General features: G+C 38.7%; 1 protein-coding gene across 2 annotated transcripts; it reads left to right on the top strand.

Moving 5' to 3' along the window:
- Window positions 1–567: 567 nt before the first annotated feature.
- On the top strand, window positions 568–52,114 carry LOC149200895 (protein TOPLESS-RELATED PROTEIN 2-like). 2 transcript variants are annotated; one of them, XM_089402813.1, is made up of 44 exons: window positions 568–617; window positions 720–1,090; window positions 1,207–1,281; window positions 5,595–5,672; window positions 5,763–5,839; window positions 5,942–6,180; window positions 6,268–6,751; window positions 6,891–6,972; window positions 9,636–9,713; window positions 9,804–9,880; window positions 9,982–10,073; window positions 10,294–10,365; window positions 10,465–10,782; window positions 10,924–11,005; window positions 11,343–11,422; window positions 13,186–13,263; window positions 13,354–13,430; window positions 13,532–13,931; window positions 14,032–14,356; window positions 14,503–14,579; window positions 14,918–14,997; window positions 17,168–17,244; window positions 17,347–18,161; window positions 18,243–18,324; window positions 18,662–18,743; window positions 28,022–28,098; window positions 28,204–28,588; window positions 28,691–29,020; window positions 29,167–29,248; window positions 45,787–45,885; window positions 45,993–46,096; window positions 46,393–46,496; window positions 46,683–46,791; window positions 46,933–47,163; window positions 47,274–47,549; window positions 47,643–47,750; window positions 48,024–48,174; window positions 48,289–48,400; window positions 48,688–48,815; window positions 48,907–49,124; window positions 49,501–49,632; window positions 49,750–49,860; window positions 51,358–51,513; window positions 51,619–52,114. In XM_089402813.1, the coding sequence occupies exons 40-44, from the start codon at window positions 49,110–49,112 to the stop codon at window positions 51,622–51,624; spliced, it is 420 nt and encodes a 139-aa protein (XP_089258939.1). In that variant the 5' UTR covers window positions 568–617; window positions 720–1,090; window positions 1,207–1,281; window positions 5,595–5,672; window positions 5,763–5,839; window positions 5,942–6,180; window positions 6,268–6,751; window positions 6,891–6,972; window positions 9,636–9,713; window positions 9,804–9,880; window positions 9,982–10,073; window positions 10,294–10,365; window positions 10,465–10,782; window positions 10,924–11,005; window positions 11,343–11,422; window positions 13,186–13,263; window positions 13,354–13,430; window positions 13,532–13,931; window positions 14,032–14,356; window positions 14,503–14,579; window positions 14,918–14,997; window positions 17,168–17,244; window positions 17,347–18,161; window positions 18,243–18,324; window positions 18,662–18,743; window positions 28,022–28,098; window positions 28,204–28,588; window positions 28,691–29,020; window positions 29,167–29,248; window positions 45,787–45,885; window positions 45,993–46,096; window positions 46,393–46,496; window positions 46,683–46,791; window positions 46,933–47,163; window positions 47,274–47,549; window positions 47,643–47,750; window positions 48,024–48,174; window positions 48,289–48,400; window positions 48,688–48,815; window positions 48,907–49,109; the 3' UTR covers window positions 51,625–52,114. The 2 variants fall into 2 exon arrangements, with proteins under 2 accessions (XP_089258939.1, XP_089258940.1); XM_089402814.1 differs by lacking the exons at window positions 568–617; window positions 720–1,090; window positions 1,207–1,281; ... (34 more) ...; window positions 48,289–48,400; window positions 48,688–48,815 and adding an exon at window positions 48,818–48,870.
- The last annotated feature ends 19,975 nt before the right edge of the window (window positions 52,115–72,089 follow it).

Genomic DNA, 72,089 nt, shown 5'->3' on the forward strand with positions numbered 1-72,089 from the left:
AAGTCTCCAGTTTAACTTGTATAATGATTCTAATATCTTATTATGTATATGTTGTAGATGGCTTGTTCTAGTGAGCATGAGTAAGTGGAATACAAAATGGAATGTCTATCTTTATATAAAAAGCTCTAGACGAGGTATGTTTGCATTTGTGAATAATTATTTGTTTTGAATTATGCTTGCCATTACTATTTGTGTCTTTATTTTAACCTTATTCACACCTCTTCTCTCCCTTTCAGCAAAGGAGAGGACACTACAATAGAGATAATGTGAAAACGGGAATTTTGCAATATTTTGTTTGTTGTTGTCTACATGATTTGTTTTTGTTGAAGTTCATGCCTTCAAACACTCTAGTTTGACGTTTATTAGAAATCTAATATTTTATTGTGTATCTATTGCAGATGGCATGTTCCAATGAGCATGAATACGTGAAATATAAAATGGACTCTCCCTTTTTATATAACAATCTCAAATAAAGGCGTGTTTCTAACTATGATTAATTATTGCGTACTTTTTAGTTTAACTTATATAGCGATTCTAATATCTTGTTGTGTATCTTTTGTAGATGGTTGGCTCTAATAAGCGCGAGCAAGAGGAATACAAAACAAACTCTAGGGGAGGTGTGTTTCGTATCATGAATAATTATTGGTTTTGAAATATGTTTAACATTACTAATTGCGTGTGTATTTTAACCTTATGCAACCCACTTTTTTCCCTTTCAGCGGAGGACAACACATTGTAGGAGAGATGATGTGCGGAGGGGATGTTTTTAATTTTTTCTTTGTTCTTGTCTGCATGTTTTGTTTTGTCAATTTTGAGCATGGCCATGCTGTGTTGTACTCCTTTTCCTTTGTTTTGCAATTTTTTTTCTTGTTTTTTGTAGTTTGGTCTTGGTTTCGTTTGTTGGGCTGTGGTAAGCTTGCTTTGTTTTGTTTTTTTGTTTCTTTAATGTTTCTTGTAGGTTTGTCTTGGTTTCGTTTGTTGGGTGCAGAAATGGAAATGAAGGAAGCAGACAGAGAAAATCCAGGTTATTGTTCATTTGCAGACAGAGAAAATGCAATGCAATGCAGGAAGCAGACAGAGAAAATGCAATGTACTTCACTTAAAAGAATATTTCACTAATTTGTTGCTCCATTTGTTTTATATTCAAATTGTTATATGTTTTATCTATGCTCTCATAGTCATCTATATTGATCCTTTTTTATGTAGTGAACGACTACAATTGAATGGTCTACAAGTGGTGAAGATGCACTAGACATTCTACAAACATGGCACAAAGGATGTGTGAGGCATACTTTTCTCCTACACAATACTATTGTCCTTTAATACATTGAAATATTTGTTAGTTGCACAATGATTTATCGTTTTGTCATGGTTTTGAGGTAGTATGATCTTTTTCATGGGTGTGAGATTTAATATTTTTCCTAGAACTTCGATATGAAAGAAATGGAAATGTTACATTGGGGTTCACATGTTCGTGGATTATTTTTCATGAGTGTTGTTGTTATAATATTAGCCAAGGGAGGGTAGGTATGTGTATGGTTAATTCATCACTTTGTATTTTTATCCTTTAAGCTCCCATGGTTTATTTGTGATCTCATATATAATATTACTTTGTGCAGCGAGTGACTGCAATTGTAGTGTCTGGGACGGTCGAGTAGAGAAGATATTTTAGGAAATGTAGATTCAACGTAAGGGATGGGTGAGTCATGTTGTTTTCCACCAAAATATTGTTATTATTATATGTTATTTCAAAATTATCTCCTTCTAGCATGGTTCTTGGGTAGTACCACTTAAATAGTGGTTTTCCATATACATAAAATGGTATGTTTAAATTTATATGCTAATTTGGTCCACATCACATGCACACCCCCACACAACGTGCCCTAGAAAGGAGGATGGTTAGGTCGAGCAAGCAAGCATATTGAGCCTTGACCATTCAACCATTGTGCTAGTAGACAACAATAGGATTTTGAGTGTTTTGTTGTTTTCCATAGTGTTGGAATCTAGGTTAGGGTCATAGAATTACTGACACTACCAATTCAAATACCACAAAAAACTACTTTGCATACCGAAATATAAACAATAGCAAATCAATTAATGCACAAATATAAACAACTTTTTACAATTTTTTCAATAACCCAACTTCATTGTATTAACAAACTATAATACAACTGTCTAGGGCTCCCGTACTAGGGATCATCACTCTCATACAATCACTGATACAAGGAATACAAACTAGGGTTTGTTGTCAACAACTTTGACCACTAAACTACCCTGAAAAAGATACACTGACTTACTAGCTAATTTAGTGCACTTCACAACTCCATTGGTCATATCTTGAACACATATGCCCAGTCCATTGCCTCCCGATTTGTAGCGACACTAATCTGCCTCTATCAATGATCGTCCTCCTTTTTGTCATTGAACACGCTTCCAATCTGCCCTCTAGCTGATCGTTGGTCCATCAACAACCAAGACATAGGGTCTGTTGTTGAGTTGTACAAAACTTCATTTTTGAACAACTCTAGATTGCCCACTGTTGCTCCTCAGCTCCTTTGGGAATTCTTGCCCACTAGCTGCTCCTTAGTCCTTTAAGAACACAACTCTTAGGGAACTTTTCCCTCTATAGCGTACCCGTGCTAGTTCAATGAGGCAAACTTAGGGAATGGATGGCTGACACTTATCACTGTCAAAAGTCCTTCAACAACAAACCCTGGCTAGGCAAACTGCTCCTTGACCTCCTTCTTTTGTCCTTCAAAGATCAGTCCTAAGCATCCCTTCTTATGCACTTCTAAAAATCCTCAAATTCCTTCTTAAGTGATTGTACTTAGGGCTTGGAGCAAGCCACTACACCCCTCCCAAAACTGTTCTTTTGGTTGCTCCAAATATTGTCCTAAACTAGGACACCAATCATGCACTATTCCTCGTTAAAGACATCCACTTCTGCTCTCCAAAATCTTTGGATTTGAGCGAGACATTTTCTGAAGAACTCATCCCTTACTAGAGCAACCTGAAGTAGATCCAACCCACTTTCAAATCACTCCAACAACCTCTGATTTCTTCTCTCCTACTGTAGATGAATGCAGTCTGTCCATGGCTACTAAGTAGGCTACTTGGCTCTCCAAGAATCATAATTTTGTCCTCCTGCAATACTTCAGAAATATCGGCCTATTAGAGAGAGATTGCTTCTGTTTTCATGCTCACATTTTGTCCTAAAAAGTTGCGGCCTAGTTTCCTTCTACTCGCTACCATTACTTTCATAACCACAGCGCAAAACAATCCCAAAACCAACCCTAACCAGACTTGATCCTTTCTCCTCCTTGGTTGCAAACTCAACCTCCTATTTCATTATTCATATGAGAAATAAGTGACTTGATTGGGTGAGGAATGAGGCTCCTCCTCAGTCCTATTTATATCATTCCTTAGGGTGACGACTGACATTCTCAAATGGTCTCCTCAAGTCAAGGCTGACTTGAAACTTAAGACAAATTATTCACATAATCAAATAAAAATGATTTTCTCCCAACCCACAAGGTCTCTCTTGGTGCTACAAGCGGCCCCTTGTTAAGTTAAAGGTGCCCTACAATCTCCAAGTGTCCAAATCCATACACGATTTCACACCCAAAGCCCACACCCTTGGGTTCTTAGCCCACAAGTGATTTTGTGGGGCCAATTCCTCCACAACCCTATAGACTAGGCTTTGGAGTACCACCCAAGGCCAATCTCAACACTCCCTCTTATTGAGGGAGGTGCATCCAACACTTGGAAGTCTCCATCATCATCACTGGCTAAAGTAGCCCATCTGGTGTACGCCTCTACAACATACTCTGTAGAATGAACCATGCTATCTCAGTAGTTCCTCTGCCTCATCTCATCTGAATCTAAAGGCCTCGACACTTCCATAGGGTTGCTCTCTTTGAAGCTAGCCTCCTTCTGAGTCTGCAGGATCTCCATTGGATCAACTTGTTACTGATCTTGTGTCGTACAAGGTCAGTCTGAGCTGCGATTGAACACGGGCCATCATCACTATAACTTAGTCCTGCAAGCACTCATCTTCCTGGGTCAAACACAAAACGTGCACATCCCTCCAATTTTGGATATGTCACATCACTGCCCAAAGAAGAAACTAGCCTGCCAACATGTTGTTCATAACATGAAGGAATCTCGATCATACTAATCTCGCCCATGCTAAAGCAATCCTAAATTTGTCCCAATGATCTATGGAAAGGCATAGGAATTCCAGGATCAATAATCTACCCTACAACAAATTGTTGTTCGCTAGGTTCACCAACAATCCGCGAGAACTCCCAGCTTCACCAACAACACCAATCTTCAAAAACAAACTTGGGCTAGTCAATTGCTCCCCTGACCTCCTTTTCCTAAGCATCCCTTCTTTTTTCTTTCTAATAATCCTCAAATTCCTTTTGAAGTGACTTTATTTAGGGCGTGGAGCAAGCCACTAAAGCCCTCCCAAAACTGTTCTTTTGGCTGCTCCAAATACTGTCCTAAACTAGGACACCAATCGTGCACTTTTCCTCCTTGTAGACGTCCACTTTTGCAATCCAAAATCCTTGGATCTGTGCAAGACTTTTCTTGAAGAACTCAACACTAACTAGGGAAACTTGAAGAAGATCCAACCTACCTACAAACCACTCCAACAACCTTTGATTTCTTCTCACCTACTGTAGATGAATGCAATCCTTGGTTGTCAAGTAGGCTACTCGACCCTCCAATAATCAGAATTTCGTCCACCTATAATATTTTAGAAATATCAGCGGTTAGAGAGAGCTTGCTTTTGTTTTCATGCTCAAAATTGTGCCCCAAAAGTCTCGGTCTAGTCTCTTCTACTTATTGCCTTTACTTGCATAAACACAAACCCAAAAAGTCCCAAAACCAACCCTAACGAGACTTGATCCTTTCTCCTTCTTGGTTGCAGACTAGTCCTCCTATTTCAGTTTTCACATGAGGAATAAGTGTCTTGATTGGGTGAGGAATGAGGCTTCTCCTCACTCCTATTTATATCATTCCTAGGGTGATGTCTAACCTTTTGAAATTGTCTCCTCAATTCAAGGCCGACTTGAAACTTAAGACAAGTTCACCCACATAATCAAATAAAAATTATTTTCTCTCAATCCACAAGGCCTCTCTTGGTGCTACAAGCGTCCCCTTGTTCCTTTAAGAATGCCCTACAATCTCCAAGTGCCAAGTGTCCAAATCCATACACAGTTTCACACCCACAAGCTTGGGTGCAAAGCCCACACGCTTGGGCTCTTAGCCCACAAGTGACTTTGTGGTGCCATCCTTCACAACCTCATAGCCTAGGGTTTGGAGTAGCTCCCAAGTTACCAATCTCAACATATTCAATATGTTTAAATATCCTTGGATCCCTCTTACAAAAAGGATTATTTATCTTGCGATAACATTGATATCATTATTCCTACTAGAATTACGTCTAGTTTAGAAAAACTATATACTTTGAGATATAACATGGAATATAAATGTACTGGAATTCAGTTGGTTCACAAGTTCAAGCCTTCAACTCTCAATTTTAACTTTTATTAGAATTCTAATATTTTATTTTCTATATACTGCAGATGGTTGATTCTAGTGAGCAGAAATACGTAAAATACAAAATGGATTATCTCCCTTTATATAGAAAAGCTCAAAATCTGGTATGTTTTGCATTATAATTGATTGTTGCATTCAACTCTCCAGTTTAAGTTGTATAATGATTCTAATATCTTATTATGTATTTGTTGTAGATGGATTGTTCTAGTGAGCATGAGTAAGTGGAATACAAAATGAAATGTCTATCTTTATATAGTAAACTCTAGACGAGGTATGTTTGCAATTATGAATAATTATTTGTTTTGAATTATGCTTGCCATTACTATCTCTGTCTTTATTTTAACCTTATTCACACCACTTTTTTCCCTTTCAGTGGAGGAGAGGACACTACAATAGAGATAATATGCAAAGGGGAAGTTTGCAATTTTTTGTTGTTGTTGTTGTCTGCATCATTTGTTTTTGTTGAAGTTTATGCCTTCAAACTCTCTAGTTATACTTTTATCAGAAATCTAATATTTTATTGTGTATCTTGTAGATGGCATGTTCTAATGAGCATGAATATGTGAAATGCAAGATGGATTCTCCCCTTTTATATTACAATCTCAAAGAAAGGTGTGTTTCTTATTACGAATAATTATTGCGTACTCTTTAGTTTAACTTATATAACGATTCTAATATCTTATTGTGTATCTTTTGTAGATGGTTGGTTCTCATGAGCACGAGCAAGTGGAATACAAAATTAGTGTCCATAGTTATAAAACAAAATCTAAGGAAGTTGTGTTGAATAATTATTGGTTTTGAAATATGTTTAAGATTACTAACTGCTTCCGTATTTTAACCTTATTCAACACAGTTATTTTCCCTTTCAGCGGAGGACACCACATTGCAGGAGAGATGATGTGGGGAGGGGATGTTTGCAATTTTTTCTTGGTTCATGTCTGCATGTTTTGTTTTGTTGAGTTTGAGTATGGCCATGTTGTGTTGTACTCCTTTTTCTTTGTTTGCTTTTTTTTTTCTTGTTTTTTGTAGTTTCGTCCTAGTTTCGTTTGTTCGGTGTGTTGTATTCTTGCTTTATTTTGTTTTTTCGTTTCTTGTATTTTGGTCTTGGTTTCATTTAATGGGTGTGAAAATGGAAATGAAGGAAGCAGACAAAGAAAATTGAGGTTATTGTTCATAAGTGAAGGTGAGTCAACATATTTGCATGAAATGCACTTCACTTAAAAGTATCTTTTGCTAATTTGTGGCTTCATTTGTTTGCTATTCAAATTATTATATGTTTATCTATGCTCTGATAGTGAACTATATTGATCTTTTTTATGTAGTGAACAACTACAATTGTATGGTCTACAAAGGTCATGTGGTGAAGATGCACTAGACATTCTCCAAGCATGGCGCAAAGGATGGGTGAGGCATACTTTTCTCCTACACAATACTATTGTCCTTTAATACACTAAAATATTTGTTAGTTGCACAATGATTTATCATTTTGTCATGGTTTCAAGTTAGTATGATCTTGTTCATGGATGAGAGATTCAACATTTTTCCTAGAACCTTGATATGAAAGAAATGGATATGTTTTGGGATTATTGTTTATGATTGTTGCTATTATAATGTTAGCCAAGGTAGGGTAGGTATGTGTATGGTTAATTCATCATTCTTTATATTTATCCTTTAAGTCCCATGGTTTATTGGTGATCTCATATATAATATTACTTTGTGCAATGAGTAACTACAATGCTGGTGTCAGGGGGGGTTGAGTGAAGAAGTTATCTTAGGAAATGTAGAGGCAACGCAGAGGATGGGTGAGTCATGTTGTTTTCCAACAAAATATTGTTATTATTATTTGTTTGCGCGACGTTTTCTCCTTCTAGCATGGTTCTTAGGTAGTACCACTTCAATAATGGTTTGACATAGACATAAAATGTTATGTTTAAATTCATATTCTAATTTCGTCCAGATCACACGTGTACCCCCACAAAACATGCCCTAGAAAGGAGGATGGTAAGGTCGAGAAAGCAAGGATACTAAGCCTTTGACCAATCAACCATTGTGCTAGTAGACAACACTAGGATTTTGGGTGTTCTGTTGGTTTTCCACAGTATTGAAATCTAGGTTAGGGTTATAGAATCACTGACACTACCAATCCAAAGAGCACAAAAAACTATTTTGCACGACGAAATATGTTGTAAATCAATTAGTGCACAAATATAGACAACATTTTACATTTTTTTCAATAACCCAACTTCGTTTTATTAACAAACTGTAATACAACTGTATAAGGCTCTCGTACTAGGTATCATCGCTCTCATACAATCACTAATACAAGGAATACAAACTAGTGTTTGATATCAACAACTTTGACCACCAAAGTGCCTTGAAAAGGATACACTAACCTACTAGTTGATCTAGTGCACTTCATAGCTCCATTGGCCTTTTCCTAAACACATCTTCCCGATCCATTGGCTCCCGATTTGTAGCAACACCATTCTGCCTCTATCAATGATCTTGCTCCTTTAGGTCACTGAACACAGCCCCAATCTGCCCTCTACTTGATCTTTAGTCTATTAATAACCAAGACAGAGGGCCTTCAGTTGAGTTGTACACAACTTTGTTTGTGAACAACTTTAGACTGCCCACTACTGTTCCTCGGCTGCTTTGGGATTTCTTGCCCACTAGCTGCTCCTTAGTCCTTAAAGAACACAACTCTTAGGGATTTCCTCCCTCTATTTCCTACTCGTGCTGCTACAATGAGGCAAACTTAGGGAATGGATTGTTGCCACCTATCACTGTCAAAAGTTCAACAATAAACCTGGGCTAGTTAAACTGTTCCCTTCACCTCCTTCTTTTCCTTAGTATCCCTTCTTTTTCCCTTCTAACGGCCATCAAATTCCTTCCTAAGTGAGTGTACTTAGGGCATGGAGTAACCCACTACATCCCTCCCAATACCGTTCTTTTGGCTGCTCCAAATATTGTGCTAAACTAGGACACCAATCCTTGGATTTGAGCAAGACTTTTTCTAAAGAACGCATCCCTAACTAGGGAGACCTGAAGTAGATCCAACCCACTTGCAAACCACTCCAATAATCTATGATTTCTTCTCTCGTACTGTAGATGAATGTGGCTTATCCTTGGCTGCTAAGTAGGCTATTTGGCGCTTCAAGAATCATACTTTTGTCCTATTATAGATGAATGTAGCCAAACCTTCGTTGCCAAGTAGGCTACTCGACTCTCCAATAGTCAAAATTTCGTCAACTTGTGATACTTCAGAAATCTTGGCATGTTAGAGAGAGCTTTCTTTTGTTTTCATGCTTAGATTTCGTCCTCAAAAGTCTCAGCCTAGTCTCCTTCTACTCGTTGTCTTTACCCGCATAACCACAACCCAAAACAGTCTCAAGACCAACCCTAACCATATTTGATCCTTTCTCCTTCTTGGTTGCGGACTCGTCCTCCTATTTCAGTCTTCACATGAGGAATAAGTGTCTTGATTGGGTGAGCAATGAGGCTCCTCCTCACTCTTATTTATATCATTCCTTAGGGTGGCGTTTAACTTTCTCAAATTGTCTCCTCAATTCAAGACCAACTAAAAACTTGAGACAAGTCCACCCACATAATCAAATAAAAATTCTTTTCTCTCAATATGCAAGTCCTCTCTTGGTGCTACAAGTGTCCCCTTGTTCCTTTAACAGTGCCCTACTATCTCCATGTGCCAAGTGCCTTGGGTGCAAAGTCGACACGCTTGGATTCTTTGCCCACAAGTGACTTTTTGGTGCCAATTCCTCCACAACCTTGTAGCCTAGGGTTTGGAGTACCTTCCAAACTACCAATTTCAACATGTTCAAAATGTTTAAATTTGATTGGATCCCTCTTACAAAAAGGATTATTTATCTTGGGATAACATTGATTGCATTATTCCTACTAGAACTACGTCTGGTTAGAAAAATTATATACTTTGAGATATAACATGGAATATAAATGGACTAGAATTAAGTTGGTTCACAAGTTTATGTCTTAAACTCTTATTATAACTTTTATTAAAATTCTAATATTTTATTTTCTATCTACTGCAGATGGTTGATTCCAGTGAGCCAAAATACGTAAAACACAAAATGGATTATCCCCCTTTATAGAAAAATGCTCAAAGTCAGGTATGTTTCACATTATGATTGATTGTTGCATTCAACCCTCCAATTTAACTTGTATAATGATACTAATGTATTATTATGTATTTGTCGTAGATGCCTTGTTCTGTTGAGCATGAGTAAGTGGAATACAAAATGGAATGTATATCTTTATATCGCAAACTCTAGACGAGGTATGTTTGCAATTATGAATAATTATTTGTCTTGAATTATGCTTGCCATTACTATTTGTGTCTTTATTTTAACCTTATTTACACCACTTTTTTCCTTTCAGCGGAGGAGAGGACACTACAATAGAGATAATGTGCAAAGGGGATGTTTGCAATTTTTTGTTTGTTGTTGTCTACATGATTTGTTTTTGTTGAGGTTCATGCCTTCAAACTATCTAGTTTTATTTTTATTAGAAATCTAATATTTTATTATGTATCTATTGCAGATGGCATGTTCCAGTGAAATACAAAATGGACTCTCCCTTTTTATATAAAAATCTCAAAGAAAGGCTTGTTTCTTATTATGATTAATTATTGTGTACTCTTTATTTTAACTTATATAATGATTCTAATAGCTTATTGTGTATCTTTTGTAGATGGTTGGTTCTGATGAGCATGAGAAAGTGGAATACAAGAGTGTCCATTGTTATAAAACAAACTCTAGGGAGGTGTGCTTCCTAATATGACTAATTATTGGTTTTGCGATATGTTTAACATTACCAAATGTGTTTATTTTAACCATATTCAACCACTTTTTCCCCTTTCAGCGGAGGAGAACACATTGCAGGAGAGATGATGTGCAAAGGGGATGTTTGCAATTTTTTCTTTGTTCTTGTCTGCATGTTTTGTTTTGTTTAGTTTGAGCATGGCCATGCTGTGTTGTATTCCTTTCCCTATGTTTTGATTTTTTTCTTGTTTTTTTGTAGTTTGGTCTTAGTTTCATTTGTTTGGTGTGTTGTACTCTTGCTTTGTTTTGTTTTTTTGTTTCTTTAATGTTTCTTGTAGTATTGTCCCTCTTTTGTTTGTTGGGTGCGGAAATGGAAGTGAACGAAGCAGAAAATTGAGGTTATTGCTCATAAATGAAGGTGAGGCAAAATATATACATGCAATGCACTTCATTTAAAAGTATCGTTCGCTAATTTGTGGCTCCATTTGTTTGCTATTCAAATTATTATATGTTTTATGTGTGCTTTGATAGTCAACTACATTGATTCTTTTTTATGTAGTGAACAACTACAATTGTATAGTCTACAAAGGTCAAGTGGTGAAGATGCACTAGACATTCTACAAACATGGGACAAAAGATGGGTGAGGCATACTTTTCTCCTACACAATACTATTTTCCTTTAATACACTGAAATATTTGTTAGTTGCACAATGATTTATCATTTTGTCATGTATTCGAGATAGTACGATCGTGTTCATGGGGGTGAGATTCAATATTTTTACTAGAACTTTGATATGAAAGAAATGGAAATATCACATTGAGGTTCAAATGTTCAGGGATTATTTTTCATGATTGTTTTTGTTATAATATTAGCCAAGGGAGGGTAGGTATGTGTATGGTTAATTCATTGCTTTGTATATTTATCCTTCAAGCTCACATGTTTATTCGTGATCTCATATATAATATTACTTTGTGCAGTGAGTGACTACAATTGTAGTGTTTGAGAGGGTCGAGTGGAGAAGATATCTTAGGAAATGTAGATGCAACGCAAATGATGGGTGAGTCATGTTGTTTTCCAACAAAATATTGCTATTATTACTTGTTATTTGAATTTCAACATTTTCTCCTTCTAGCATGGTTCTCCAAATAATGGTTTGGCATATACATAAAATGGTATGTTTAAAATTATACGCCAATTTGGTCCACATCACACGCACAACCCTACACAACGTGCCCTAGAGAGGAGGATGGTAAGGTCAAGCAAGAAAGCATACTGAGCCTTCGACCAATCAACCATTTTGCTAGTAGCATAGTTATCATAACCGTACGGAAACCGGTAAAAAAACCGAACCAAAAAATCTATCAACCTAAACCACATAAAATATTCAAATTTTATGGAAAAACATATATATTCATGTGCATCCATATGAATACAAACCATTTATACACAAATAAGGAAAAGTTCTCATTTATATAACATGTAAGGGTACACATAACCAAAATAGTACAGAGTGCAATCCGTCTCTAAATCAATATCAGCAAACAAACTCCACATGGCCTCTAGCATAAAGAAAAAAAATTATGCTACAAAAAATACCTGAATATCATCAAAATCATTTTATATATTGGGATCTTTGTCATCAATATCACCCTCTAATCATTAAAGTAAGATAGAAAAAGCATAGCATGTCAAGGCAAGATTTTGTTTGAGTGATAAGTATTCGTTTTATTAGGCTCATGATAGAGGATTTCAACAACCATTGCCACTAACATGAAGGTACATAGAGGGCTTGGTGCTCTTGATTAATTACTAGTTCCATAGCCTCGTACATGGGAAAATCCAATGTAGCATTGCAACCCCCCAATCTTGAAATCTTGGAAAACATTCTACTTTCTTCATATGAAATCCAATGAGGTCCAAACCACTCTTAAACATCCTGATTCATTTCATGCTAATAGTCAAAATTTTGTCAACCTGCAATACGTCAGAAATCTCGGCATGGTAGAGAGAGCTTGCTTTTGTTTTCATGCTCAGATTTCGTCCTCAGAAGTCTCGGCCTAGTCTCCTTCTACTCCTTGTCTTTACCCGCATAACCACAACCCAAAACAGTGTCAAAACCAACCCTAAACAGACTTGATCCTTTCTCCTTCTTGGTTGCGGACTCGTCCTCCTATTTCAGTCTTCACATGAGGAATAAGTGTCTTGATTGGGTGAGCAATGAGGCTCCTCCTCACCCCTATTTATATCATTCCTTAGGGTGGCATTTAACTTTCTCATATTGTCTCCTCAATTCAAGACCGACCAGAAACTTAAGACAAGTCTACCCACATAATCAAATAAAAATTCTTTTTCCTCAATACACAAGGCCTCTCTTGGTGCTACAAGCGTCCACTTGTTCCTTTAAGGGTGCCCTACTATCTCCATGTGCCAAATTTCCAAATCCATACACGGTTTCACACCTATAAGCTTGGGTGCAAAGCTGACACACTTGGATTCTTAGCCCACAAGTGAATTTGTGGTGCCAATTCCTCAACAACCTTGTAGCCTAGGGTTTGGAGTACCTCCCAAGTTACCAATCTCAACATGTTCAAAATGTTTAAATTTGATTGGATCCCTTTTACAAAAAGGATTATTTATCTTGGGATAACATTGATTGCATTATTCCTACTAGAATTTTGTCTAGTCATAAAATTTATATACTTTGAGATATAACATGGAATATAAATGGACTAGAATTAAGTTGGTTCACAAGTTTATGTCTTCAACTCTCTATTATAACTTTTATTAGAATTCTAATATTTTATTTTCTATCTACTGCAGATGGTTGATTCCAGTGAGCCCAAATATGTAAAATACAAAATGGATTGTCCCTCTTTATAGAAAAATGCTCAAAGTCAGGTATGCTTTACATTATGGTTGATTGTTGCATTCAACCCTCTAGTTTAATTTGCATAATGATTGTAATATCTTATTATGTATCTGTTGTAGATGCCTTGTTCTGGTGAGCATGAGTAAATGGAATACAAAATAGAATGTATATCTTTATATAGAAAACCTTAGACGAGGTATGTTTGCAATTATGAATAATTATCTGTTTTGAATTATGCATGCCATTACTATTTGTGTCTTTATTTTAACTTTATTCACACCACATTTTTCCTTTCAGTGGAGGAGAGGACACTACAATAGAGATAATGTGCAAAGGGGAAGTTTGCAATTTTTTGTTTGTATTTGGCTACATGATTTGTTTTTGTTGAAGTTCACGCCTTCAAACTATCTAGTTTTATTTTTATTAGAAATCTAATATTTTATTGTGTATCTATTGCAGATGGAATGTTCCAATGAGCATGAATATGTGAAATACAAAATGGACTCTCTCCTTTTATATAACAATCTCAAAGAAAGGCTTCTTTCTTATTATGATTAATTATTGTGTACTCTTTATTTTAACTTATATAATTATTCTAATAGCTTATTGTGTATCTTTTGTAGATGGCTGGTTCTGATGAGCACGAGAAAGTGGAATACAGAAGAGTGTCCATTGTTATAAAACAAACTCTATGGAGGTGTGCTTCCTAAAATGACTAATTACTGGTTTTGCGATATGTTTAACATTACTAAATGTGTCTATTTTAACCTTATTCAACCCACTTTTTTCCCTTTCAGCGGAGGCAAACACATTGCAGGATAGATGATGCGCAGAGGGGATGTTTGCAATTTTTTCTTTGTTCTCGTTTGCATGTTTTGTTTTTTTTGAGTTTGAGCATGGCCATGCTGCGTTGTACTCCTTTTCCTTTGTTTTGATTTTTTTCTTGTTTTTTGTAGTTTGGTCTTGGTTTCATTTGTTGGATGTTTTGTGCTCTTGCTTTGTTTTGTTTTTTTTGTTTCTTTAATGTTTCTTGTAGTTTTGTCTTGGTTTTGTTTGTTGGTTGCGGAAATGGAAATGAACGAAGCAGACAAAGAAAATTGAGGTTATTGCTCATAAATGAAGGTGAGTGAACATATATACATGCAATGCACTTCACTTAAAAGTATCATTCACTAATTGGTGGCTCCATTTGTTTGCTATTCAAATTATTATATGTTTTATGTATGCTTTGATATTCAACTATGTTGATTTATTTTTATGTCATGAAGAACTACAATTGTATGGTCTACAAAGGTCAAGTGGTGAAGATGCACTAGACATTCTACAAACATGGCACAGAAGATGGGTGAGGCATACTTTTCTCCTACACAATACTATTTTTCTTTAGTACATTGAAATATTTGTTAGTTGTACAATGATTTATCATTTTCTCATGTATTCGAGATAGTATGATCGTGTTCATGGGTGTGAGATTCAATAGTTTTACTAGAACTTTGATATGAAAGAAATGGAAAAGTCACATTGGGGTTCAAATGTCCAGGGATTACTTTTCATGATTGTTTTTGTTATAATATTAGTCAAGGGAGGGTAGGTATGTGTATGGTTAATTCATCGCTTTGTATATGTATCTTTCAAGCTCCCATGGTTTATTCGTGATCTCATATATAATATTACTTTGTGCAGTGAGTGACTACAATTGTAGTGTTTGAGAGGGTCGAGTCGAGAAGATATCTTAGGAAATGTAGATGCACCCGAAAGGATGGGTGAGTCATGTTGTTTTCCAACAAAATATTATTATTATTTGTTATTTCAACGTTTTTTCCTTCTAACATGGTTCTCGGATAGTACCTCTTAAATAATGGTTTGACATATACATAAAATGGTATGTTTAAAATTATATGCTAATTCGGTCCACATCACACGCACAACCCTACACAACATGCCCTAGAGAGGAGGATGGTAAGGTCGTGCAAGAAAGCATACTGAGCCTTCGACCAATCAACCATTTTGCTAGTAGCATAGTTATCAGAACCGTATGGAAACTAGTAAAAAAACTGCACCAAAAAATCGGTCAACCTAAACCACTTAAAATATTCAAATTAAATGGAAAAACATATATATTCATGTGCATCCATATGAATACAAATCATTTATACACAAATAAGCAAAAGTTCTCATTTATATAACATGTAAGGGTGCACATAACCAAAATAGCACCGAGTGCAATCCATCTCTAAACCAATATCAGCAAACAAACTCCACATGGCCTCTAGCATAAAAAAAATTATGCTACAAAAAATACCTACATATCATCAAAACCATTTCCTATATTGGGATCTTTGTCATCAATATCACCCTCTAAGCAGTAAAATAAGATAGGAAAAGCATAGCATGTCAAGTCAAGATTTTGTTTGAGTGATAAGTATTCGTTTTATTAGGCTCATGATAGAGGAGTTCAACAACCATTGCCACTAATGTCAAGGTACATAGAGGGCTTGGTGCTCTTGATTAAATACTAGTTCCATAGCCTCCTACATGGAAAAATCCAATGTAGTGTTGCAACCCCCCCAATCTTGAAATACGGGAAAACTGTCAAGTTTGTTGCATTTTGAGTGAGTAAAATTCTACTTTCTCCATATGAAATCCAATGAGCTCAAAACTATTCTCAAACATCCTGATTCATTTCATGCTAATGTTAATGTTAAATATTTAAGTAAAAGGATGAAAATGAAAGATAAAGGAGAATGTCACTTTTATTTTAAATTCGCCCCACTTGTTGCCCGATCTGCAACACTACCAATCTTCCTCTATCAATGATCCTTCTCCTTTTTGTCATTGAACAAGGCTCCAATCTGCCCTCTAGCTGATTATTAGTCCATCAGCAACCAAGACATAGGGTCTTTTGTTGAGTTGTACACAACTCCGTTTGTGAACAACTCTAGACTACCCACTATTGCTCCTAAGCTCCTTTGGGACTTCATGCCTACTAGTTGCTCCTTAGTTTTTCAAGAACACAACTATTAGGGACTTGTTCGCTCTATAGCCTACCCGTGCTACTTCTATGACGCAAAGTTAGGGAATGGATGGTTGCCACCTATCACTGTCAAAAGTCCTTCAACAACAAACTTGGGCTAGTCAAACTGCTCCCTTGACCTCCTTTTGTCTTTCAAAGACCAGTCCTAAGCATCCCTTCTCATGAACTTCTAATAGTCCTCAAATTCCTTCTCAAGTGATTGTACTTAGAGCTTGGAGCAAGCCACTACAACCCTCCCCAAACTGTTCTTTTGGCAGCTCCAAATACTACATATACTATCCTAAACTAGGACACCAATCCTACACTTTTCCTCATTGAATACTTCCACTTCCGCTCTCCAAAACCCTTGGATTTGAGCGAGATTTTTTCTGAAGAACTCATCCCTAGCTAGGGCAACTTGAAGTAGATCCAACCCACATGCAAACCTCTCCAACAACCTCTGATTTCTTCTCTCCTACTGTAGATGAATGTAACCTATCCTTGGTTGCCAAGTAGGCTACATGGTCCTCCTAGTCTCCTACTCGCTAATCAAAGAAGTCCCAAAACCAACCCTAACCAGACTGGATCGTTTCTCCTTCTTGGTTGTAGACTCGACACCCTATTGCAATCTTCACATGAGAAATAAATGACTTGATTGGGTGAGGAATGAGGCTCCTCCTCAGCCCAATTTATATCATTCCTTAGGGTGACACCTAACATTTCGAAATGGTTTCCTCAAGTAAAGGCCGACTTGAAACTTAAGAGAAATTCACCCACATAATCACATAAAATACAAAATGGATTATCCCCCTTTATATAATAATGCTCAAAGTCAGGTATGTTTCACATTATGATTAGCATTCAACTCTCCAGTTTATCTTGTATAATGATTCTAATATCTTATTATGTATCTGTTGTAGATATCTGGTTCTAGTGAGCATGAGTAAGTAGAATACAAAATGGAATGTCTATCTTTATATAGCAAACTCTAGACGAGGTATGTTTGCAATTATGAATAATTATTTGTTTTGAATTATGCTTGCCATTACTATTTGTGTCTTTATTTTAATCTTAGTCACACCACTTTTTACACTATCAGCGGAGGAGAGGACACTACAATAGAGATAATATGCAATGGGGAAGTTTGCAATTTTTATTTTGATGTTGTCTACATGATTTGTTTTTGTTGAAGTTCATGCCTTCAAATAATCTACTTTTATATATATTAGAAATCTAATACTTTATTGTGTATCTATTGCAGATGGCATGTTCCAATGAGCATGAATACGTGAAATACCAAATGAACTCTCCCCTTTTATATAACAATCTCAAAGAAAGACTTGTTTCTTATTATGATTAATTATTGTGTACTCTTAAATCTAGAATGATTCTAATAGCTTATTGTGTATCTTTTGTAGATAGTTGGTTCTGGTGAGCATGAGCAAGTGGAATACAAGAGTGTCCATTGTTATAAAACAAACTCTAGCGGATGTGTGTTTCCTAGTATGAATAATTATTGGTTTTGAAATATGTTTAACATTACTAAATGTGTGTATTTTAACCTTATTCAACACACTTTTTCCCCTTTCAGCAGAGGACAACACATTGCAGGAGAGATGATGTGCAGATGGGATGTTTGGAATTTTTTCTTTGTTCTTGTCTGCATGTTTTGTTTTTTTGAGTTTGAGCATGGCCATGCTGTGTTGTACTCCTTTCCCTTTATTTTGAATTATTTTCTTGTTTTTTGTAGTTTGGTCTTAGTTTCATTTGTTTGGTGTGTTGTACTCTTGCTTTGTTTTGTTTTTTTGTTTCTTTAATGTTTCTTGTAGTTTTTCTTGGTTTCGTTTGTTGGGTGCGGAAATGGAAATGAACGAAGCAGACAGAGAAAATTGAGGTTATTCCTCATAAATGAAGGTGAGTCAACATATATACATGCAATGCACTTCACTTAAAAGTATCTTTCGCTAATTTGTGGCTCCATTTGTTTTTATGTAGTAAACAACTACAATTGTATGGCCTACAAAGGTCAAGTGGTGAAAATGCACTAGGCATTCTACAAACATGGAACAGAGGATGGGTGAGGCATACTTTTCTCCTACACAATACTATTGTCGTTTAACACACTGAAATATTTGTTAGTTGCAAAATGGTTTATCATTTTGTCATGTATTCGAAGTAGTATGATCGTGTTCAAGGGTGTGAGATTCAATATTTTTACTAGAACTTTGATATGAAAGAAATGGAAATGTCACATTGGGATTTAAATGTTCAGGGATTATTTTTATGATTGTTGTTACTATAATAGTAGCCACGGGACGGTAGGTATGTGTATGGTTAATTCATCACTTTGTATATTTATCCTTTAAGCTCCCATGGTTTATTCATGATCTCGTATATAATATTACTTTGTGCAGTGAGTGACTACAGTCGTAGTGTTTGAGAGGGGGTCGAGTGGAGAAGATATCTTAGGAAATGTAGATGCAGCGCAGAGGATGGGTGAGTGATGTTGTTCTCCAACAAAATATTGTTATTATTATTTGTTATTTCGACGTTTTCTCCTTTTAGCATTATTCTCAGGTAGTACCACTTAAATAATGGTTTGCATATGCATAAAATGGTATGTTTAAATTTATATGCTAATTTGATCAACATCACACGCACAACCCCACACAACGTGCCCTAGAGAGGAGGATGGTAAGGTCAAGCAAGCAAGCATATTGAGCCTTCAACCAATCAATCATTTTGCTAGTAGCATAGTTATCAGAACCATACGACAACCGGTAAAAAAAACCAGACCAAAATAGCAGTCAACCCAAACCACATAAAATATTCAAATTTTATAGAAACATCTATATTCATGTGCATCCATATGGATCCAAACCATTCATACACAAATAAGCAAAAGTTCTCATTTATATAACATGTGAGGGTGCACATAACCAAAATAGCACCGAGTGCAATCCAGCTCTAAACCAATATCAACGAACAAACTCCACATGGCCTCTAGCATCAAAAAAAAATTATGCTACAACAAATACCTACATATCATCAGTTAAGTTTAGGTATGTTCTATGCTAGAGCAATTTATTTAAATTTTCAACGTTAGCAATCACATCAACATTAAAGTAAACTGCAGATAGAACATGAATATAAATCGCAGAAGACAAGCCAAGACAAGAGGACACAAGATGTGGTGCTAGCCAGGGACAAACCCCACAATGTGGGGAAACCCTTGATCAATTCTTCTTTTATGTTCTTCAAAGTTCAGCAGAGAAAGTGAGAGAGATAGTGCATTTACAACATAAGTCAACACTATGACTTATCTATCTAAGCATAAATCATCTCTATAACGATGAGATCAGTTGAAGACATTCTGCTTCAACTGATTCTCCAAGGTGACTCCTTCACCTATCATCGTGTTGCATCTGGTCCTCTTGCTGCACCACTGCATACTGCATCATGCTGCACTAATCATGATTATCATCATGCTGCACATGTCCATGATCTTATCCATCATGTTGCCCATTCATCATGTAGCTCCTTGCTAATGTGCATCATCATCATTATGTTGCCCTTGCTAATGTGCATGATTATCATGTTGCCCTTGTCATAATACACTGAGTTCTATATCTCAGGATGCTGTGTGTGATGTAGTCCCTTCATCCAAGAGTTTCATCTTCAGATCACTATTCTATTACACTTTCCAATATGCTTAGAAAGATTGCTTCTTTCATAGACAACCTTGGATTTACCACGTTGTCACCTACAAATTTGTTTACTACGACTTCACTTCCATGTTGTTTATGACCTGCGTATTAGGCTACAGGTTAGCGTATATATGTTTCATTTACCTGTGCATATATATATGTGTGTATCTTGTTGTGTAAGCTATCTCAATGACCAACGTATATATATTTCATTGTTGCGTTCATTGCCTGTGTATATATATAGCTATTGCCATTGCCTTCATGACTGCGTGATATTCATGACAGTGTATCTATGTTTTATTGAATACAAAGGGTATCATTGTTTCATTGACCAACGTATAGTATCTATGTCCCATTGACCTGTGTATGGGTGCTTCATGAAGATCGTAGCTAGGTCCTTAGATAACTGCAGCTGTGGTTATGACTGTGGCTAGGTCTTCAATGAGCAGCGTAGTTCCATATACTTTGATTGTGTTATAAGTACGCTGCCAGATCCGAGAATATTACAGCCTCATCTGCTGTGTGGATATGCCTACGTGGATCATCCTTTGCTGCTGTGCGGAATCCTCATATGCCTGCGTGGATATGCCCTCATCTGCTGCGTATATATATTGTTCATCTCAGCATATGGTTGCATGGATAAGGTCACCATTACAGCGTGTGGATTGCTTTCATTATAGTGTATGGATTGCGGCTCTTTCTACTACAACTACATCTGCAGCTAAGGCATCCAACATATTCTCTTTTGTGTCTTCTCCTTCTCCAAAAACCCAAGACGTGGAGAGGAGGAGTTCACATAGAGAATATGTGTTATGAATGACATCAAATCCTCTTTTATTTATACCAAAAACGTATAGGTTGAATGGACATGACGTTTGGGCTTCTTGAGCCTACATAAGTTGCTGGTTGGCTTTATGATAATTCCATAATCAAAATAAATTCATATCTCCATAAATACTTATCGGAATTGGATGATCTTTAGATCAATCCTACACCTCTTGATGAGAGGGATCCAATAAAAATATCAGCTGCCATAAATAAGCTGACCCACATGGAGTTTGGCGCTAGTTGCGAATTTAACACTCCCTGTCAACTAGGGAGAACTCCATCCGCTTATCCATATGCCCGGCTATACTATCTCTGCCATTAGTGCCCTGCACTACTCTGCTCGGCGCTGCTGACTCTGCTTTGCTCTGCTGGCTCTGCTCAACTTTGCTGGTTCTGCTCAGCTTTGCTCAACTTAGCTCTGTTGAACCATGAAGAAGTAGAATTGATTGAGAATGTTTCATTCCATTCTCCACTGATCCGAAGTCAATGTCAGAGAGCGTACGACTGATCCCAGACCAGTCTCAACCGACCCAAAGTCAGCGTCATAGTGGGTACCACTCCTACCACTGGTCCTAGACCAGTATCACAGTCTCACAGAGTGTACCACTGGTCCCAGACCAGTCTCAATCGACCCAAAGTCAACATCATAGTATGTACCACTCTCACTGGTCCTAGACCAATCCTGCACTGACTCGAGGTCAGTCTCAGAGTATGTACTACTAGTCCCAGACCAGTCTCAACCGACCCGAAGTCAGTGTCATAGTAAGTACAACTCCTACCACTGGTCCCAGACCAGTCCACTGACTAAAAGTCAGTGTTAGAGTGTGTATCACTGGTCCCGGACCAGTCCTCAACTGACCCGAAGTCAATGTCATAGGGGGTACAACTCCTACCACTGGTCCCAGATCAATGAAGGTCATCCTAGCATAGGGAGTACGGTAGATACAACGATGCATCCATCGGTACTACTATGGTCCCTATCCTCATTTCCCAGCTCATTGATCAGATGAGAGGTACTTCCCATGAGTCCCAGACTACATGGGTAGGATGCCTTGACAGGAGAACTTAATCAATCTCGTCCTCGCTGGAGAACTAATCATCCTGCTACAATTGTCATGGGGAACACATCATACATACCTCACAGGAGAACTAATCATCTTGCTACACAGGAGAGCGAATCATCCTGTCCCACAAGAGAGCGAATCTTCTTGTCCACAGGAGAGCAAATCATCTCGTCCACAGGAGAGTGAATCATCCTGTCCCAAAGAGAGTGAATCATCTTGTCCCAGTGCGCACCACCAGGGGAGGGTGAGTCACCCTATGGTCGTATGTTGCTCCAGTAAGAAACGCAAGCCCCCAGAGCTCCATGTATGTAACATGCAGGATCCTTTTACAAGGGTCTCTTGACGACTCCAAGTCATTCGGGAAAATCACAGATTTGATCTTTCCCTTGGGGCTTTTTACAAAGTGTAGCGACCTATACATCATCTCATAGCGATGGAGCTTCCTTGCTCATAGACTTACCATATCCTAGATAAGGTAGTATCTAATGTAGCAATCGTCGAATACGGGATTCCTCAATAATCGAATTCCACCCCTGGTTGTTACAGAGAATCGTGGTGGTATTCATCATGTATACAAACAACTCACTGAAGAGCTTCCCCAACCAGGCAGCTTCATACGAGATCATACTCGTAGATATGTATCTGGTCTCAGCGGTGCTTATAACAACCGACTTCTGCTTCCTGCTCATCCATGATATCGAAGCAGAATCCAAAGAGAAACAACACTAAGAAGTGCTCTAGTGAGCCTCCACACTGCCTGCCCAATCAGTATTCAAATAATCATGCAGTTTCATATTTCCGGCAGTGTATCTCAATCCATGAGAGATTGTGCCTTGAAGACATCTCAGAAGATTCTTGGCACCAATCCAATGAGGCTTAACGAAATATAAGCTCCCCGTGCTAACTGCAAAACATATGTCCGGACGGAATTTCACCAAGAACTTACCCAAGTCTGGTCCGACATCACTACCGTATAACTTCCTCAAGGTAGTCACAGGCTTGTAGTTTATCGTTTCACATCCGGAATCCAACTCCCTCTTACTTTTGCAAGTGAGAGGGTCTGCATAGGTTGTCCTCATAAGGTGTTGGTATGATAGGCCTATCATCCACAACCTTCGGATGGTTTGGATCCGTTTCACTCCTAGTGAATCTCAGCTTTATCAGACAGCTATCGATCCTCTCATACTATGCCCGGGGTGTTTAGCTTTAAGCCATAGAGGGCTTTCTTCCACCTGCATATGTGAAATTCCTGATTATCAATCTCAAACTCTTTGGGTTGTTCCACACTTGTGGACCTGCTACATGAGGGGAATGGTCCCCTTGTAAGAGTTTCCTTCGGTACATCTCAGACATGTACTTTCATGCTCCTTTTGAATTCAGGCTTCCCTATCACCATTTGACTCACAGACCTCTGGTGCTATGTGTCAATGGACATGGTCCCCAGTGGACTTCTTGTAACTTAATACAATCTTGAACTCAACAACATCTTTGAAAATTCTATTTTCAAATACGTACCTTTCCATCAACGAGTGCCACCCTGAAACCTTTGACTTCCATTTCCGAGATGGACACCAGGTTCTTCTTGCGATCAGGTACATAAAAGAGATTCTGGGGTTCCTTGCTTTCTTTGAAGAGTCGACCATTTTCTTGATGACCTGCATTACTTGTCATTCCTCTGATCATTGAAGATGTCCCTGGAATGATTATTATCTTCATCAAGAGATGTGTCCCTGTCCTTCAGACACTCCTTTGCATAATGGCCGAACTTATTTCAAGGCATTTGCCTTTCCTTCCACCCTTTGATCCGAACTTCCCAATGAAGTGATCTTTAGGTAGGACATCAGAAACTTTCCGCTGCGCCATTCTGATAATATTCTCTGCTTCGACTTCACCCTAGGTGAATTAGAAGAGGGATGAGGAACCCATTGATCCTTTTGTCTTGTCCCAGCTGTCTTCGGTGATTGCTCTTTCACTCTTGCTTGGGCATTGTCTTCACCTCAACTCCGATACCATGTTAAGTTTAGGTATGTTCTATGCCAGAGCAATTTATTTAAATTTTCAATGTTAGCAACCACATCAACATTAAAGTAAATTGCAGATAGAACATGAATATAAATTGTAGAAGACAAGCCAAGACAAGAGGACACAAGATGTGGCGCTAGCCAGGGACAAACCCCACGATGTGGGGAAACCCTTGATCAATTCTTCTTTTATGTTCTTCAAAGTTCAATAGAGAAAGTGAGAGAGATAGTACATTTACAATAGAAGTCAACACTTTGACTTATCTATCTGAGCATAGATCATCTCTATAACGATGAGATCAGTTGAAGACATTCTGCTTCAATTGATTCTCCAAGGTGACTCCTTCACCTATCATCGTGCTGCATCTGGTCCTCTTGCTGCACCACTACATATTGCACCATGTTGCACTTATCATGATTATCATCATGCTGCCCATGTCCATTATCTTGTCCATCATGCTGCCCATTCATCATGTAGCTCCTTGCTAATGTGCATCATCATCATTATGCTGCCCCTGCTAATGTGCATGATTATCATGCTGCCCTTGCCATCATCATGATTATCATGCTGCCCTTGTCATAATACACTGAGTTCTATATCTCAGGATGCTGTGTGTAACATAGTCCCTTCATCCAAGATTTTCATCTTTAGATCACTATTGTATTACACTGTCCAATATGCTTAGAAAGATTGCTTCTTTCATAGACAACCTTGGATTTACCACGCTGTCACCTACAGCTTTGTATTACTGTGGCTTCACTTCCATGCTGTTTATGACTTGCGTATTAAGCTACAGGTCAGCATATATATGTTTCATTTACCTGTGCATATATATGTGTGTGTATCTTGCTGCGTAAGCTATCTCAATGACCAACATATATATATTTCATTGCTGCGTTCATTGCCTGTGTGTCTATATATATATATATATATCTATTGCCATTGCCTTCATGACTGCGTGATATTCATGATAACGTATCTATATTTTATTGAATACACAGGGTATCATTGTTTCATTGACCAGCGTATAGTATCTATGACCCATTGACTTGCGTATGGGTGCTTCATGAAGATCGTAGCTAGGTCCTTAGATAACTGTGGTTGTGGTTATGATTGCGGTTAGGTCTTCAATGAGCAACGTAGTTCCATATACTTTGACTGCGTTATAAGTATGCTGCCAGATCTGAGAATATTACAGCCTCATCTGCTACGTGGATCATCCTTTGCTGTTGCACGGAATCCTCATATGCCTGCGTGGATATGCCCTCATCTGCTGCGCATATATATTGTTCATCTTAGCGTATGGTTGCATGGATAAGGTCACCATTACAGTGTGCGGATTGCCTTCATTATAGCGTATGGACTGTGGGTCTTTCTACTACAGCTACATCTACAGCTAGGGCATCCAATGTATTCTCTTTTGTGTCTTCTCCTTCTCCAAAAACCCAAGACGTGGAGAGGAGTTCACATGGAGAATGTGTGTTATGAATGACATCAAATCTTCTTTTATTTATACCAAAAACGTATAGGTTGAATGGACATGACGTTTGGGCTTTTTGAGCCTGCATAAGTTGCTGGTTGGTTTGATGATAATTCCATAATCAAAATAAATTCATATCTCCATAAATACTTATTGGAATCGGATGATCTTTAGATCAATCCTACACCTCTCGATGAGAGGGATCCAATAAAAATATCATCTGCCATAAATAAGCTGACCCACATGGAGTTTGGCCCTAGTTGCCAATTTAACATCATCAAAACCATTTCCTATATTGGGATCTTTGTCATCAATATCACCCTCTAAGCATTAAAATAAGATAGAAAAATCATAGCATGTCAAGTCAAGATTTTGTTTGAGTTAAAACCATTTTCTATATTGGGATCTTTCTCATCAATATCACCCTCTAAGCATTAAAATAAGATAGAAAAATCACAGCATGTCAAGTCAAGATTTTGTTTGAGTGATAAGTATTTGTTTTATTAGGCTCATGATAGAGGAGTCAACCATTGCCACTAACATCAAGGTACATAGAGGGCTTGGTGCTCTTGATTAAATACTAGTTCCATAGCCTCCTACATGGGAAAATCCAATGTAGCATTGGAACACCCCCCCCCCCCCCAATCATGAAATCCTAGAAAACTGTTAAGTCTATTGGATTTTGAGTGAGCTCTAAAATTCTACTTTCTCCATATGAAATCCAATGAGGTCAAAACCACTCTCAAAGATCCTGATTCATTTCATGTTAATGTTAAAAATTTAAGTAAAAGGATGAAAATGAAAGATAAAGGAGAATATCACTTTTACTTTAAATTTGCCCCACTTGTGTTGCATACTACGTTGCTTTACCGTACCAAACTAGAGAAAAACGGTTCAACTTACTGGTTCGAACCAGTTTTTACCTCAAAATGGTCGAACCGGTCTGGATTGGTTGGTTTGGTTCAGTGCTTATAACATTGGCTAGTAAACAACAATAGGATTTTGGGTGTTCTGTTGTTTTACCACGGTACTGGAATCTAGGTTAGGGTCATAGAATTACTGACACTACCAATCCAAATACCACAAAAAACTACTTTCCACAACAAAATATAAACAACAATAGATCAATTAGTGCACAAATTTAGACAACCTTTTACAATTTTTTCAATAACCCAACTTCGTTATATTAACAAACTGTAATACAACTGTCTAGGGCTCCCGTACTAGGGATCATCGCTCTCATACAATCATTTATATAAGGAATACAAACTAGGGTTTGATATATACAACTTTAACCAACAAGCTACCCTAAAAAAGATACATTGACCTACTAGCTAATGTTGTGCACTTCACAACTCCATTGGTCATATCCTGAACACATATACGCATCCCATTGGCTCCCAATCTGCAACACCACCAATCTGGCTCTATCAATGATCTTGCTTCTTTTAGTCACTAAACACGGCTCCAAACTGCCCTCTAGTTGATGATTAGTCCATCAACAACCAAGACATAGGGTCTTTTGTTGATTTGTACACAACTCCGTTTGTGAACAACTCTAGATTGCCCACTGTTGCTCCTCAGCTGCTTTGGGACTTCTTGCCAACTAGTTGCTCTTTAGTCCTTCAAGAACACAACTCTTAGGGACTTCTTCCCTCTATAACCTATTCGTGTTGCTTCAATGAGGCAAACTTAGGGAATGAATGGTATCACTGTCAAAAGTCCTTCAACAATAAACTTGGGCTAGTCAAACGGTTCCCTTTACCTCCTTTTGTCCTTCAAATATTAGTCCTAAGCATCTCTTCCTATGAACTTCTAACAATCCTCAAATTCATTCTCAAGTGACTGTACTTGGGGCTTGGAGCAAGCCACTACAAGCCTCCCAAAACTATTATTTTGGTTGATCCAAATATTGAATATACTATCCTAAACTAGGACACCAATCCAACACTTTTCCTCATTGAAGACATCCACTTCTTCTCTCCAAACCCCTTGGATTTGAGCGAGACTTTTTCTGAAGAACTCATCCCTAACTAGGGCAACTTGAAGTAGATCCAAGCCACCTGTAAACCACTCCAACAACCTCTAATTTCTTCTCTCCTACTATAGATGAATGCAACCTATCGTTGGTTGCTAATTAGGCTACATGGCCCTCCAAGAATCATAATTTCGTCCACCTAGAATACTTCAGAAATCTCGGCTTTTTAGAGAGATATTGCTTTTGTTTTCATGCTCATATGTTATCCTAAAAATTCACATCCTAGTCTCCCGTTCGCTGATCAAAACAACCCAAAAACTAAAAATAGTCCCAAAACCAACTTAACCAGACTTGATCCTTTCTCCTTCTTGGTTGCAGAGTCGACCTCCTATTTCGGTCTTCACATGAGAAATAAATGACTTGATTGGGTGAGGAATGAGGCTCCTCCTCAGTACTATTTATATCATTCCTTAGGGTGACGCCTAACATTCTCAAATGGTCTCTTCAAGTCAAGGCCGACTTGAAACTTAAGACAAATTCACCCACAAAATCACATAAAATACAAAATGGATTATCCCCCTTTATAGAAAAATGCTTAAAGTCAGGTATGTTTCACATTATGATTGATTGTTGCATTTAACTCTCCAGTTTAACTTGTATAATGATTCTAATATCTTATTATGTCTCTGTTGTAGATGCCTTGTTCTGGTGAGCATGATTAAGTGGAATACAAAATGGAAGGTCTATCTTTATATAGCAAAATCTAGACGAGGTATGTTTGCAATTATGAATAATTATTTGTTTTGAATTATGCTTGCCATTACTATTTGTGTCTTTATTTTAACCTTAGTCACACCACTTTTTTCCCTTTCAACAGAGGAGAGGACACTACAATAGAGATAATGTGCAAAGGGGAAGTTTGCAATTTTTTGTTTGTTGTTGTCTACATGATTTGTTTTTGTTGAAGTTCATGCCTTCAAACTCTTTAGTTTTATTTTTATTAGAATCTAATATTTTGTTGTGTATCTATTGCAGATGGCATGTTCCACTGAGCATGAATATATGAAATACAAAATGGACTCTCCCCTTTTATATAACAATCTCAAAGAAAGACTTGTTTCTTATTATGATTAATTATTGTGTACTCTTTAGTTTAACTTATATAACGATTCTAATAACGTATTGTGTATCTTTTGTAGATGGTTGGTTCTGATGAGCATGAGCAAGTGGATTACAAGAGAGTGTCCATCGTTATAAGGGAGGTGTGTTTCCATATATGAATAATTATTGGTTTTGAAATATGTTTAACATTACTAAATGTGTGTGTATTTTAACATTATTCAACCCACTTTTTCCCATTTCAGCGGAGGACAACACATTGCAGGAGAGATGATGTGCAAAGGGGATGTTTGTAAATTTTTCTTTGTTCTTGTCTGCATGTTTTGTTTTTTTGAGTTTGAGCATGGCCATGCTGTGTTGTACTCCTTTCCCTTTGTTTTGAATCTTTTTTCTTGTTTTTTGTAGTTTGGTCTTGGTTTCATTTGTTGGGTGTGTTGTACTCTTGCTTTGTTTTGTTTTTTTGTTTCTTTAATGTTTCTTGTAGTTTTGTCTCAGTTTCTTTTGTTGGGTGCGAAAATGGAAATGAACGAAACAGACAGAGAAAATAAAATTGAGGTTATTGCTTATAAATGAAGGTGAGTCAACATATATACATGCAATGCACTTCACTTAAAAAATACTAAAGTATCTTTTGCTAATTTATGGCTCCTTTTTTGTTATTCAAATTATTATGTTTTATGTATGCTTTGATAGTCAACTATATTGATTTTTTTCTATCTAGGGAACAACTAGAATTGTATTGTCTACAAAGGTCAAGTGGTGAAGATGCACTAGACATTCTACAAACATGGCACAGAGGATGGGTGAGGCATACTTTTCTCCTACACGATACTATTGTCCTTGAATACACTGAAATATTTGTTAGTTGCATAATGATTTATCATTTTGTCATGTATTCGAGGTGTTGAAGAAAATGTAACTAGGTTCCATCTTCATAATGACGCGATCTTTGTAAATGATGAAATAAAAAAAATAAAATTATTTTTGTATGCTTGCTCATGGGTTTCATGAGCAATAGGTTTACTTGTTAGTGGCTCCCATTGAAAGCCATAGGACTTATTATTGGGTCAAAGAGTCAATGTCATATGAAGAAGCTCTTCTTGAGTCAATGTTTACTGTATTCAAGTCTATAGAAATATGTAGAAGCCCCACAAAGACAAGCACAATCCCTCTTGAAGAAGTCGACCTCCAAAACGATATAAAAAGAAGTCATGTCGGCTCATATAAGGAGACACAACAATTCACTCTCTCATGTCGGCTTATTTGCATGACTAACCACTATAAATAGGCGTGTAAGATCCACATTACAGGTAGGTGCAGAACTCGGATTCCTCTATAATTTTCGGATGGGTACAGTGGAGTACAGGATCTCGGATACCTCTGCAACTTCGGTGGTAATTACAGTGGGTAATTACTGTAACAATCTTTGAGATTTCGTGTTATGTTGCTCAGACCTATCTCCTTGCAGTCTCGACATATCTATGATGATGAAGATCTCGGTACAAGGAGAGAACACAATCATTGTCTCGGCATACTAGACAGTCTCGACATATCTATGATGATGAAGACCTCAGTGCAGGGAGAAAACACAGTCATGGTCTCAATATATTTGTGATGAGGATATCTCATAGTGACACACTCTGTCTCGGCATACTTCTTGATGCAGTCATGATCTCAACATAGATTCAATTATGATCTCGGTATAGATATAGTCATGATATCGATGGAGCATAGATTCAATTATGATCTCGGTATAGATATAGTCACGATCCTGATGGAGACATAGTTACAGGGTGAAGATCTCAGTGCAACAGTAATAATCTCATTGTTATGATGAATATCTCAATGAAGGTGCAGTAATGATGACCTCGGTGAAGCAGCAGTGATGATGATGATCTTAGTAGTGACAAAGAAGAGGATTGGTGTCTTGGCCTTGGAGTGGCCTAATAGGTCAAGGGTCATGGTCTTGGTATTCGTCAATTCGAATCTTTATAAGAAGAATTTTGTGCGGGTTTTCCTCTCAAAGAGAGAGGTTTTGGCCCTGGCAAAAGGCCAACATATTATGTTCTTGTCTCTTTTGTTTTGGTAACTATTTGATGAATCGAGTAGACACATTTAATAATAACAAGTGAAGATTGTGCAAATAAGAAAAGTTTAAAATACCTCACAAATAGTTATGATGGAGAGAAGAATCTTACTAACTTAATTTGCCCTAGATTCTTCAACATGGTATCATAGCAAAGGTGCTAAAGTCAAAGAAAGGGCATAAAAGAGACGTTCAAGGATCAAGTTTTAAGAAGGGCATCAAAGCAAGTTGAAGGGCTTTTGTCTATATAATCAAGGAGACAGTCTACAACAACAAGACAATTTAGTCCTACAGTAAGACTGATTTGGATCATTATCTGAAGTTCTCGGATAGTTTACCTCAGGCTCAGATTCAGACTCCCTTCTGAAATCTTCAGATGGTGATTACAGACCTACAATTCGGGTATGATCACATTCTCCCACAGTTTGATAACTTATACTTAATCTCAGTCAAAATGAAGTCTCGATGCTAGTGCTCAGAACTCGGATCACAGTCAAAAGAAGAGAAGGCAAAAATAATTCAGTCTCTCTATTTAGTCTTAAAATAACCACGGTGCTAGCCACAAATTTGGTGTCATTACAATCTTTGTCATACCACAATGATTTCAATAACTAGTCTGGAGCAGTTTCGGTGCTTGGTGCTGGACAGTGCAAGAAGGTCTCAAAGGAGATTTTTGAAAAGGGATTTCAATTATTCATGCTAGGCAACTCAACCAAGGATCTACAATAAAATTACATCAACTTGAAGATCACCTAGAGGAAGCATCAGTGCATCTTCAACATGATCAAGGTGAAGATTCTATCTTCTCTTGCCAAGTAAGTATCTTTCATTCTATAATCAAGTTTGGTTAAATGACTTCATGTTTGCAAGGAGATCTATAAATTGGTTGGGTCATCGAAATTCCTTGCATAAGAAAGGAGGATAGATATAGTTCCCAGAGAGAGAAGTCATTGGTATCCATGAAAAAGTCTCTGAAGGTCAAGCATTGTTTGAATGCATGGAAAAGGATCAAGGGATTCATAGGATTCTTATGAAATCAGTCAAAGGTCCTCTCATCCCTATGTAGCAGGAGAGGAGACATAAAAGAGATATATGAAATGCTAGAATATATACTCTCTGAAATGCAATAAAGAAGGTCATATCACTTAGATCTGATTGAAGGTATCAAAGAATGGAGGAATATCTTAATGAGATCTCAATTGGGAGATCTGGGAGATGATAAGAAGATAATCATCATTGATCTAACTAATAACCAAGGTAACAAATGTCCATAAATAAGAAGGTTACCTCATTCAACAACTTGTGGTCTCTATGCTAGATAGAAAAAGACAAGTTGAAGGCAAAAGTGTTGAAGGTTAAAGGACTCAAACATTTGCAGAAAGGAAAGGGAAGTTTGGTCCTCAAGCAAGACAAAACAGTGCTATGGAAAAATTATGAAAAGAAAGCTCATATCGCCGGAAAGATAGAGGAAGCTGAAGAAAAGGACCAAGGAAAGAGGGAGTAACAAATCTCTACTATGATTAAGATGGTATCCCTCACAAAAGGGCCCTATCATAAGCTCCTAAAATCTTTTGTTATAGAATGATAATAAGATGCACCATGGCATCATGGAAGCATTAGAAACAAGAGCTCGTGACATCACCATGGGAATCATGAAGGACAAAATCCATGATGAAGGATAAAGCTCTGTGGAACCTCATTGGGCATTGAAGGAAAGGAAGAAGTCATCCAGGACAAGGTTGATCATACATAAAGTCAAAAAGGAAACATCTGCCCAGATTCTTTGATGGAATCCTCATCGGAGGATTCACTAATCTATAGAGGAAGCAAGTGTTTCATCAGAAACTTCAGCTTGTGAAATTCATGGATGATGTTATGATGACATGAGAAATGAAGTAGATCAAGGGATTGAAAACACTTCAATCAAAGAAGTTGTTGGAAGAAGCTTAGATGACCTAAAGGTAAAATGAGGTATGTATGCTTGTATTTAATATTATAAAGTCATGTCGTATGGTTGCAGGTAACATGGATCACTACTTCTATCTTGAGAAGCATGATCAAGGGAAAGGGATCTCCTCCTTTGAAAGGATGCAGAAAGGCATAAGTCACACTGGATGAAATCAACATAATATGTCCTCATATGAAGTATGAGGTGGTTGACTACAATTAAGAAACTTTGATTGAAGGCTCCTGGGAATGGAATGTGTGAGGAAGGAAGAGATCGTGAGATATGGAACCATGATGAAGGAAATCAACATCCAAAGGACCAAGAAGATTTGACTAGGAAATCTCTCGGAAAGATATGAAGACTCCGATGAAAGTCTGAAAAAGATGGAGACCCTTGAAAATGGATATCTTTGGGAGATGTGTCAACATGTATGCAGGATGTTGATACCTACAGAAAGATGTCATGATAAAAAGCCATCTCGAAAGGTATGATTTGATTCAATGTTATGTTTTGATTTCTTGAATAATATCTGGATGAGTTCATCCAGGGCTATTGGCACAAGAGTTGTAAGTACAAGTACAACTAGCATTCATGTGGTGGATGGAAATTCTTGAACGAAACAAGATGAGGAAGAAGTAGTTGTTAATCAAGGTTATCAATGATGTCAATATTGCATTGTTGAAGATGGAAACCCTAGCCTTGACCTATGGAGAAACCCTTGTCCTAGTTAATGCAAACTCTAGGAGCCCTTACCTTGACCAGCCCTAGGTCTATGTTAGATAGCCCCTTGCCCTATTGAAACCCTAGGCATTAGCCCTAAAGATATAAGTGTGATGAAACCCTATACCCTATATCTATACCTTAGCATAATGCTCATATTGACCTAAAAGCATAAATAAATGCATGTTAATGTCATGTCCTACCCTTTGCCCTAATGTCACATCCAAATACTATTTCATAAATCCCTAATCCCAATAAGCTCGAAGGCCTAAAAAATAAAATGTCTTAATCCTAGAATATGAAACCCTAACCCTAGACTATAAAAACCTTGCGATATATAATCCTAATAAGCCAAAATCCCTATCACATTCTAATACTTTTATAAAAGTCCTTTATAAAATTTCCTTGATACGTTATGCACATACTTTTGCTCTATTCCTAAAAGTGAAAATAAATACAAATAAAAACTATCTACCATGCTTATTGTGACGGCCCCTCATTAATTATAATTAAAAATCACATTGCCGGAGCATTTCCTAAACTACGATATTAAAATCTCAACCCAACGATATTTAACCTAAGTCGGCTTCATCCACATACAAGTCGACTCCATTATAAGTTGCGTCACTTCAAAAAGCAACGTATTAGCTATAAATATATGGCTTGAATTATTTCCATTTCAGATCATTAAAAATCGGTCAAATTAACTGAGATAGTCGCAGATAAAAAGAAGTCGAGCAAAGGAGATATAAAAGGGGACAGTCTAAAGCGAGAACACATAGAAATTAGTCAACACCTCATAAACTCACTTAAAAACATCGGATCTATTCAGACTTATTTAACACTACAGTGCAAAGTTATTACAGACATGCGTTTTTTCCTTGTCATAGATGTTCAAACAAATACGTATTCTTTTGTTGGACGAAGTCTTACAGTTGGGACGAGAAAGAGGCGGCGAATCTTGTCATCTTAATATTGGATGAGTGTTAGTCTTGTCGGGGTCGTATTTCCACTAGTGGACGAGTTATCACTGGTACGAGACCACAGTGACTCTCTTGAGCATGTACCTTTCTTGAAGGGTCGATTCCTTGTATGGAGGGCGTATCTTTCTTATGACTGAAGTTGTCGCTCATTAACTCAATTTTTGAGCTTGGTTGAAGGCATATCGTTGGATTTCTTATGCAGTGATGGTGTTGCGCTAAGAGAAGTTACTTCCTAGTATCTTTAATTGCTAAACTGTTAAAATTGGCAACTAGGGCCAAACTCCATGTGGGTCATATTATTTATGGCAGCTGATATTTTTATTGGATCCCTCTCATTGAGAGGTGTAGGATTGATCTAAAGATCATCTGATTCTGATAAGTATTTATGAAGTTATGAATTTATTTATGTTATGGACAAATTGTTAAGTCGGCCAGCAACTTATGTAGGCTTAGAAGCCCAACAGTCATGTCTATTCAACCTCTACGTTTTAGTATAAATAGAAGAGGACTTCAAGTCATTTCTACACACTTGGATCTCTTCCTCTCTCTACTTGTCTTTGGGTTTTAGTAGGAGGAGAGATCCTAAGGAAAAGCTAGAAAAGCCGGAAAGCTGGATAAGCCAGAACTGCCAGAAAAGCTGGAATAGTCGGAAAAGTTGGAACTGCCGGAAAAGCTGAAAAAGCCGGAACTACCAGAAAAGCTGGAAAAGCCAGAATTGCCGAAAATGTCGGAATTGCCGAAAAAGCCGGAACTACTGGGAACTGCCGAAACAGCCGGAGCATCTGTCTCCGAAGGAAGGCAACATGATGTATGAGATAATGTGCAGCATAATAAGCAGCATGATGATATGAGCATGGGTAGCATAATAGGCAGGAAGATGTATGAGATAATGGGTAGCATAATAAGCAACATGATGATATGAGCATGGGCAGCATAATGATGCATGATGATATGAGTATGGGCAGCATGATGTATGAGATCATGGGCAGCATAATAAGCAGCATGATGATATGAGCATGGGCAACATAATGATGAATGAGATCATAAGCATGGGCAACTTGATGATGAATAAGACCACGGAAGTTGCAGCATGAAGATGAGAGCAGCTCAGTGATCAAGGTTCAACAAATGTGATAGTACAACAAGGTGTCACACGGTAATGTGCAGCAAATAGACGAGATGCAGCACTATGATAGGTGAACGAGTCACCTTAGAGAATCAGTTGAAGCAATATGTCCTCAACTGATCTCATGCCAATATCAAAAGTCAAAGTGATTATTGTAAATTTACTATTTCTCTCACTTTCTCTGCTGAACTTTGAAGAACATAAAAGAAGAATTGATCAAGGGTTTCCCCACATTGTGGTGTTTGTCCCTGGCTAGCACCACATCTTGTGTCCTCTTGTCTTGGCTTGTCTTCTGCGATTTATACTTCTGTTCTATCTACAATTTACTTTATGCTGATGTGATTGTTAATGTGGAAAAGAAATTGAAATAAATTGCTCTAGCATAGAACATACCTAAAATTAACTTAAACACTCAACCAAGTGGACCTACGCTCTTCTATGTTTTTGGGTCTTCACCTATAGTAGTCAAGTCTACTTCTGGGTTGCATATAACAAGTTTACTGTTCCTTGGAAATCTATGTTGTTACTTCTCTGGTTGTGACTGTGTATGATGGACAACGATACACATGGACTTGTAAGTATTAAGATTTTGTAGAAGAAAGCATGTTGAAGTAGACTTATTGAAGGAATTTGTAGAAGATTGAGTGTGCAAACCTATTGAAGACCCCTTTGGAGCATTGTCTTGAAGATCTCTCTGAAACATAATTTGAGACTTGGTTGAAGATTGTTTTTGGACCAGACATTGGAGCCGGTGATGACACCTTCTAAGAGATCAAGGTTGTCATTGATAATGTGACATGGAGACTACAGTGAAGACTAAGCGAATATTGACAAGGCTCGTTGAAGAAGACATTGGGAGTTGTGAAGTATAACCAAATACATTTTGACGAAGTGAAGCTGAGGGTTGGAGCCTTGAAAAGACAAGGTTGGTGCCTTGAAGGATAGGGTTGGAGCCCTAGAGGATCAGAGTCCTCAAGAAACTAGGTTGGAGCCTAAACCAGATATAGGGTTGGAGCCCTTGAGGTTGGTGCCTCAAAATTGACAAGGTTGGAGCCTTGGAAGTCCAAGTCGGTACTTGGCAAATACAGGTTGGAGCCTGGGATATTGAAGATCAGTGTCTTCATCTAGGGTTGGGGCCCCCTCTCAGTGTTTCCAACTATTGGTTTCAGAGCCATTACCTTCACTCAAAGCCTAACAGCTTGAAGGTAGATCCTTAGAACACAAATGGCAAAGACAAGAAAGAAAGCCTCCAATCCTCTTAAACATGTCTCTTGCTCAACCTTGAAAACTGAAGACGGTCAAATTGGGAAGGTTCCATTGTTCAATGGAAAATTTGATGTAAAGGTAAGAATGAGAAATTTCTTAATGGCTCAAGGTGTTGGAGTATGGGAATCAGTGATTACTGATAACACAATGGACGATGAATCCAAGGAGTACAATACAAGAGCAATGATGGAAATTTTGAATGGGCTACCCAATTCTATAAAGGCCAATTTGGAAAAATGTTCATCAGCAAAAGATATATGGGACAAACTTCATAACCTTCACTCAAAAGGAGCATTGACAATGACCTCTAGTTAAGAAGATGATGGAAAGCAAGATGGAAATTCAAAACCCATCAAGGACACTGAAAATAAGAATGATCAAGAAACAACACATAGAGACTCTAGGAGGGTTGCCGCCTATCACTGTTTCAAGTCACTTCTGCTACAATGAACATGGGCTAATCCAATCTACTCCTCTAGGTTGGCCAATACTTGAGCTAACAATCTTCCTTCTTGTAGTCACTTTTTTCCATCAAAATGTTGCACATTAGGCTTCAACAACTTCTTCCAACTTCAGCTTTCAAACTCTGTTTATGACTGCTTGTCAAGTGTTACACTTGGACATCTACATGGTGCCCTCCATCAATCCAAATATGCCCAATCTGACAAACCAATATCTACTATGAAATCTGCTCCTAGGAAAGGGCTTCTACCCACAAATCAAGCCCAAACACTTGGCTTCCACAGGCTGCTAACAAATCTGATCCAACATCGTCAATACTTGACCCAACACAAGTCAAAAACTATGGTAAACATACCTCTAGTCTAGTGTTATATTGTTGTAGTCACTGTGATCTGGTTAAGGCTTCCTATGGCTCCATGTCAGCGCCTCTTTTCCACCTCAAAGCTCCTTCTCTGGCTACTACACCTCACTGTTAAAAGTCCTTCAACAACAAACTTGGGCTATTCAAACTGCTCCCTTGACCTCTTTTTTTCCTTCAAAGATTAGTCCTAATTACCCCTTCTTATGCACTTCTAACAGTCCTCAAATTCCTTTTCAAGTGACTATACTTGGGGCTTGGAGCAAGCCACTATAACCCTCCCAAAACTGTTCTTTTGGTTGCTCCAAATACTGTCCTAAACTAGGACACCAATCCTGCACTTTTCCTCCTTGTAGACATCCACTTTTGCTCTCCAAAACCCTTGGATTTGAGCGAGACTTTTTAAGGAACTCATCCCTAACTAAGGAAACCTAAAGTAGATCCAACTCACTTGCAAACCACACCAACAACCTCTAATTTCTTCTCTCCTACTGTAGATGAATGTGGCCTATCCTTGGCTGCTAAGTAGGCTACTTGGCCCTCCAAGAATCATAATTTCATCCACCTGCAATACTTTAGAAATCTCAATCTGTTAGAGAGAGATTGCTTATGTTTTCATGCTCATATTTCGTCCTAAAAGGTTGTGGCCTAGTCTCAACTGACTGCCTTTACCTTCATAACCACAACCCAAAACAATCCCAAAACCAACCCTAACCAGAATTGATCCTTTCTCCTTCTTGGTTGTGGACTCGGCCTCCTATTTTAGTCTTCACATGAGAAATAAGTGACTTGATTGGGTGAGGAATGAGGCTCCTCCTCACTCCTATTTATATCATTCCTTAGGGTGACGTCTAACATTCTCAAATGGTCTCCTTGAGTCCAGGCTGACTTGAAACTTAAGACAAATTCACCCACATAATCACATAAAACTTATTTTCTCTCAACCCACAAGGCCTCTCTTGGTGCTACAAGCGGCCCCTTGTTCCTTTACGGGTGCCCTACAATCTCCAAGTGCCAAGTGTCCAAATCCATACACGGTTTCACACGCACAAGCCTGGGTGCAAATCCCACACCATTGGTTTCTTAGCCAACAAGTGACTTTGTGGTGCCAATTCCTCCACAACCCTATAGCCTAGGGTTTGGAGTACCTCCCAAGTTACTAATCCCACCACTCCCTCTTAGCGAGGGAGGTACTTCAAACACTAGGATGTCTCCATCATCATCACGCTATAGCATAGGGTTTGGAGTACCTCCCAAGTAGCCAATCTCAACACTCCTCTTAGCGAGGGAGGTACTTCCAACAGTAGGATGTCTCCATCATCATCACTGATGGCACTAGCCCATCTGGCGTTTGCCACTGCAGCATACTCTGTAGAGTGAACCACGCTATCTCAATAGTTCCTCTGCCTCATCTCATCTCAACCTAAAGATCTCAACACTTCCATAGGGGTTGCTCCCTTTGAAGCTAGACTCCCTTTGAATAGGCACGATATCCATTGGCTCAACCTGTTAATCATATCGTGTCCTACAAGGTCAGTCTGAGTTGTGGTCGAACACAGCTAGCATCATTGCAACTTAGTCCTGCAGACACTCATCCTCTTGGGGTAAACACAACACGTGCACATCCCTCCAATCTCGGATTTGCAACATCACTGCCCAAAGAAGAAACTAGCCTGCCAACATGTCCTTCATCACATGAAGGAATCTCGATCATACCAATCGCGTCCATGCTAAAGCAATCCTAGAGTTGTCCTAACGATCAATGGCAAGTCATAGGAAGTCCATGATCACTATTAAATAATCTTCCCTTCAACAAATTGTTGTCCACCAATCCACCAGAACTCCTAACCAATCTTGTTGCCAAGCCAGTCAAGACCACATCTAAGACTAAAACATTTGTTCCATGATCTAGACAATCTCAACTCCCTTTGAGTTGCTTCACTATGCACACTTTGATTCACTTGGCCTTCAAAGTAGTTCTGATAACACAAATAAAAACACATCACACAAGTTGACACACTTATTTTTCTTAAGAGACCCAACAGGGAAAACCTGCTTTCTTGATGTGGCTATTTTATTGATTGTTCTTGGAGCAATTGAATCTATTACAAAGCAATTCGTCTCTCTTGAGAAAGCATTCTGCTTCTCACACAATTCTCTGCTAATGCAACTGATCTTAGCCTGCCTTGATCACCTCTTGATCTCGGTTCCTGCACACAATTCTTCCTCTGTTGCCTCCTTGACTTGCTTTGCAAACCTTGTCATCTTGCTTCAATTCTGCTCCTCCTTCCTTACGCACTTGAGCCCCTTATTCCTTGCGCTGATCTCCTATTTCCTAGTGCACTTTTGGCCCTATTTCTTAGCACACTTGAGCTCCTATTTTTAAGGACCCCATCTCCACAGAACTAGTGCACAACCAATTCTTCTAAATTCTAGCGCACATATGCCTCCTATTCTTTAGGACACAATTCCTATGCTCCACAATCAAGGCTCTCTCACACTAACTCTTGAGCTCTGTCTTGTCACAAACCTTTGTGCACAAAATAATGTGATTTATGTGTGTGTTCATCCTCTCTTTATAGGTGAACTTGATCCATGCAAGGATGCCCAACTTAATTTAGAACTCGAGCTCTGATAGCGAGTTAACTAAGAGTGTTACTCTCTCCTTCCAATCATCACTGGAGTTGTTAACTCGTGCTCTCTTCAATCAACATTGGAGATCTAACTCGTGCTTCATTCAATCTTGATTGAAGACTAACTTATTCTAACTGAACTGCTAACTACCACCTCGCTCTGTAGTCAAACTGATGAAGACTTCTCTTTAACTGAAGCTCCAACTCTATGCATGCTAACTTGATGATTATTCCAGTAAAGTGGAAATAACTCATCCTAACTGAAGTCTAACTCATGAGGACAATTCGAGGTCTTCACTGGCTAAGGCACAAGGCAAAAGACCTTGCTTGCTACATTTTCAATAGATTGGAAAAGCTATTGTATGTAACTGCCAGCCTGTGTGATGTTGCAAAAATATGCATTGAATTCCTAGACCGAAAAGTGCGAAGACTGATAAATTTCATACCCAACAGAATCTCTTTCTTATCAGATAATTTCCCAAGCTATCTCACCTAACCCCTGTCACAAGTTCTCAGAGTAAGTCTGCTTGATTTTCTATTCCAAAAGCTCTCTAGAGAGCGGGCTTCCACCATGGGAATTCAATGTGTTTTGGTCTAAATTCTAACTGAAATAATTAAAGGGCATTTGTTGGTGTGTAATAAGTTATATTTACTACAATCCATCTTGATTGTTTGCAGTTTGCTGCAACAATGTTTTGATCTCCTTGGTTGTAACATCTTCCTATGTGGATTGTTCCGCTCGAAAATCTAGTGCAAATCCATTGAGAAGGTTATGATTGTAACATCTTCCTGCGTGGATTGCTCTACTTGAAATACATCTAGTGCAAATCCATTGAGAAGCTTATGATTGCTTAATTTTAGATTAACATCAAGACCAAGTCCATCCAGAGCCTTATGTGGATAGAAGCAATCCTGACTTTTTCAAACAAAACATGTGAATGTTTAGGGCCTTTCCTTCTCTTATGCTTACCTCCACATGGATCAAATTGTGAGAATCTCTCTATTGTGCCTATTGTATCTCTTGGCACTCAACCGACCTGCAATTGGATAGTAGTCCACTAGAACTTACAAGAGGCTCATCTTGCTCATAGCCATGACAAGAGTAAGGTCCTATGGTTGATATTTGGTAGCTTGGGAGTTTCTCCAAGCCCTAAGGTTCAGGGTTTGGAGGTTGGAGTGCCGCAAAAGTGTTTTGTGGGCTTGGAACCCAAGTTTGGAGTTTTGTACCCATCAATGTGGGGCCAAAACCAAGAGGAGGTTGTGTGATTTGACACATGGAGGTGTTAGAGGACCCTTAGAGGAGAAAGGGGCAACGAAAATCACTTTAATTGGAGCTCTAGAAGTGGAGATATTATTTTTTCTATGTGGTTATAAGTCAATTTGGCACATTGAGCAGGCCGACTGTTATGAAACCAGCTCACAAAAAGCTAGAAAAGATAGATGAACGCCTTAGAATTCAACCTCTTCGAGGGGGCAACCTCCTTTACATTACACAAATGAACAATTCTTAGATGATACAAATGACAAGACCTCCTTTCTATATATAGGAGTCTAAGGGGTCATAATATAATCAAAGCTGACATAAATATAATAATATAAGGGCACAATAATAACAATAGTGGGCTTCTATGGGGCACAATAATAACAATATGGGGACTACATGGGCACATCAATATAATAAGGGGGTTGTACTAATAACAATAAGGGGTTACTCTAGTAGTATAGGGACCTAACATGCCCCTCTCCTTCAAAAAACGTTATCCTCAACGCTTGAGTAGTTCTTGATGCTTCTGTATAAAATTATTGTCCTCCCATGTGGAATCTTCAGCGGGTAAGTTTTTCCACTTGATGAGATACTCTGAAATTGATCGATTTTGTAGCTTTCAGGTTCTTGTTTCTGTGACTGCTCCAGGTTCCAATATGATTTTTCCTTCCTTGTCAAGTTTTGGCAATATTGCTTGAACTGGGATCTTCTGCAACTTTTGAATGAGTGGCCACACTTCTTCATCCTTCTTCCATTCATCCCTTGCTTCGTTTATCCAATTTGGTTGGATAATAGAAATAGCATAAAACAATGCTTCCACATCCTCATCCATTCTTGAGAGTGCATCTGCAACAAAATTTTGCTTCCCTTTTCTATAGATGATGTCAAAGTCATAACCCAACATATTTGTGACCCATTTTTTCTGTTCTTCTGAAGATAATATTTGTTCTAAAAAGTATTTAAGAATATCATGATCCATTTTTACCTTGAAGTGTCTGCCCATTGGGTAAGGTCGTCGTTTCTTAAGTGCATGTAGTATTGCCAACATTTCCTTATCATAAATAGCTTGCTTGAGATGTAGTCGTAAAAATACCCAATCACCTACATCAAATTTTTTTTCACTGCGATGTTGATCTAGCTGTTGTTTCATTCGATTTTGCACGAAAGTGGTGTTATCCTTTAAAAGTTGGAGAACTTGTTGTTGATGCTCGATGGATCTTTCACTGCTTGAACCTTTTTCTTCTTGATATGTCCTTCTATATTGAGAGTTTGAGGAGTGGTAATTTCTTCCAATGCTTTACAGGATATGGTCGGATTCATGTCTTGATGCTTGATGTAATTTTTCACTTCTTGAACATTTTTCTTCTTGATAGTTTGAGGAGTGGTAATTCCGGCCAATGCATTACAAGAAATGTTTGGATTCATTTCTTCTTTCTCGATGTGATCTTTCACTTCTTGAACATTTTTCTTCTTGATATGTCCTTCTATATTGATAGTTTGAGGAGTGGTAATTCCAGCCAATGCATTACAAGATATGGTTGGATTCATTTCTTCTTTCTTGATGTTATCTTTCACTTCTTGAACCTTTTTCTTCTTGATATGTCCTTCTATCTGGAGAGTTTGAGGAGTGGTAATTCTTGCCAATGCTTCACAAGATATGGTCAGATTCATTTCTTCTTTCTCTGGGGTTGGGCCCTGGCATATATCCTCTTCTTTTGATGTTTCTTGATTCTTTTCTTCCTCCTCTTCACACTCTATGTAAAATAATTTCTTCTCAGCACACTTATGACCTTTAGTGCATTTTCTATCACAATTGTAACAAAACCCTTTTCCTCTTTTTTCTTCCAATTGTTGTGGTGTAACCCTTGTAGGTTGTGGAAGGCTAGGAGAAACAACAATTCTATCTTTATAGTTGTGAGGGGTAGAATTCCTTGTTGCCATAATTTTGCTTTCCACTTTGTAACAAAGCCCTTTTTCTCTTTTTTCTTCCAATTGTTGTGGCGTTGCTCTAAAGATGGTGTTGCTCTTTGTATTCTCATAATGTGCTATAATTTCCTCCGTGAAAATTGACCACGTAACAAGTTGTTTACGAGAACAAAGCCCTTTATACCATAAAAATTGATCTTGTTCTAAATATGAAGATGCAATACATACCTTTTGTAATAGTGGTACACCATGTAGATCAAAATATTTCTCCATCTGCAGTATCCAATTTACCGGATCCTTGCCATCAAAATTCCTCATCTCACTTTTTCTTGATTTTAGGAGCTCGATCTTGAAATGACTATAACTCTGTAATTTCAGTTATTCCAGTTCTGAAATTGTGACCTGCAGTAGTCCTCTGTGTCCTCTTTCCAATGCCACCAGTCTGATCAAAATTGGATTCTCCAAGAAAGAGTTACGCACAATCTCCCAAGATGACCTGATTATATACCTTTTCAGAAGAGCGAACTTGTATGAAGTGCCACGTGTCACCGTTTTTTATCTTCGGATCTAAAAAATATACACAGGAAACTACAACCCGTCCTCTTTCTGTAACTTCTTACAAAATTGTAATTTGATGCTCAAAACAAAAGTTATGAGGATTTTCCCTAGGTCACTTGTTTGGAATGTAATTCGGGAGTCTGCGAAAAGGCCAACTTCCTCAGATAATATCTCCACAAATATAGCGCTAAAAGCTCTGAAATTCGGACCCGAGGTTTAGAACGATTTCAGCCCAAATGGGTTTTTCTTTAAGCGTCTGAAACGTCACAGAAAAAACGTGATAGCAAAAATTCCATGATGACCTGTTTGGAGCAGCGAAACCCTAGAATCCAAAGCTCTGATACCAAATGTTATGTAATCAGCTCACAAAAAGATAGAAAAGATAGATGAACGCCTTAGAATTCAGCCTCTTCGAGGGGGAAATCTCCTTACATTACACAAATGAATAATTCTTAGATGATACAAATGACAAGACCTCCTTTCTATATATAGGAGTCTAAGGGGTCATAATATAATTAGAGCCGACAAAACTATAATAATATACGGGCACAATAATAACAATAGTGGGCTTTTATGGGGTACAATAATAACAATATGGGGACTACATGGGCACAACAATATAATAATGGGATTGTACTACTAACAATAAGGGGTTACACTAGTAGTATAGGGACCTAACACCGGCTTAGGGTTAGAATGTGCCCAAGTTAATGTCTGATGGAGCGACATGTGAGAGTATAAATAAAGAAGTCAAATTGGAGCTCTAGAAGTGGAGATATTATTTTTTCTTTGTGGTTGTAAGTCAATTTGGCACATTGAGCAGGTTGACTTAGGGTTAGAATGTGCCCAAGTTAATGTGTGATGGAGCGACATGCGAGAGTATAAATAAAGAAGACTCGGAGGCTATTCCCATCACATCCATGTGCTAACCAAGATAGCGACAACCAGGACATGCTGGCGGCCACACAACCTCGGTTGTTATGTTATTGGTTGGGGATGGATCTACTCAAAGGGCATAGTGAAGAATAATTATCATTAATTGATGCCCTGAAGAAAGAAAATAATTATCCCATTAGGTTTCCCCTAAGCACTTGCATAAGGTGCAAGAGAAAGGGAGCAGGATGAGGTGGTGGTGCGACTATGTGTCCTAATCAGAGCACTTACATAAGGTGCAAGCGAAAGGGAGCGAGATGAGATGGCAGGCCACTACGTGTCCCAATCGGGGGCAAGGGTTGTGCAGGGGTGCAACCCACCAAACTGACGTGGCCCAAATATAGAACCCATATGTCTTACCCCAGAACATTTCTAAGGGCACCAGCAAAAAAAATTCGAGTGAAAAGGAGTGAGATCACGCATTCCATAAAGGGGATATGTGGTTGGGCCCGCACCATTGTTGTGGTGCTATTGGGTCAGGCACTAGCCACTTGTCAAGTTAGCACACCGAAGTTCACTCAGAAGTTTAAAGCGGGAGTCAAATGTTAAGCGTCAGGAGGTAAGCTAGTGGGATGACGTAAGTCACTCCATGCGGCGATACACACCATCCTATTGGTGGAGAAGGGTCCTGTCGGCCATGTTGGCCCGACGCCATGACTCCATAAGAGATTAAGAGGGTCGACAATTTGCAAGCGTGACGGTTGACAATTTGCATGCGTGTCGGGATGATGTGGGAGTGGTTGCGGTGGTAGCAAGGAGTTGGTTGTGGTAGAGCCATACAACCCCACCATCCACGTAAACCCAGTAAGTGAAACTCGGCGGGAAGTAAAAGGGGCGCCTTTGGCAGTGCACCTGAAGGGATGGCGTGGGTCGGCTGCGTGGCCTGCATTTGTGTTATAGGTGTTGTGTTTTCCAAGCATATAGTTCACATATATTCTTATACTGCAGCAGGTGATTTGAGACAACATCTAGAGGGTTGCTTACATGCTTAAAGGCCAACCTGTACATTCTTTGTAGGTGTGTAAAATAAAGTTTATATTCAAAGTATAATTTATTAACATTGATCTAATTTAAACAGATTGACACACAAGCTGGTGGTGTGAATGATATTGCTTTTTTACACCCTAGCTACCAACGCTTCATAATAATCACATGTTGGGATGATAAGTTCATCAAGGTAATCTACTTTATCATATGTGTGATGACTCATTCTAATAGTTGTTTATTTATCTGTTTATGAAATTTTTAAAAAGAAAAGGAAAACAATATTGTCTATGCTTGTAGGTGTGGGATGCAGTAACTGGTTGAAAGCAGTACACATTTGAAGGCCATGGAGCAGCTATATGTTCTGTTTGTCCTCACCAGTAAGAAAATATGAAAATATTCAGGTACTTTGTTCCTTGATACTGAAGATTTTATGTGAATTGCAGTTGACGAATATTATATTCTAGTTGTTTTGAAATTACATTGCATATTATATTTTTGTTTGATGTTTGGCTTCTTGTGAATTTTTGGCCATATGACAAATACTTTATTGCACTAAAGATGGATTATGATTCTTTGTTTGTATGTAGTTTATTTTTCTATAGCTATTGATTGGAAGATCAAAGCCTAGTTGTTGTTTATTTATCTGTATATGAAATTTCAAAAAAGAAAAGGAAAACAATATTGTCTATGCTTGTAGGTGTGGGATGCAGTAACTGGTTGAAAGCAGTACACATTTGAAGGCCATGAAGCAGCTATATGTTCTGTTTGTCCTCACCAGTAAGAAAATAAGAAAATATTCAGGTACTTTGTTCCTTGATACTAAAGATTTTATGTGAATTGCAGTTGACGAATATTATATTCTAGTTGTTTTGAAGTTACATTGCATATTATATTTTTGTTTGATGTTTGGTTTCTTGTGAATTTTTGGCCATATAACAAATACTTTATTGCACTAAAGATGGATTATGATTCTTTGTTTGTATGTAGTTTGTTTTTTCTACCTCTATTGATTGGAAGATCAAAGCCTAGTTGTATGATCATGCGGGATCTAGGGTGGACTATAATGCTCTGGGCCTCATAGTGCTGATGGAACAAGGTAAAATGTTAACTTGGAATGGTGTTTAGTTTGTAAAGTGTCTTCATGTGGATCTGAGTTTTACTTTCTCCAATTTTCTATATTTTCTCTGTCAAGTCCATGTCCTTTCTGAAGTATATAATCATCTGTATTTTTTGTTAGGCTTTCTCCTGTGGAACAAGTAAAGATGGTGATTCATACCTGGTTGAGTGGAATGAAAGTGAGGGAACAATCAAGCGGACATATTCTGCTTTTAGGAAGTGTTCCTTAGGTATTGTGCAATTTGATACAACCAGGAATAGGTTCTTGGCAGCTGGTGAGGAATTTCAAATAAAGTTCTGGGACATGGATAACGCCAACATCCTGACAACAATTGATGTTGAGGGTAGTTCGGTAAGAAGTAATTTTTGGAGATGAGATTGGTTTATTTTTAGAGTTTGAAAACATTATTTTAAGTTTCTTGATCACATCTCAATGTATAATCTTGCTTTATTTCCAAAAAGCTCCAGGCTAGTCCCCACCTTGCTATTGGTGGTCACAATGAATGACAATGACATAAAGATGTTACCCAACACAGAAGGATTTCGCTTAATTTGCATGCTGGAGACCACCAGGGTGCCACCGGATATTACCCTTTGAAGGAACGAGGGTGCCACTAGAGACAATGGCAACAAAGAATGAATGACATTAGCATAAAGATCTTACCCAACGTAGAGGGATTTCGCTTAATTTGCATGTTGGAGACCACCAGGGTGCCACTAGAGACAATGGCAACAAAGGTAAATTGTTTCGTCCATGCACATTTACTGTGTACATGCACTGCTAATTAATGTTAAAGTTTAAACTCTAACTAGATCATTTTTACGATGCAGCCTCCAATTGTGAATGCCATGCCTCCTGCAGTCACTGCTTCTGGTTCCCTTCGCAGTGCTATAGAAAGTTCGGAAAGACTTCCACCTGCATTATCAATGACCATTTTTGTAAGAGCTTCTCCTAGAATTATTTCTTTAGGATCTAGAAGATTGGTCCAACATTATTCAATATAGTTTGTTACATATATCTTATCATTTTCTAAACTTTCACTCATGAGTCCAGATATTGTTGCTTTGAAGTTTTCATATAGCATAGGATTCTGTTGTCTCCCCTTTCACATGCTCTATTAGCCATTATTTTGGCATATCTTGAATAGAAATAAGATGATATGATCAATGAATTCTAACAATTATCTGACACTGGAGACAACATGTGTGCAGAGTAGTATAGACAGACAGTTGGACCCCAGATGTTAAACGAAGGCTTCTAGATGAGGTCACAGAGAAGAGCAAGAACTGGAAATTGACTGAGATCACTGATTCGGGTCAGTGTAGGTCTCTCAGGTTGCCTGACAGAATGCATGCGAGCAAGGTATGCAATCACCCTCTATTACAGAAAACACTAAAGGTTGACATACTTTACTTTTTTATGTTCTACAAATTCTATCGATATTGATCCAAACAAGTAATATGCTATTTCATGCAGGTGTAAAACTGATACACCAATTCTGGTGTTTTTGTCTTAGCACTGACATCCAGTGCTCTCCATAAGTTATGGAAATTGCCGCGGAGTGACCGGAATCCATCCATCTGGAAAGGTGGGGTTCTTTAGTAGTTGTTGTTTGCTTCTTTTTTATTCACCCGAAAGGTCGACCCGTTAAAAACAACGCAGAAAGAAGACATTTTGTTTTGGTACAATTACTAGATGTAGATATCTTTCCATGGAGAGATTCTACTGCCTGTGACTTTTGGACTGTAAAGCCGTAGTTATCGCAATTGGGAGAACAGAATAGAGAAAACACTTTTGAATAGGCATCCAAACTGGGCAGCCTACCTTTCTAATCTTCTTGTTAATTCTGTTTTACCTGGCTTCTTCTGTTGCTAGGTTTGAGGCTCCTTCATGGTGAATGACTTCTGTTGAGAGGCTCCTGTTGAAATGTTCTGTCTATAGGCTTATGGCAAGAGTTTAAAGATTATATGTTTACTGTTTACAGGTTTTTGCTATGGCTTGTGGTAAGAGTTTATAGATTATCTGTTTACTGTTTACAGGTTTTTGCTATGGCTTGTGGTAAGAGTTTATAGATTATCTGTTTACTGTTTACAGGTTTCTGACAAAAGGGGTAAGGGCCTACGGTTCCTAGTTACATGCTTCTGGCAAAAGGTGAAGGCTTCCGGATTCCTTCTGGCTAATGGCTTCTGGTGGACTTGGTGATGAAGGCTGAAGGTAAAAGCTAAAGGGGAATACGAACCATTTGTTGGATATATCGCCTTTGGTCTGCTTCCGGTGGCAAGGTCTCCTTATTCAATATGATGACATTTAAGGTAAGAGAGCCTTTTACCTAAAGAACAGTGTCACTTTAATGTTTCCGATGATATATATAATTTCAGTTTTGGTACATTGGTCTGCTTAGGGTTTATTCTCTAATGTCTCACCTTCAACTTTCAAATTATGTGGGTAACTTTTAATATGTGGGTAATGGGGTTCAGTTACTCTATAAGGTTCTTGTGTAATGTTTCAATCCAAAGGCTCCCAATTTATCTAATTTGCTGGTTTCGTGGGATAATTAGGTAACTTTTAAATTATGTGGGTAATGGGGTTCAGTTACTTTGTAAGGTTCTTGTGTAATGTTCAATCCAAAGGCTCCTAATTTATCTAAATCACTGGTTTCATGGGATGCTAATTAGTGATTCATTGCAGGTCATGACAACTTTTATGCATGCCACCTCCTGCTGCAGCCACTTTCTGGCTTTCCACCATCTGGACAATAACATCATTGCAATTGGCTTGGAGGATTCATCCATTCAAATATACAATGTTCGAGTTGATGAGGTGCTGCTTGTGAATATCTCTTTCAATCCTTATCATTTTTCATTTTTTCTTCATTGTGCCCTTTTACCAAAACTCACCTTTAAGTGGCATGCTCTGAACTAGCTGCAATTTTTACAGGTAAAAGCAAAGCTCAAGGGCCACCAAAAGAAAATCACAGGCCTGGCTTTTTCACCTGGGCCTTTTCACATGTTTTTGAATGTGTTGGTACCTTCTGGAGCTGATGCCCAGGTATATGGTTTCTTTTATTTATTAAATATAGTCTGACTCCGTGATGTTCATGTACTCACAACCACGTATTTTGGCAATTATATCCCGGGGGCATAGATGGGTGGGACAAGCTAAAGTCAAAAGTTGTACCAGTACAACCAGGAAGATCGTCACCACCAGTGGGGATACAAGAGTACAATTTCATAATAATCAAATTCACTTCTTGGTTGTGCATGAGAGCCCAAGTTAAACAACAATTAGTTAGACCACGTGATATACATAGTTACTGCCACATGACTTCCACTAATGCAATGCATATAGTAGCTAGACACGAGAACAAGGACAACGTTAATATAAAGGTACACAATCCATAAAAATAAAAAATAAAAAAATGGGAATGGATGTTACAACCATGTAAATGTAATTTGTTAACAAGTTAACAAAGCAATAGCGACAAGTGGTTTAAAAAAACAAAATATCATAGAATAAAATGGATAGCCGATGAACCAAAAACAAACAAAATATCATAGAATAAAATGGATAGCCGATGAACCAAAAACAAAATGACAGTCAATTGAGCTCTTAAAGATGACCCTCGTGATGTCCGGCCGTAAGCAGATGAGAAATTCGAGTGAAGAGAAGATTTGGAATGGAACTCATCATCCTTGGAACAATTCATTATAGAGGCCTGGAGAGTGAAGAATAGGACAGTTGTCTCGGTAAACATGAAACGTCATGATGTCAAGTCAAGGTTGTATTTTAACTCTCTTTTCATTGACTTTACTTCTAAACAATATTCTCCCACCTGAATATTAAAAATAATAATAAACTAAAAAAACTTCAACAATTTTACCTGGAAAATAATAAAAATTCCAACAAGATTTAAAAAAAATTCAGTCCACCACTCCCACCTGAACTACTAATACTCCTTTTTCCCAACTCAACCCTTGATTTTTAACTATGATGTTTCTTTCCTCCCACGATGCTCTCAGTCAATTCTTTCATTCTGGAAGCTGCTTTTCCATTCCTCCGTCGTAATTAGAAGCTATATATGATGCTCTCAGTCAAAGACCATGTTTAACTTTGCTATATATGATGCTTTCAAGTTGGAAAATTGGAGCGCTTGTGCTATGTAGGTACTTGCAAGCAGTGTTGAAACTAAACATAGACAATAATATAATGTCACTTACCTTCTGTATCTGAATGGATGACCTTGTTACTTGGTTGCATTTGCAGTGGTCTCCTCATGATCCCCTATCTACTGCTATTTCAAGTGCCATATACTCATGTGACAGCGTCCTAGTTTATGCGAGCTTTTGGGCTTCTGTGATAGTGCAGTTGGAGTGTTTGATGCAGAATATCCGCTCCTATTTCAAGTTACATATACTTATGTGACAACGTCCTAGTTTATGCAAGCTTCTGTGATAGTGTGTTTGATGCAGAATATCTGCTCCTATTTTATCTGTTTGATGCAGAATATCTGCGTCCTAGTTTATGCAGTTGGAGTGTTTGATGCAGAATATCTGCTCCTATTTCAAGTGCCTTATACTCATGCGACAGCGTCCTAGTTTATGCGAGCTTCTGTTAAAGTGCAGTTGGAGTGTTTGTTGCAGGAAGCTTGAGGCCTTACTGCCCCATTGCACCTTCTGCATATTTACCATTGGGAATGAACAGGTAAATGGGCTCTTTCATTCTGTCATGGTTCATATATCTATTTTTTAGATTTGGATTTTGACCATGCATATTATGATTTAATTTATTGTTTGGTTATTTATTCAGCAGTAATGCCGTCGGTGCATCACATCCATCCGAACCGAATCAATTTGCTCTTGGAAAAACAGATGGAGTTCATGTTATTGAGCCTTCATAGTAAAAAGGGAAATGGGGTTGTTTGGTTATTTGTTCAGCAGTAATGCCGTCGTTGCATCACATCCATCCGAACCGAGTCAATTTGCTCTTGGAAAAACAGATGGAGTTCATGTTATTGAGCTTTCAGAGTAAGAAGGGAAATCGGGTGTTGGACCTCCTCCAAATAATGGGACTGCCGGATTAAATCCATCATTAAATAACCAAGGTTCGGCACCACTCTCAAGGTAGTTCAATGGAAACATAAGAACAATTTGAAGTGCACTCTTTATTTACAAGAATACCATGAATAATGGGAACGTATTGTAAGTGAGACATTCTACCAAGATTGTAATTTTCATCCGATATTGTTCAGCAAACATAAACGATATGTAAATGAAAATAAGTATCTAGGTGCAATCCTGGGTCATGTAAAAATTAAAAGACTGCCATTGGAGCATAATTTATGAATTTTTCTGTGTCTATTTTTGAAACCCTTCCTTCAGACGACAAAACCTGGTTTATGCATAAACTTTGTCAGGCTCGGGAATATTATATGTTTATTATCTGAATCAGCGTTTTTGGGTTGAATACTATTAGAACTGAGATTGAAGTAATTAAATTGAGAAAACATTAATTATGCATGAGTTTCCGCAATTGACTCAACGATGGCTTTTTATGGTGCAGTTGACTCATCACTGGGTTGAATACTATTAGAACTGAGATTGAAGTAATTAAATTGAGAAAACATTAATTATGCATGAGTTTCCGCAATTGACTCAACGATGGCTTTTTATGGTGCAGTTGACTCATCACTTTTTGGCATGTGCTTTAATTTTCGTGGCCAAGTCGTCACTTTTTAGGGTAAACATATTGTTTCTGAGTCAATCTGGCATGGCGAAGTCGTCACTTTTATGGTAAACATATTGTTTTGCAATTGACTCCAGGGACTTTCTTGTTTGATGACACTATTGTTTAGATATTTAAAGGAAAAAATTTCAATGGGTGATAATGCTCATATTGCTGTAGTCTTTCAATTGATATGATAATTTTCATATTGTTGCAGCTTTTGTGTGTTGCAGCTTTTGTGTTTTGTTTTTGATGGACTAGAGGAGAGAGGAGATGAGATTCTTACTTTGTGAAGTTGTAATATCACTTTTGTGTGTTGCAGCTTTTGTGTTTTGTTTTTGATGGACTAGAGGAGAGAGGAGATGAGATTCTTACTTTGTGAAGTTGTAATACACATATTTTGGATATCAATATGCCTTGTGATGAAGTTGTAATATCACACATTTTGGATATCAACTTAATAGAATGCTTCTTTTATGCCATTGGTAACTGTAGTTGCAAAGGTTTTATGCTAATGCTTATAGTGCTTGTAACTACCTATGAATGCATGAATTCTAGTTGTTTTAATAACATGGAGAGAATTTATATGAGTGGATATCTTATTGTAAATTGGCAGACTGTCATCATTGTTTTGCTGGGAAGCAATCAAATCAGGGCTTTGTTAGAATATGTTGTTATCATTGTTTCGCTGGGAAGCAATCATATCAGGGCTTTGTTAGAATATGATATCATCATTGTTTCGCCGGGAAGCAATCAAATCAGGTCTTTGTTAGAATATGATTAACAATTAAACTAGTGAAAGTAAAAATCCGTTCAATTGGAAGTTTTGTTGATACCATGTACATGTCTGTTAGGGAACATTTCGATTTATTACCTTGTTTCCTCTTCTCTGCTTGTTAAACCGTTCAACTAGAAGCTTTGATACCATCTAGATGTTTGCAATGAGACATTTTGAATTACTACATTGCTGTGAAATGGAAATAATGTTGATGTTCTTATAGGTTTAAACACAATCTTAATTGATGAACATTGATTACTTATTGATAGGGTTTAACAAGATTTTTTATTGCTCATGGAATTCTTCTAAATATATGGAAAAGCTGCTCATGAAATTCTTCTAAATATATGGAAAAGTGGAGCTAAATTTCATGATCATGAATCAATGCTTTCAACTCTTCTTTAATTGGCATTGATTTTAATTTCATTGGTAATTATTCATAATCCCCGGGAATAGAAAGATGGAGGGGCTTCCTTTCCGTCTTCATTTTTCAAAAATTCATGAGTTCACCTTTTATTTATTCTTGTTGCCATTGTAAATATTCTTAATCTTGAGTGCATGAGAATGGTATACCATGTAAAGAGAATATCTTTGCAATATTTGAATGATGATATTCTCATGCCAACATGATTTTCCTATAAGGTTTCAAAATCCATTTAGTCTACTTGGTGCAACATAGAGTATTTTTATTTCCGGCGAGTCGGCATGATTTACCTATAACGTTTCAAAATCCCTTTCAAAAATGAAAATGTAGAACAGATTTTAGAAAAGGATTTGTATAAAGAGCAAGAGAAAAAAAATTGCATTTTTTGTTTCTTGTTGCCATTGTAAATATTCTCAATGTGCATGAAAATGGTATACCATGTAAACAAAATATCTTCACAATGATACTCTTATGCTAGCATGATTTGCCTATTAAGGTTTTAAAACCCCTTTCAATAAAGATGGTAGGCTAGTGAAGTCAACATGGGCTAGTTTTTACTTCACACAGTATCCCTATATCTAGCGAACCACCATGATTTGCCTATAAGGTTTCAAAATCCCTTTCAAAACGCAGAGTAGACTAAACAAAAGGCTATGTATAAAGAGTAGGAGAAAAAATTTACACCTTTTGTTTCTTGTTGCCATTGTAAATAATATGTGCATGAGAATGGTAGAGAAATATTTTGCAATATTTGAATGATGATACTCTTAGGTCAGCATGATTTTCTTATAAAGTTCTAAAACCCCTTTCAAAAATGCAGATAACATTTAATAAAAGACTAAAATTACAATTTTGTTTTTGTTGTTGTTGCTATTGTAAACAATTTCAATGTATATGAGAATGTTAATATCATGTAAAAATACTATCTTAATGTTATGCATTGTAGAATAATAATATTTCATTATATTCTCACTATAATTATAATTATAATTTTCTAATTTGAGAAAGGAAATAGAATCTATTTATTCTTTAAAAAAAATCATTATCCAACTATTACCAACGTTAAAAGCTTGCATGATTGCCAATCTTTGGATGTCTTAATTATTGTAATATTATTTGTAATTTTATTATATAATATTAACCATCTAGCTTTATATCTAATGTTTAACTTTCTAGGAATTTTATTTAAGTTTTATGTTTTGAATTTGAATTTTGTTAAGTGAGTCATTTAAAAGATGCATTACAACAATTTTATATTAGATTTTTACAATTGGTTTGCGTTGCACAGTCCATAATATTGTATCTTGCACTGGATTAGAATGTTTGTTGAATTGACTTATCAGTCAATATTATACCTTGTTATTATTATCAAACTTAAATATCAACATTATACCTTATTATTATTATCAAACTTAAATTGAAGTAGGGTTAGATAAAATAGGGCTTTTCATTTTTTCAAAAACTAAAGTTAATATTTTAATAGTAATATGCATATTAATGTTTTGTAATCAATATTTTAAATTTATAAATGCATTTCCACTTTAATCATAAAATGAACAACTAAAATTTATTGCTAATTGAGAAATGAATTGAATTAAAATTTTTGTTAATTGAAAAATGTTTGATATAACCAAATGAAAAATATTTATTAATAGCATATTAAGTAACATGAATAGATAAATATCAAAATTGTGATGTTTTGAATATATGAATACCAAAATTATGATTGCAAATGTTTCATGTGCATGAATTTTATTTCTCCCTAGTATTGGCTTATCTCGAGATCCATTACCATTATTTATTTTAAATAATTTTAGTCTTTAGTACCACTATCACAATGCCCCAACTTTTCTAGAATTATTGCTTCATTCACTATGCTTGGTCACATTATTGCACTGTATATTATTTTCCAAATGATTATGTTTAGCCAACTACGACCTATCAATTTGATTGTTGGGTCACTATTGTGATGCCTTACAATGTTGCAATTGATAACATGCATATATTTTTGTCATATAAGTAATAGCCTCAACATCATTTGGAAATGAGATTGTTTATTAAGAATGACTAACACAAACCTTCTTTAGCACAAAACAACAAGATGATGTAGCATTATGACATAAACCTCTTTAGCACAAAACAAGAAGATATGTCGTAAAATGAAAACTAAAACCCAAACATTATAACTTCACTAAGTAAATTCATTATTTCTCTAAACTTCATCTTAATTATAAATTATAATAAAAAAATGAATGTTATTTCTAATATTAATTTTTCCACATCATTTTGTTTTGTAATTGATTCTAAGAAACAAATTACAACTTTTCATAAAATGAAAATTGAAACCCATACTTTATAACTTCACTATGAGTAATTATAATGGTATCTCTAAACTTTATCTTATTTTATAACAACAAATAACACGAATGTTATTTTTAATAACCATTAAATGGTTGAATTTGCATTTGGTCTTTTCCTATTCTCGAAAAAAAACATTATTTTAACATCACCCATTAATAAATTACTTAATATATTTTATCATATTTTTTTAGTATTATGTCCAAGCAATTTAACATAATAAGATGAGGAATACTAACAATATATCCTATATTAAAAACAACTCACTACAAACATTACTATTATTTTTCCCTTTTGGATAGAATATTATTAATGAGAAAGTACTAGGAGTCAATGAATCATTACCACTACAAAATTGTTTTTAGTAATTATGCCCCTGCACTTTGTACTAGGAGAAACTCATTTAAATCTGTGGCTCTAAACCTCTAATTGAAATGTACCAATGACCCATGAAAAAATCATGATATATAACTCTATAATTCCTCTTATCCCAGTAATCCTTGGAAAATATTTTTTATACATAATTATTGATTTTTTTTTAAAGTTTTAATGCCAATGTGTATTTATAAAAAAATTTCAAATACCCATTTATCATGTCAATTCCAAATTGTATTTATAAAAAAATTCATTTATCATGTCAACTCCAAATTGTATTTATAAAAAAAATTCAAAAATTGTATTTATAAGAAAATTTTTAAAAACAGTGCTGAAAGGGAGATTTCAACTTAATAAAACTTCCAAAAACATGAAGAAAGATTTCAATTTAGAACATGGATCAAACCATTTGGTCATCAATTTTGGTCATCAATCCATTACAGGGACGGTGGCTTATCCTCTGGAAAAGCAAATGTCTGAAGCCAATATCCCCCATCAGCAAAGCCATAGCTGGGGAGGAACAGCTCCAAACATGGCAGTGGTGTCCAGAAAAGTAAATGTCTGAAGCCATATTCGCCCACATCGACATTATTCAATATTCAGATCACCAAATAAGGTCTTACCCTAGACGTGATTTGACACATTCCCTTCGCCCTTTTGCAGCCATCTAAATGCCCGACAATTGACAGAAAAGAGAGGACCAATTAAAGAAAATAAGTCATACCTTCAAGGAAAAGGTGCTAAAAACCAGACAAAACCATGGTTAAATTGCACGCTGGAATGGAGCTTTTACAGATGCTCAAAGAGAGAAGTGAAACCATGCAGACTATAGTGTACATATTAGCGTACACGATGCTGCCGGAAACCATGAAACGATAGTGTGTACCATGTGGGTCTTGTATATGGATAGTGTACATTACATTTGAAATAAATACTGAACTGTTATCTGCAGGTATATATTTACAAATGAATATATTTTCCTTTAGAAAATGATTCATTTCATTTCTTTGCAGAGGACATCTTTGACTTCTCCATGCAAGGATATCATCTCTCCCTCTGGTAATCTACCTTCAAATTTGGCATCATTATATCTTTGACTTCCCCAGGCAAGGATATCATCTCTCCCTCTGGTAATCTACCTTCAAATTTGGCATCATTATCATATACTGTAGCATCTACCATGCTGCAACCTGAGCATTTTTCAAAAGCATCAGATACACCCATGATTGCAGGGATCATGTTAGCTTTGACATGCTCAATAAGCTCTTGTATCATAAGAATTGCTCCACATGGAATGCAAGGAATAACATATCTAAGATTCACTGATGAAGATTGGTCATGCCAAACCGTGAAGGACCGTCCATTTTTGCCATAGTAAATATTAGCAGGATCATTCATGTCCTAGAACTGCAAGTCAAAGGTGGTGTCTTCTAGTCATTTACAAGAAAAGTGCAGTTTGGATGGGCAGTTTGTTTTCTGTTCCAATGGTAAAGAAGCAATTGAGAAAGTCCAAATAGGGTAGTCATTTACAAGAAAAGTGCAGTTTGGATGGGCAGCTCGTTTCCTATTCCAATGGTAAAGAAGCAATTGAGAAAGTCCAAATAGGGTTGTAAGATGACAGCACAATTTCATTAGTCTTCAAAGAAGGACAAATCATAAGTCGGTCTGGAGCAATCTTCGAGTTGGAAGTTGGCATTGAACCAGATAACAATCGTGAATTGGAAAACGGCTTTGGATTGGCAGTTTGTTTTCTGTTCCAATGGTAAAGAAGCAATTGAGAAAGTCCAAATAGGATTGTAAAATGACAGCACAATTTTATTAGTCTTCAAAGAAGGACAAACCATAAGTGGGTCTGAAAATCAATCTTCAGGTTGGAAGTTGGCATTGAACCAGATAACAATCTCCAATCGAGAAACGGCTCAAACTTTGGCAACCAAATTCCAGGGGGAATTTCTTTAAGCAAGGATTCTCCTCTAATGATTTGTTTGACTCTTAATTAGTATAAAAAGGTTGGCAACCAAATTCTAGGGGAAATTTCTTTAAGCAAGGATTCTCCTCTAATGATTTGTTTGACTCTTAATTAGTATAAAAAGGTTGTCAGGAAGTAAAACATCTCCTCTATATAATGAATGAAGCGTCTTTCGTTCTTCTGATAGTCTATCAAAATAATTTTTTGAAACACAAGGAACACTGAAGTTTCTTTCGTTCTTCTGACAGTCTATCAAAGTAATTTTCGGATCCCTCAACCAATATCCACCTACGCTCAGCAGAACCATGCAAACGGTCCTCCAGATAAATTCTGGAAATATTACCAGTTCAAACTATGGCACAGTTCGTGTGATAGGACTTATATTTGCAGACAAATGAATAAATGGAAAGATTTTCAGACACTAAATCAATTTTCCCCGGGAAAATAGCGAATCAAAAAACCCATTTCCCCACTTTCAAGTTTTCTCAATATCTCTGGAGAGAGATCCTCCAATTGATGGGGCCAAACCATCCGATCCACAACTTTGCAATATCCTAATAAAATAGCAGTCATTGTACACTACACCAACCATCTGTCTCGTCATCTCAGGCGTTCAATTCGTAAGGAATTCCAACAAAATTAAGGCACGCCTCAATTTGCTGCATTACCAGAAGTCTATTGGACCGATAGGTAAGCTAAAAGCTATAAGCTAGGCGGCAGATAAGGAAGTTTTTTTCCCCGGGGATAAATTATCGCACAGAGAAGTTATCGTGCATATAAGCGGGGACGAGAGCGACTCGCTCTCTGCCTCGCGAGGATTCGCTCTGTTACCCAGTTCGGCACAGGCGAGGAAGTCGGGTCCCCTTCCATAGGTCTTTCAGCAATATCTCTGAAGCCATTGTTGTAGCAGGCGTCCTGGGATCTAGGCAGATCTGCACCGTCGGATCTCGGCGAATTTCGACCGTTGATCTACACAGATCTTGACCGTCGGATATCGACTGATTTGGACCGTTGATCTACACAGATTTGGACCGTCGAATATAGACAGATCTGAGCCGTCCGCTAGCGTAGATCTGGAAGAAATTGGCCGTCCGATCTGGTAGATCTGGACCGTCGAATATCAGGCGATATGGGCCGTCGGATCTATCTAGATCTTGACCGTCAGATCTAGCAGATCTGGGCCGTCCAATATCAGGGGATATGGGCCGTCGGATCTCAGCCAATCTGGGCTGTTCATCTTCACAGATCTAGACCGTTGAATATCAGGCGATATGGGCCGTCGGATCTATCTAGATCTTGACCGTCAGATCTAGCAGATCTGGGCCGTCCAATATCAGGCGATATGGGCCGTCGGATCTCAGCCAATCTGGGCCGTTCATCTTCACAGATCTAGACCGTCGAATATCAGGCGATATGGGCCGTCGGATCTATCTAGATCTTGACCGTCAGATCTAACAGATCTGGGCCGTCCAATATCAGGCGATATGGGCCGTCGGATCTCAGCCAATCTGGGCCGTTCATCAGATCTGGACCGTTGAATAATAGGCGATATGGGCCGTCGGATCTATCTAGATCTGGTAGATCTGGACCGTCAGATCTAGCAGATCTGGACCGTCAGATCTAGCAGATCTGGGCCGTCCAATATCAGGCGATATGGGCCGTCGGATCTCAGCCAATCTGGGCCGTTCATCTTCACAGATCTGGACCGTTGAACATCAGCAGATCTGAGCCCTCCGCTAGCGTAGATCTAGGCCGTCCAATATCAGGAAATACGGACCGTCAGATCTAGATAGATCTCGGCGAATCTGGGCCGTCCAATATCAGGCAATACAGACCGTCAGATCTAGCTAGATATCGGCCAATCTGGGCCGTTGATCTAGATCTGAGCCGTCAGCTAGAGGAGATCTAGACCGTCCAATATCATCAAATCTGGCCCGTCCAATATCAGGCGATATGGGCCGTCGGATCTAGCTAGATCTCGACCGTCGGATCCCGAAAATCTAGGCCGTCCAATATCAGGCAATACGGACCGTCAGATCTAGCTAGATCTCTGCCAATCTCGGCCGTTGATCTACAAAGATCTGGACCGTCCAATATCGACAGATCTAGAGTAGATCTAGACCGTCCAATATCATCAAATCTGGCCCGTCCAATATCAGGCGATATGGGCCGTCGGATCTAGCTAGATCTCGACCGTCGGATCGCGAAAATCTAAGCCGTCAGATCTTCCAGATCTAGGCCGTCCAACATGTGCAGATCTGAGCCGTTCATCTACTGAGATCCAAATAGTAATTTCAGCTAGCGTATCAAGTATAGGTTATCAATTTCAGATAGCGTATAAGGTATAGGTTATCAATTTCAGATAGCGTATCAAGATATGTTATCAATTTCAGATAGCGTATTAGGTATAGGTTATCAATTTCAGATAGCGTCTCAACGATAGGTTCTTAATTTCAGATAGCATATCAACGATAGGTTATCAATTTCGATAGCATATCAACGATAGGTTCTAATTTCAGAGAGAGTATCAACTATAGGTTATCAATATCAGAGGGCGTATCCAAATAGCTTATCAATGGTAAGTTATCAAATCCGAATAGGTTATAACGAGTACTTATCAGATGGGTTATCAATTCAAGATAGCGTAGCAATAATAGCTTATCAAAACAAGATGGCGTATCAGAGATAACTTATGAAATCCAGATAGCGTATCTTAGATAGCTTATCAAATCTAGATAACGTATCAGGAATATTTTATCAAATCCAGATAGCGTTCAGAGAGTTTATCAAATCCAGATAGCGTATTAACGATAAGTTCTCCATTCTAGATAGCGTATTAACGATACGTTATCCATTTCTGATAGCGTATCAAGTATGGGTTATCCATTTCAGATAGTGTATCAAAGATAGGTTATCCATTTCAGATAGCGTATCAAGGATAGGTTATCCATTTCAGATAGCGTATCTAGGATAGGTTATCCATTCTGAATAAGATATCAGCAATAACTTATCTATTAACGATAAGTTCTCCGATACAACGTATCCACTTTTCCGCTGAATAAGTTATCCGGCGAAATGACCAAATTATCACCTGGAAAAAAAAAAACAATGAACAGAACATGTTGCATGAACTATCAGAAGCACGGCAGACAGGCACGAGGTACATCATCTCAGGGCAGACAGCCTCCTGCAATGATTGAGCGTCGAGCAAAGAGATTATTAGCGTCTCAGTGATTTATTCTGGGTGTGGTTATCAGTGGAGAGTGATCTCATTCGAGTTTCTCTTCTTCTGCAAACCGCCATGAAGCTCTGGAAACCCTAGCTCTGTTCAAACCTTAGCTCCAAGCTTTTCCCTACTTCTGCAAAGCCCTTGCTCTGTGGTGATGATTCCTAGCTCAGCGATGGTGAATCACGTGTTCGGAGCCAGTGTGTTGGCATGTTGGTGCCAGAGTTTTTTGGATTTTGACTTCTGGGTTTTTGGCGGATGCAGGCTTGTGAGAATCCGACCTCGAATCCGCTACCGGTTTGTGAGAAAACCAAAGTGATGGCCGCTGAAAACCCTAGCTCCGAGCTTCCCTTCCTCTGCGAAACCCTTGCTCTGTGACGGTATCCACTGGACGTTTGCCCTTTTCTATCGGCCAGCTTTCAGCAAAAATGTACGCCATACAAAATACCTCCACAAATTGCTGACATAACCAATTTAATATTACAGGCAATTTCTTTTAAGGGGTAATCCCTTCTTCACCTATGTAATCTCTAGCTATAACCAAATAGTGCTTCCATGACCAACACACGTACTATATATGCTATGCTCAAAGCATAATCTTAGCATTTAAAAATCACATGCTCTCTTTTACAAGCTATACAGTTAGTCTTCTTTGGCATTTTGTCGAAAATAGAACCTACAAACTACACATGTAATTAGCTTCCAAAACACATGACCACTACCACTAGGTTTGAATTAGAAGTTCTACGACTATTTTTAAGTCTTGTGGATGTTAAAATATTATTTCATTATGCCCATCTACCTTAATCTTGAGGTGGTCTTAATGCCTATCTATACCTGACGATGAATCCTCCACTATATTATTTAATATATAAATACCTCTCTCAAATGATACCATCTTGTTATATCCATTGAAGTATAAATATTTTTATTTTTTTTTGTAGATAAAAGAGGTCTGCAAGTTCTGGAATTTGATCCCTTTGGGTGATTGGCGCCCATGGAAATGCATTCGGGCAGGTTGGATCATGTTATGCCCCTATCTTGGCAGTAGTCTTTCAACGGCTCATAGGGAGGTGCGGCACCACCACTCGATTTCTTTTCAACAATACTTTTCAACTGTGGACTTTTCTAAGCATTCATCAGTGATAATACATAGCGAAAACATTCATATTTATCTTCATTCATATACATAAGCATACAAGTACATCCCTGGTAAGAGCTTGCCCACAATATATAACAATGTATTTTACAAATTCAATATACAAAAAGCCTCTCCAAGGCAACCCCAAAATATCTTTGGCCAAACAAAGCCAACCAACAATTTTGGAAAATTCACCTTGGACCACTGTTCAGCCTGCCCGACTTGTTCATGCAGCGTTGCCCCAGGGCAGTCCGCCCACCATGAGGTCTTGCCCACCGTTCAGCGCAACTCGTGTTACCTGTCGTTCAGCAAAACTGGTGTTACTCGGCGCCCGGGACAACCGTTCCACCGTCACACTTCGTTCACCATTCAACCGGCGCCCGTGACCATCGTTCCACCGTCACACTTCGTTCACCATTCAACCGGCGCCCATGCCAACCGTTCACCGTCGCACTTCTCAACTCGTTGTGCACCCTTCCTCGAGTTTGGGTTGTCCACCCAACTCACCGCTGTCGTGCGGTGCGCCCAACTCGTCTGCACCCGCACTCTTGCTTGCTCGCCCAACACTTCACCGTTTCTTTTGTTCGTGGTCGTGCGAGCTACCCGAGCTCAGGTCGCCCACCCAGCTCATCATGCCGGTGCGCCCCAGCTCTCTACGTCTGCTCTTTGACAATTTCCACTGAACTCTCCAACTCGCCAACTCACCAACCGGTGTGCCCGTCAGCTTGTCCTCTCTGTTACCAACTCGCTCGTCCGCCCGCCTGTCTAGCTCGCCCGTACACCAACTACCCAATTGTAGTCCACCCGCAAGTAGACCCGCCCTTGCCGATTCGCCTGACCTGCGGCTCTCCCTGTGGTCATGTTCGGTTCTTCGTTTTCGCCTAGGTGCTTCAGACTCCACATCCTGCACCTCGACCTCTATCTTATGCCTCCAACCTTTGCCCTCCACGCTCCAAGTTCAGACCAACTTGTGCGCTATTTCTTGATTGAATGATCCTTGATTGATTCTTCACTCCATCATGAGTTCCTCTACTTATACCCAATGCCATGATTTCACCATGGGTCGCCCTGCTCAAGCCAACCTTCAATTTGACTGTCCGCATCCACACTTAAGGTCGACTCGCCCACCAAGTTGCCCCGTCGAGTCCACTTGCTCGACCGCACCGTATAAGGTCGCCTTCCTCAAGTTTTGACACTTAGCCAAATTTTGTTTTTCGTTGGCTCCTTGCACGCCAACTCGTTCGAACGTCGCAACCGACTCACCGCTCTCCAACTCGTTCGAACGTCGCAACCGACTCACCGCTCTCCAACTCGTTCGAACGTCGCAACCAACTCACCGCTCTCCAACTTGTTGCACCGGCTCATCGTCGCATTTAACCAAGGGCATGTCGCTCCACTCCATCGCACATCGCCCGCACGACTCATGGGCATGACAGGGCATGTCGTGTGTGGGTGCCCGGGAACACAAGGTTGTCCAAGAAATGCTAAGTTGTGACCGCCTATGTGCCTTGTGCACGTTCATGCAGTGTATTCGTCGGGTGCTCCCTTGTGCCTTTGTTGGGGTCGTGCGCCCATGGTAACCCCAAATATCTTTCGGGCGGGTCGAGTCGTGCCATGTGCGGGCTCCCATGGAAACGTGTTCGGGCGAGTCGGGTCATGTGTGGGCGCCCATGGAAACGCATTCGGATGAGTCGAGTCATGTCACTTATGGGCACTCGGGTGCACAGTGTCATTCCAAAAATGCTAAGTTGTGACTGCCTATGCACCTTGTGCTCGTTCGTGTGGCCCGTTTGTTGGGGGGCTCCCACGTGCCTTTGTTCAAGTCGAGCGCCCATGGAAACGTGTTCGGGCTGGTCGGGTTGGGTCGTGTCACTTGTGGTCACCCAGGCACACAAGTTCGCGCCAAAAACTCTAAGTTGTGACCACTTGTGTGACTTGTGCCTGTTCGTGCGACCCGTTTGTTAGGTGCTCCCTCATGCCTTCTTTTTGGTCGTGTGCCCATGGAAACCTAGCTCAACGATGGTGAATCACTCGCTCAGAGCTAGTGAACACTACTTTTGTTGGGGCCATATTTTTTTGGATTTTGGTGCCTTGGTTTTAGGTAGATATAGGTTTAATAGGTTTGAATTTAGTCGATATGCTCTGTCAGAAAAGTGCACTCCCTGACCTATCGAGTGAAGTTAATGTTGGCACCTCAAATGCAATGATGGATCCCAGCGTGGACTCCTGTGTTATATCTAGTGGTGGTGTTGGTTCCAAGGTTTTTAACCTATGTTGAAAAGGGACAGTGAAAAAAAAATACCAGGTACCCTGCATGTACGTCCCTGCGTTCCAAGAACTTTTGGAACTCTAGAAAACATCCCCAAACCCTTAGCAACTAAGGGACTTGTTGGCCATCCCCAAAACGTTTTGGACAAATTTCAAGGGTGTTCCAAACAGATTTCAAGGATGTTTTTGGCAGATTTCAAGAATTTTTTGGGCATATTTCATAGATGTTTTGGGCATATTTCTAGGATAATCCAAACATATAATTTTTGTTTTGACAATCATAGACATCCAAGTCTTCACCCTTTTTATAACTACCAACGTCCTTGGTAACTGATCTAAGGCTACTAAGATCATCCACTTGTTTCCCTCCTTACAGCCTTAAGATGACCTTCAATTTTTGTCCTCTACTAAGACACCTCATCCACTAACAACACATCAAAAACCGAAGACATTCATACCTTTTTTTTCTGCCCCTCTTACCTTAGCACTTGTACAACTTCTGAGATCTGGTTAGGGCACAACAACAACCCTAATTCTTCTCTAAGTAATTTTGGTTCTCCTTACCTAGTTCTCCTCCTAACTCATTGCCCCTTCTACCACTTCCAAAACTTATATTCAGCCTCTTGGGTCCTCCAAACGATACCTATAGACCCGTGATTTTGTAACTATGGCACAAATTGTTAGTTTTGACTTGTCACCATAGAAAACCACCTTTTGTTCTCCTTCAAACACTTGCGCTACCACTTCTGTGAATGCACCCTAGTGTGAGGACACTCTCTAGGCCTCTCGACCCTCTCCAAAAGGGAGATACACCACCTGCAATACCACAGATCTCTATGGCCTCAAAATAGAAGAAGAAACACCTCTTTGTTGCACAAGATCAACCTAGAAATGCCTCTCCTAGCCTCAACCCACTGCCTAGTAAACTCAACGCCCAAAACATTCATGGAAAGATACCAGCCAAGGCTCCTCTCCTCTTCGCTTGAGCTTCTTTTCTCCTGCAGCTAGATCATAGATGCATTTCCTTGATGTGATGCTCTTTTGATGTGTGAAATGATCATCCATTCACCTTTTATTTATACCTTCTCTTAGGGTGATGTCCAACCCATCAAGAGCAGCACCCTATACTAAGGTTGACTTGATCTTGAGAAAAATTCACCCACACATAACATATAAAAAATAATTTCTCCATTTTGACAAGGGATCTCATGGTGCTTGAAGTTTACCCTTGCTCCTTTAAGGGTTCTCTTCCATCTCCATTTGCCAAGTCATCAATTCTCCTCATGGTTTTGGCCCCAAACCTTCGGGTACAAAACCCCAAGCTTGGGTTCTTAGCCCACAAGTGATCTTATGAAGCCAATTCCTCCACAACCCTCTAGCCTAGGGTTTGGAGTACCTCCCAAGCTACAAATATCAACAAATCCAAGGGACTTGAACAAGAGCCATTTGTCATTCATCCAACGCATAGATCTGACGAGCTTAAGCCTACCACTTGTCAACGCATCGAACGGCCTTGAGAAAACCACTTGTCCATGCAGCAACATGATCCAAGGGACCTGCACCTGCCACTTGTCATCCATCGAGTGCCCATATCAAAGGACCCTAAACCCTCCACTTGTCCTCCATCAAAATCCCAGAGCTGAGGGCCCTGTGCCCACCACTTTTTGTCTAGCGAGAGCCCAGATCTAAGGGTCTTGAGCTTGCCACTTGGCATGCATCAAGCGGGAAGGTCTGAGGGCTTTGAGCCCACCATTTGTCGTCCATGCAACACCCAGATCGAAGGGCCCTTAATCCACCACTTGTTTCCCATGCAACACCCAGATATGAGGGCCACTTGTCATCCATCAAATGCCTAGATCACATAGACTTGTGTAGGCCACTTGTCATCCATTGAGCGCCTAGATCCAACAAAACTAGGTAGGCCACTTATCATCCATCGAGCACCTAGATCAGAGGGACCTAGGCAAGCCACTTGTCAGCCATCAAGCACCCAGCTCGAAGGGACCTAGGTAGGCAACTTATCATCCATTGAGCGCCCAAATCGAAGGGACGTAGGTAGGCCACTTGTCATCCATCGAGAGCTCAGATCAAAGGGGCATGGACAGGCCACTTGTCAATCATCAAGCAACGAGATCCAAGGACTTGGGCAAGCCACTTGTCATTCATCGAGCAACCAGATCAGAGGGACCTAGGTCGACCACTTGTCATCCATCGAGCACAAAGATCGGAGAGACCTGGTTAGGCCACTTGTCACAACATCTAGTGGCCATATCGAAGGGACACGACCCTGCCACTTGTCCTCCAGAGAGCCGAGATCTGAGGGCCCTCAGCCGTCACTTGTCATCCATCTAGAGCTTAGATCCAAGGGTCCTGAGATCCCTACTTGTCACACATCAAGAGGGCAGACCCGAGGGCCCTAAGCCCACCACTTGTCTCCCATGCAACACCTAGATCTGAGGGCCCTGAGCCTACCACTTGTTTCCCATGCAGTGCCTAGATTTGAGGGCCCTTAACGAACCACTTGTTGCCCATGCAGCATCTAGATTTGAGGGCCACTTGTCATCCATTGAGCACCCAAATATGATGGACTTGAGCAAGACACTTTTCATCCATAAAGTGCCCAGATCCAATAGACCTGGGCAAGCCACTTCTCATCCATCGAGCACCCAGATTGGAGGGACTTGGGAAAGCCACTTATCATTGATCAACCATAGGAGCCTACGCAGGCCACTTCTTACATAATCAGTGGCCTAATTGAAGGGATCTAAACCTACCATTTGTCATGCATGGGAGCCTAGATCAGAGGGCCCTCAACCCACCACTTGTCATCCAATGAGAGCCCATATTTGAGGGACTTGGACAAGGCACATGTCATCCATAACGCACACAAATCAGAGGGACAAGGACAGACCACTTGTCATCCATCGAGCACCCAAATTGGAGGGACTTGGGTAGGCCACCTGTCATCAATCCAACTCCCAGATCGAAGGGGCCTAAGCAGGCCAATTGTCACACATCTAGTGGCATGATTGAAGGGACCTGAGCCTGCCACTTGTCCTCCTTTGAGAGCCCAAATCGAAGAGACCTCAACCCTCCACTTGCAATCTAAGAGAGCCCAAAAACTGAGGGTCTTGATCCACCACTTGTCATACATGGAGCATCAAATCAAAGGGACTTGGGAGGCCACTTGTCTCATATCCAGTAGCCTGAACAAAGGGGTGTGACCCCACCACTTGTCACCCATCTAGTGCATAGATTTGAGGGGCTTGAGCCTGCCTCTTCTTGCCCATTCGAGGTGTATATCTGAGGGGCTTGAACCTGCCACGTGTCGCCCATCGAGAACTGAAACCCAAGGGCCCTAACGCTGTCACTTGTAAGTGATAGAGGGGAAAAATCATAGGGGCATGAGCAGACAACTTGTCATTGATCCAGCAAAGAGATGTGAGGGACCTAAGCAAGTCACTTCACCATCGAGCACCCAGATTCAAGGGTCTTGGGCAAGCCACTTGTCCACCATCAAGCGACCAGATCCGAGGGCACTGAACAGGCCATTTTTCACCCATCCAACACGTAAATTTGAGGATGTTGAACAGGGCAATTGACACCCATATAGCACTCAAATCCGAGGGCATTAACCTGCCACTTGTCGCTCATCAAACGCCTAGATCGAAAAGCCCTGCCCAGGCTAAATCTTGCAAATCGAGCTCCCAAATACGAGGGCCTTGAGCATGCCACTTGTCATTCATTTATTTCCCAGATCAGAAGGACATGGTCATGCCACTTACCGCCTATGTAGCAGCTAGATCTCAGGGCCCTGAGCTCACCACTTGTCACACATAAAACAACCAGATTCGATAGCCCTGAGCTTGCAATTTTTCACCCATCATGTCTAGATCTGAGGGTCCTGAGTTCGCCATTCATCACCCATCCAACTATCCACATCTAATGGCCCTAAGCACACCACATGTTGCCCATCTAGCTATCCAGCCCTGATGGCCCTAAGCACACCACTTGTCACCCATCTAGTGGTCCAAATCCGAGGGCCCTGAGTCCAACACTTGTCACCATCTAGCGATCTATATCTGAAAGCCCTAAACCTGCCACTTATCACCCATGTAGAGGTCCAAATCCAAGATCCCTGGGCCCACCACTTCTCATCTATCTTGTGCCTAGATCAGAGGGACATGTGCATGTCACTTGCAATCTACTGAGCACATAAATCACAGAGTCTTGGACTTGCAACTTTTCACCCATGTAGTGGCCAAATCGGACAATCATGGCCCTCCACTTCTCGCTCATCCAACAGCCAAATCCAAGGGACCTAGGCCTGCCACTTATCGCCCATCTAGCGACCAAATCCGAGGGCCCTAAGCCCACCAATTTTCACCCTTCCTAAGGACCATGAGCTTGCCACTTGTTTCCCATCCAAAGCCCAAATTTGTGGCCCCTGATCCTGCCAACTGTCGCATGTCAACCAATCTAGATCTGAGGGCCCTGGGCAAGCCAAATGTCACCCATGTGCATTTACATAATGTCTTTGGCATTTAGTATGGATCAAAAGGGTAATCTAAATGATTTATAGATCATGTTTGTAAGTTTCTTCTCTCACCTTACCAGAGGGGTTAATCTTTACCCCTAGCCCAGTGAGACCTCCCCTAAGGCCTTAAGGTTATACGAGGGGCACTACATGGAAGACTTGGATTGAAATAGCGTGTTCGCTCTCCCTTTTACCATACTTAACACTTTCCATGTCATATTATTAGCCCATGATATCATATCCATTCTACATGTCCAACTGTCACTAGTTCATTTGGATTTGGCATTCTTATCCACATCCTTGGGTAGGGCAAGAAAACATTACCCTAGAGTTTAATGCAGCTAAAAGAATGTAAAAGCATAATATGGCCACAATGAAAGAAAAATAATAATGAAATGCAAAACATGGCCAAGACAAATGTTAGCATGTGAGAAAAATCCTAACATGAGCTCTACCCTTCTCATTAGCAATCACCCAATTCCTAAGCACTTGATGCTCCATCTCATCAAAAGGATCCTAACCTTGATGAGCAATAAATTGCTTCATATTAATGGGAAAATTAAATGCTATATCATAAAGAGCAAGCTTTGATCCTTGAGTTATGCACTAAAATACAAAGCATTATTGAAAACAAATAAAAGGCCCACTAGAGCCTTTACTTCTTTTTGGCGGAAAAAGTGAGCCAAGCAGAGTAACTCATGCATCCACAATCGCTGCCTCCATTACATCTATAGACTAAGGATGTGGATTCCCACTCACAAGTCCTACTTGACCATGCGTCTCAGCCATGAAATTTTGCCCCTCCATTTCCACTTACTTACGCCAACACCTATTGATTGAGATTAACCTTGGAAATGTCACCTCCCCTTGGGGGTTGGAAGCACCTAATAAGGTTGACTACTTAGCCACCCCTACAAAGTGGGGAACACCTTTACCACACTTGGTCTAGTTAGATATTTGAAGGTGATCCCAATTTGAAGCATGAATATGACCTTAACACTTAAGTATGATCCACTTACTTGGCATCCAAAACAGAGGACCACTTGGCATCAAATAGTGAAACCACTAAGCTTCAAATTTGACGCCATTGCCAAGTGAGCTATTGTGCCACTTGGAATCAAATAATCAAACCATTTGGCATTAAATTATGGGGCCAAATCAGGGCAACACTAATGAGCCATTACCACATTGCTTGCATCACACAAATGCAACTTGACATGTTTCCAGACTTGGTTTTGATTCTCATTTCAATATTTGTAGTTCCCTACTTGTATTATGTTGCTTAGGTCGCCGCACAAAATTGCTTGAACAAAACCTAGGAATAATACCAACCTTCCCATATTTATCAGCACAGGGCAGGGTTGGGAAGGTAACACCCATCTATATGGCTAACTTATCCATATACATATACACAGGGTATGGGAGCTCTCCACTTGTCTTGGATAGTGATTCCTAAGAGTTTTCACTTTTTTCATAATAATAATAGGGACCCCACCCTTCCTTGCCTAATAGAGGTATAATGTGAGGTAATTATTTAGACCTTAGTACATTCTGAGTAATTATTTAGACCTCGGTACATTTTGAGTTTTTCCAGAGCCATTAGTTCCTTACCACACATATGGATAGCCATTCCACTATATATAGATCCTTACTCCCTTCTCTGGCCTACGCAAACATGATTCTTGGTAATAAAAAAAGTGTTGAATTAATTGAATCAATCAAATAATTGTCTGAGGCCCCTCTATTGATTGTGGTACGAGAGCATCCTCAATTTGTGTTCTACGATGAAATCTAGCACCCAATATCATGCCTGAATGTACTGCCACAGTTGGAGGACATTATAGCTTTAAAATTTTCATTTTTGTTATTTACAATGGGAATCACTAAACACAATGATAGACTATGGTGCATGATTGTTCTATAACATGCATAGTATTTTCTATCCTCCTCATTTATTTTGTTTACTTTACCCCATCTGCTTACAAACTGTTGGACACCTAATCCTCTAAGGGTTGGTGTGGAAGCCAAACAACCAAAAGGAGTCCAAGGGACCACTTGGAATATGAAACCAAGGGTCACTCCTATGTATTATAAACATGAGATTGCACAAATTTGTCACAAATCCTTGCAATGATCATAAACCCAAAAGAGGTCCAAAATCTAAAGCCTTACACAACTTGGGAGGACACTGACCCTTTTAACATGCACTCGAAATACCAAGATAATGTAATGAGTTTTTTTTTCACTTTCAACAAAAATATTATTCATTTAATATATTTGTGTGTGTGTGTAAGTAATAAGTATAAAATAGTTAATTTATTTTTTAAGATTATGTTTTACAATGTTAAGAACTAATTTAGTTATTAATGAATAGTGAATGTTTTTATTTAAAAATAATTCAACAATTTCATATATTAATTAATATTATTAGAAAACTAAGCAAAAGAAAAAATACAAACTATAATTTGCATGTCGCATAT

Source organism: Pinus tabuliformis, chromosome 2_1, assembly GCF_031772625.1.
Source record: "Pinus tabuliformis cultivar Carrire ecotype Pingquan chromosome 2_1, CPIR1, whole genome shotgun sequence".
Classification (NCBI taxonomy): domain Eukaryota; kingdom Viridiplantae; phylum Streptophyta; class Pinopsida; order Pinales; family Pinaceae; genus Pinus; species Pinus tabuliformis.

What these genes read in the sequence shown, in the direction of transcription:
- LOC149200895 (XM_089402813.1), top strand. An exon ending in ACAATGTTCGAGTTGATGAG is followed by an intron (nt 49,633 to 49,749) that starts GTGCTGCTTGTG and finishes CAATTTTTACAG; the next exon opens with GTAAAAGCAAAGCTCAAGGG. An exon ending in CTTCTGGAGCTGATGCCCAG is followed by an intron (nt 49,861 to 51,357) that starts GTATATGGTTTC and finishes TGTTTGATGCAG; the next exon opens with AATATCTGCTCCTATTTCAA.